The sequence below is a fragment of the Budorcas taxicolor genome, chromosome X (assembly GCF_023091745.1).
Source record: "Budorcas taxicolor isolate Tak-1 chromosome X, Takin1.1, whole genome shotgun sequence".
Lineage (NCBI taxonomy): Eukaryota > Metazoa > Chordata > Mammalia > Artiodactyla > Bovidae > Budorcas > Budorcas taxicolor.
This window is the reverse complement of record NC_068935.1, coordinates 86,764,168-86,833,090: the sequence shown is the minus strand read 5'-3', so window position 1 is coordinate 86,833,090 and position 68,923 is coordinate 86,764,168. Positions and strand designations below refer to the sequence as shown.

General features: G+C 43.4%; 1 protein-coding gene, 2 non-coding genes and 2 pseudogenes across 3 annotated transcripts; all 5 read right to left on the bottom strand.

The window, feature by feature from the left end:
* Positions 1–8,468: 8,468 nt before the first annotated feature.
* Positions 8,469–19,697, bottom strand: GLOD5 (glyoxalase domain containing 5). The gene is given in 7 exon segments (XM_052662707.1): positions 8,469–8,522; positions 8,923–9,051; positions 11,330–11,485; positions 14,382–14,484; positions 14,486–14,511; positions 18,631–18,699; positions 19,662–19,697. Coding segments are annotated over 7 exon segments (573 nt in total).
* A 4,488-nt stretch (positions 19,698–24,185) lies between these two features.
* Positions 24,186–25,034, bottom strand: LOC128070068 (E3 ubiquitin-protein ligase SIAH1-like; annotated as a pseudogene).
* A 447-nt stretch (positions 25,035–25,481) lies between these two features.
* TRNAR-CCU (transfer RNA arginine (anticodon CCU)) lies at positions 25,482–25,554 on the bottom strand. The gene has a single exon. It is a non-coding gene; the product is annotated as a tRNA-Arg (tRNA).
* A 38,334-nt stretch (positions 25,555–63,888) lies between these two features.
* LOC128070066 (E3 ubiquitin-protein ligase SIAH1-like) lies at positions 63,889–64,748 on the bottom strand (annotated as a pseudogene).
* A 372-nt stretch (positions 64,749–65,120) lies between these two features.
* Positions 65,121–65,193, bottom strand: TRNAR-CCU (transfer RNA arginine (anticodon CCU)). Its single transcript has one exon. It is a non-coding gene; the product is annotated as a tRNA-Arg (tRNA).
* Between the last annotated feature and the right edge of the window lie 3,730 nt (positions 65,194–68,923).

Genomic DNA, 68,923 nt, shown 5'->3' with positions numbered 1-68,923 from the left:
GTATGTGTCCTCCTGGCCAAAGGGAGTGAAGGGCTGTGACTGTACCCATTTTGCAGGTGACAAGAATGAGGCTCAAAGAGGTTTGGTGGGAATTTGAATCAAGATGTTGGTGGGACATCTTCAGGACCCAGGCCCACCTCAGGGATCAGGCCAAGACTGGCGGGAAGCAGAGGCACATTCACTCAGCGCCCCACTGGGGCTTACGCCAGCTCTGGCCTGCCCTGGGGCAGCAGATAAGTCTTATCAGATGGAGGCCAGCGTGGCTGTTGGCTCCGCGGTGGTAACAGGCTGTCTTGGGCTGGGGTGGGGGGCGGAGCTGGGGGGGGTACCCAGGGACAGTGGCCTCAACTTCTTGCCCGCCATGCGGCTTTGGAGGCGGGAAACAGGTGGGACTAGGGGTTGGTTCCTCTGCAGGTCCTTGAATAGGATAAGGTGGGGGAAAGGAAGGAGGGAGGGATAGAGAAGGGAGAGAGGTAGAGAGATGGGAATAACGAGATGCAGATAAATAGAGAAAGAGACAGAAAGAGACGTAGATGGAAGGAGACAGAGAGGACACAGAAAGGAAGGAGAGACAGAGGGTGAGAGATGCACAGAGAGGGCCAGAAACAGTGAAGGGCAGACAGCGGCTAAGAGAAAGGGAGACAGGCAGAGATGGACAGAAGGTGCAAGATAAAGCCTGAAAGCAACAGAGGCCGAGGACATAGGTGGAAAAGCTGAGAAGGGAGACAAAGATGATACAGAGAAGGGGAGGACAGAGATACAGATTCAGCGACAGAGAGTTTGAGAGGAAGTCATGAGACCCCAGGTAGCAGCCTGGCATATGCCCTGGGTAGGTGGTGCCAGAGTGGGTGGGATGGGAGGGGGTGTGGACTGATGTGGACCCATGTGGCCTGTGGCCTGAGAGGGACCTCCAGAGAGCCACTGGGCCCCTGTGCCTTGTCCTGTTCTCCTTCCCCCAAATAGTAACAATGGTGACAATGACCACTGGCTCATTGCTGGCACAGACCCGTGTCCTATTCTGAGTGCCCCATGTAAAGTCATTGAATAAACATGTAAACACAGCTGTCCAGCTTGGGCCCCTGTAGGGCAGGGGGTAAGACTAACCAGCCATGGCCCTGGGACTCCATGAGCCAGGGAGTTCCCTGGTCCACCCATTCTATGGATGAGGTGACCAAGACACACCAAGGGCAGAGGGCAAGGATGAGTAGGCTCTGCTCACTCACTGGCCCACCCCAGAGGGATTTTATCATCCTCATCTTACCTGTCTGGGCCTCACTGTCCTCATATGCAAAATGGAAGCTTTGAGGAGGAAAGGAGGCTATTTATTGAGCTCCTGCTCTGTGCCCGTCTGTGCCAAGCCCTTGTCGGTAACAGAGAGGACAAAGACCCCTATGACTCAAGTGATGATTTCAGGACATCCACTCTGGAGCTGGCCCACCCTCATTTATGGGCCACTGACTGGCGTGTGGCCTTGGGCAGTTACTGTCGCCTCTAGACTTCAGTTCCTCATCTGAAAAGATGGGGTACTAGCGGCCACTCCACAGGGTGATTAGAGTGACTCAATGAGACTTATTCATTAAGTGATTTCAACTCATTTGATTCCGAAATCTCAATAAATGTTAAGTATTCTTATTTATTCATTGAGTGCCTACTGTGTGTGAAGGATGGTATTTGGCCCTGTTTTATCAGCACTACTTCTAATTCTAGTACTAATGCTAGTAATGTGCTGATACCGATACCAGTACTAATTCTAATTACTAACATTCTATATTGATACTAGCACTAATGCTAATTTTAATAGTGATACTGATAATGCTTATTATTAGCAGTAAGCATTAATGGTAATGGGCTTCCTGGTGGCTCAGAAGGTAAAGAATCTGCCTGCAATGCAGGAGACCCAAGTTCGATCCCTGGGTTGGGAAGATCCCCTGGAGAAGGAAGTGGCCACCCACTTCAGTATTCTTGCCTAGAGAAGTCCATGGACAGGGGAGCCTAGTAGGCTACAGTCCATGGGGTCGCAAAGAGTCGGACACGACTGAGTGACTAACATAGCATAACATAAATAATAATGCTAATTCTAATCTATATGAGTACTTTATTAATATCCATACTAATTCTAGAACTAATAATTATTATTCATTTTAATTCTATCAATGACTCCAGTGGCTAATAATAATACTAATTCTGATACTAATATTTTTCCTAGCACTAATATAATAACCACAGTAGCATTATTTGCCAAGCCACCCCAGGCACTGTGCTCAATGCTGTCCATGCATCATATTTATCCTGATCTCACCAATCCTTGTGGTGTAAGTGCATATAATTGCCCCCATCTTCTGGACTGGGAATAGGTGCAGAGAAATGAAAATGTTTGTCCAAGGCCTTGAGTTCTTTCTTGTCTCAGCTCTGACTGATTTGCTGCCGATTCCTGGGCAGGCCAACCTCTGAGCCTCAGTTTCTTTGCTTGGAAAATGGGTATAATCATAGAACCCACCTTAAATGTTGTTGAGAGACTGCTCAACACAGGGCCTGCATGCACATCGTAAATGGTAATCTCTGTAGTAGTAACTCTCCTCACTGTTACTAGAAATAGCAGGTGCAGTGTTGGGGTAAGGTGGGGAAGTCTGTCCTCTTCAGAGGCATGTCTCAGACAAGGGTTTGCCTGCTGGACTCACAGCCCATTTCTTCATAACTGGAGTGGAGAAAGGGTTGAGAACGGAAGTAAAGAATGGGGAGTGGGGGCCTCAGGGCTCTGCCTCCATCAAGAACCAAAACCCTGAGGCTCTGAGGCCAGGCCTCACCCCATTCCCTCCCCCATCCCTGTGGAGGGGGCACAGACCCAGAAGTCTGTGGTGACAGTTCAGCCAGCAGGGAGGCAGCTGGGAGTGGGCAGATAAGGGAATCGCCAGGGCCAGGCCAGGCTTTGGGGGAGCCCTATGAGGGCGGGGGTGGGGGCAGGGGTGGGTGTCTGGGCCAAGCATCCTTTCCCTCAGGCCTCCATTTGAGACTCAGCCCCAACGGCCTCTCTTCCTCTCTCTTCCCAGAAGCCTTCCCTGACTGGTTCCCTCCCTCCTGGCATCTTCTGGGGCTCCAGAGCTTGGTCCAAGCCCATGGCATTTGGACTATTCTTGTCTCTTCCAGACTGTGGAGTCCACTAGGGCTGGGACGAGCTTGGCTCCCCTCCGTGTCAGTAGCACCTGGAGAAGCATCAACCAAAGTCGACTAAGGAATCAGATGTTTGCCTTAAAACCACACTATTTTGTTTTTAAGAGAAAAGTATAAAAGATACTATAATAAGCACTCACCTTTGTCAAATGTTAATATTTTGTACTATTTACTTCAGATCCTTTTTAAAAGAAGTATATTACAGATACAGTTGACACCCTTGCACCAATTGAATTTCATCTCCCCCTCTCCTTCCACTACCTTGAATTTGGTGTTTATCTTTTTCATGAATGTTTTGATGTTTTACATTAAATTACTGCATATGTATGTACCCATGAACAGCAAATGATACTTGGGGGTTTTGGCCTGTTTTTGACCTTCATATAAATGAAGTCATATAGTATGTGCTTATTTTGCTCAGCATAATATCTATGAGATTCATCCAAGTTGTTGTATAGCTCATTCTTTTTTGTTATTGAGATGTAATTAGCATACCACAAAATTCACCCTTTAAAGTATACATTTCAGTGGTAAGTTAATTCACAAGGTTGTACAACTGTTACCACTTTCTGATTCCAGAACATTTTCATCATCCCATTAAGAAACCCTGTGCCCATTAGTAGCCATTTCCCTTTCCATTTCCCCCTCCCCACAGCCCCTGGCAACCACTAATCTACTTTATATCTCTATGGATTTGCCTGTTATGGGTATTTCATATAAATGGAATCATACAACATGTGGGCTTTTGTGACTGGCTTCTTTTACTTCACATAAAGTTTTAAAGGTTCATTCATGTTGTAGCAGAGAAGGTGATGGCACCCCACTCCAGTACTCCTGCTTGGAGAATCCCATGGGCGGAGGAGCCTGGTAGGCTGCAGTCCATGGAGTCGCGAAGAGTCGGACACAACTGAGCGACTTCACTTTCACTTTTCACTTTCGTGCATTGGAGAAGGAAATGGCAACCCACTCCAGTGTTCTTGCCTGGAGAATCCCAGGGACGGCGGAGCCTGGTGGGCTGCCATCTATGGGGTCGCACAGAGTCGGACATGACTGAGGTGACTTAGCAGCAGCAGCAGCAGCATGTTGTAGCATGGATCAGTACTTCATTCCTTTTTAAGGCTGAATAATTTTCTATCACATGAAAACTTCATTCTGCTATCCAATTAGTGAACAGTTTTGGCTGTCATGAATAATGCTGCTATGAACATTCATGTGGAAATTTTTATGTGTATATATATTTTCAGTTCTCTTGGGTGTATATCTAGGAATGGAATTGCAAAATCCTGTGGTAATTCTCTTTTCAGCTTTTTGAGGAACCTCAAAGGTATTCTACAGAGTAGCTATAGGAAGGTTATATATCCTTTCCAGCACTTGTTACTGTGCTCATTTTTGATCCTAGTAAATGAGATATGATATCTCATTGTGCTTTTGACTTGTATTTCCCTGATGGCTAATGATATTGAGCATCTTTTCATGTGTTTGTTGGCCTTTTTTTTTTTAACCATACCATGAAGCCTGCAGTATCTTAGTTCCCTGACCAGGGATTGAACCCAGGCCCCAGCAGTGAAAGCACTGAATTCTAACCACTGGACCACCAGGGAATTTCTGGTTGGCCATTTTTATATATTCTATATAGAAATGTCTATTCAAATCCTTTGCCCATTTTAATTGGGTTGTCTTTTTATTTTTGAGTATTAAGAATTCTTTGTTCTGTATGCTAGACCCTTATCAGATATGTGATTGCACATATTTTTCTCTTATTTGTGGGTTATCTTTTCACTTTCTTGAGAGTGTCCTTTGAAGCACAAAAGCTTTTAGCCTTTTTTTTCTTGGATGTATCATGCAGCTTGTGGAATCTTAGTTCTCTGACCAGAGGTTGAACTCAGGACCTTGACAGTGAGAACATGGAGTCCTAACCACTGGGAAACCAGGGAATTCCCAAAAGTTTTTAGCTTTGAAGAAGTCCAGTTTATTTATTTTTCTCTTTGGTTGCTATGCTTTAGGTGTCATATCTAGGAAACCGTTGCCTAATCCAAGGTTGTGAAGATTTATGCCTAGGTTTTCTTCTAAAAGTTTTATAGTTTTAGTGCTTAATATTTAAGTCTTTGATCCATTTTGAGTTACTTTAATGCAAAGTAGGAGTCCAGTTTACTTCTTTCCATGTGTATGTCCAGCTGTCCCTGCACCATTTGTTGAAAAGACTGTTCCTTCCCCCATTGAAATGTCTTGGCACTCTTGTCAAAATCAATTGCCCATGGTGCATAAATTTACTTCTGGACTCTGAATTCTATTCCATTGATCTGTATATTTATCTTTATGTCAATACCACTCAGTCTTGATGGCCATATTATGTAGTAAGTTTTTAAATTGGGATGTGCAAGTATTCCAACTCTGTGTTTCTTTTTCAATAGTTTTGTAGCTATTCTGAATCCCCAACATTTCCACTTGAATTTTAGGGTCAGTCTGTCAAGTTCTGCAAAGAAGTAAGCTGGGATTCTGATAGGAATTGCACTAAATTTGTAGATCAGTTTGGGGATTATTGCTATCCTAATGCTATGAAGTTTGTATTCATAAACATGTGATGTGTTTTTATTTAGGTATTCTTAATTTCTTTCAACAATGTTTTATAGTTTTCAATGTATAAATCTTGCCCATCTTTTGTTAAGTTTATTACTAAGTATTTTATTTTTCTGATGCTGTTGTAAATGAAATTGTTTTATTAATTTCACTTGTGGGTTTTTCTTTGCTAGTGTATAGAAATACAATCAAGTTTTCTATGATCTTGTGTCTTACAACCTTACAGAGCTTTGTTGTAGTGGCTTTGTTGTGGATTCCTTAAGATTTTCTGTGTACAAGATCATGTTATCTGCAAATAGAGATTGTATAATTCTTTCTTTCCAATATGGATGTCTTTTATTTCTTTTTCTTGCCTAATTACCCAGACTAGAACCTCCACTACAATATTGAAGTGCTGAGAGGGGATATCCTTGTTTTGTTCCTCATCTTCAGGAAAAAGTATTCAGTCTTTCACCATTAAATATGATTTTAGCTGTAGATTTTTTGTAGATGCCCTTTATCAGGTTGAGGAAGTTCCCTTCTATTCCTAGTTTTTTGAGTGTTTTGTGTTTTTGTTTTAATTTACTTGTAATTGGAGGATAATTGCTTTAAATGTTGTGTTGGTTTCTGCTGTACATCACTGTGAATCAGCCATTGTTGAGTGTTTTATCATGAAAGGGTATTGAATTTTGTCAAATGCTTTTTTCTGTATCTATTAAGATCCTGTGGATTTTGTCTTTTATTCTCTTAATATGGTGTATTACATTAATTGATTTTCACATGTTGAACTAATCTTACATCTCAGGGATAAATCCTACTTGGTTATGGTGTATAATCCTTTTATATGTTACTGCATTCTAGTATTTACTAGTATTTTGTTGAAGATTTTTATGTGTATATTCATAAGTGATATTAGTCTATAGTTGTTTTTTCTTACTATGTCTTTGTCTGGTTTTGGTATCAAGTAATGATGACCTCTTAAGTTCATTCCCTTTAATTGCCAAGTAGTATTCCATGGAATGGATATACCATATTTTGGTTAATCATTCATCTGCTGATGGACATCTGGGTTGTTTACAGTCTTTTCTTTATTACAGCAAACCTGCAACTTACAAACTCATATGTCTCTGTGCACACACATGTGGAAGAGTTTTTTTCCTGGGGCAGGGGATATCAGTCTATCCATCCTTCCACCTCCCCACCCATCTATCCATCCACCTGTCCACCTACCCCTTTATTCATCTATCCATTTACTGCCCTTCCTTCCTTCTTTCTTCCCTTCCATTATTCCTTTCCTTCCATCCTTCCTTTGTTCCTTCCTTCCTTCCATAAATCATCTATCTCTTGGCACATAGCATCTGGGTCCAAGGCAAGTTATTTTTGTAAAAAATAGGCAGGAAACCTGCTACAGCTTTTGGCAAAGCCTTTCATGTGCTAAAACTCACATCCTTAACCATCCTCTATCCCCAGCATTTTGGGGGCTCCCTAGGAATTTACTCATAGGGCATGGCTAAACTACCACCTGGAGACTGTTTAAGAGACCAGAGTCCACAAGACTAGGGGCTCCCTCACCTTAAAGAGAGTCTCGTATGTACTCCTTCATCCATCTCTTATTTGCCTAGGGATCTGTACTCTCCCCTGTCCTCTTTGCCTGCCTCATTCACTGGTTCCTCCTCTTGTTTCAGAACTCTAAATGTCCTTGGGCCTCTTCTCTAGTTGACATGTTCTCTCTTGGTGAACTCATGCAGTCTCTGTCTTCAGAGTATCTCCAGAATCTAACCACTTTTTACCACCTCTCCCACCAGCACCAGTGTTACTCATCTCAACCACTGCAGTAACCTCCTCCTCTGGGTCCCCCAGCTTCCACCCTCAACCTTGTAGTCTATTTTCCTCAAAGCATCCAAAGGGAGCTTGTTAAATCCTAAGTCAGATCACTGTTCTCCTCTGCTCATGACCCTCCTGTGGCTCCCCTGTCACTCAGAGTAAAAGCCGGAGTCCTCTCCATGGCCCATGAAGCCCCACACCATCTGTCCCCCCAACCTCTCCCACCTCACCTCCTGCCGCTGCCCCTACTCACTCTTCCTCTGTACTAGCCTCCTCGCTGCTCCTCACAGACACCAGGCCCCTGCATGTATCAGGGCCTTTGCACTGGCTATCCTCTCTGCCTGCTATGGTCTTCCTGTAGCTATTGGCACAGCTCCCTCCCTCATCTTTTCATGTCTGGGCTAAAATGTCTCTTTCTCAATGAGGTTTCCCTGACCATCCTATTACATATTGGAAAATACTTCAGTTTTTTTTTAATCTGTTGCCACTTTCCCAAAGCACCTATCATCCTCCCAACACACTTGATATTTTCCTTACTTAATTTTGTTTCTTTTCTGTCTCTCCCACCAGAATGGCAGCTCCACAAACATAGATAAGCTTATCTCTTCTGTTCAACAATGTCTTTCCAATGCCTGGAACAGGCCCAAGCACACAGTAGGTGTTCAATGTATGTTTATTGATTGACTGAATCAGTAAATGGTAGGGGAAGAGGACAGAAACAGAGAAAATTTGTTCTTGTCCCATCTGTCTCCTCTTGTTTGGAGCAGAACCTCAGCTGAGGTGAGTCTGAACCTACCAGATCCAAATGTAGAAAGTGCCACATTCTGCAGGGCTGAAACCAGCTGAGGTGCTCTAGGAGGAGGCAGTATTATCTGGGCTGGCCCTTGAAGGCCCCATGGGAATTGCAGAGCTCTTGGAGTTCAGTCAAACCAGTTGGGTGGAATAAACATCAGGTAGCACCTGGCTGGAGTGAGCTGAATCAAAAAGGATGAAACGGGTAAGCTCACTGACAAGGAGAAATCTATCAGGGGCCTTGAATCCCAAGCTGATGACCCTGAATTTGGTCCTCAGAGATGTCATACCCCCTGGCCACTGACCCCCAAATAGCTCAGAGACCTTATGTTCTAGAAAAACAGCCATATATAATGCTGAGACAGTAATAATAAAGAGCTCATGTTAACTGAAAGTTATTCATTGCGGCAGCTTGGATAGGGGACTCTCAGACATGTTGGTCCCAAACCCACTTCAGATTGCCCAGCAAAATGCATAAAGTGCCTGAGTCCTCAGTCCTTAGAGGTTTCTCGACCTGGGTGAGGGTTTGCAGGAAGGAAGGGAGGGGTGACATGGCAGGGGATAGAATGGCAGAGAACTAACCTCCATCATGAGGAGATATAGTTGGGACCCCTCAGTCAGGTTTCTGTCAGGGTATTGGAGGTAGATGGACATAATGGGCCCTTTTGCCCCTGTTCTGGGGACTGGACCCTCCTCAATGACATCACAAGTCTGAAGTGGGAGGAGAGAACAAAAATCATTCATTCACAGACCATGTTTGAAACCAAAATTTCATTCTTTACCATGGCCTAGAACACCCCTGTATCTTTCACACTTCATCTCCTACCATTCTCCTCTCCCTCACTCTGTTCCAGCTATGTAACAGCTGTATGACCTCAAGCAGAGTACTGCCGGGGTCCAGCCCCGGTGGATCCAGGGAATTCGAAGGGTGGACGGCGTTGGTGTGAGAAAAACTTATTTATTGATTGATATGAGATTAGATTAGGAAGAAATAGTGTAGTAGGGAGATTAAGTGGAGGAAGAGGGCTGAATAGCTTGGTTTACGCGGAAAGCCAATAAAGTTCCAGACAAGGAGCTTGCACCATCTATGTTGGGCCACCGGCGCTCGCTTGAATATCTAAGGGTGCCACGCCTTAGGCTCCCTTTTGCGTGGGTCTTAACAGCCAGGGCAAGTAAGTAGCCCTGGCGGGCCTCCGCGCCCCAGGTGGAAATTCAGCCTGAAATTAAAGTAAAGAGCAGAGGGAGGGAAAGGGAGAGAAGAAGAAGAGAGAGAGACACGGGGGGAGCCAGATTCCCCAGAAACCAGGCCGAGAGACTAGTTCGAGAAGCTGGTCCGAGAAGCTGGTCCCATCCTTTATTGTTCAGAAGGCCTTCTATACTTTTGATAAAACATGGAGATCAATGGGTAACACAAAATTATGTAGCGTTAGCAGCCCAGACTCTTTCTGTGTATCTTTTTGTATACAAAAGGTCTCAGGTGATTTACATTTTCTTCTGGCCAAGAGGCTTGTTAACTTTTTGGCTCTCTTCCTTAATGAATGTTAATTTTGTTTCCCCTGAAGTGTTTTTCTTTAATCTACATCTCCTTAAAGCGCTGAAGTTACATCTCTATAGAACAAAGGCGCAATGGGTTATAACAAAGAAGGTACTTAACTCAGAGATCTAATGTTGCTAATACCAGGTCTACTACTTGTTTTTCTATATACCAACTATATCTACAAATAAAGGATATGAAAATTTGGCAGCAAGTATTGACTCAACAAATGAAACTTTTAATCAGTCCTATTCTAATGATTTTGACTCCCCGGAAGCCCCTACATTCCTAGGATGTTTTAAGCTTCCTGTGCCTCCTGCGGTCAGGAGGCCTCAAACAATCACATGCACAGCTGTAGGAGTCCTGCAGGCAGGCTAGAAAGCCATCAGAGGGGTTTTGGATTGAAACACTCTTTCAAATGCAGAAGACTAAAGCCCTGAATTGACTTTTCCCAGAGAATGTCGGAAGAGTGGAAAAGCAGAGCACAAAAACCGGCAGATTTTTGTTGGGGTACATGCTTAGGAATTTCCAGAGGGGCCCCTGAAGTCTGAGCATGCCTTGCGTCTGTCTGTCAGCTTCCTTCCTCAGGACCTTGTCACGGGCGGGATTCCTCACACTGGCTCCCGGCAGAGTACCTAACTGCTCAGCACCTCAGTTTCCTCATCCATCAAATGGGGATGATAATGTGCCTAGTAAGTGGCAGAGTCAGAATTCAAACCCAGGCATGTCTGGGCCAAAGTCCATACCCTTAACCCCTGTGCTTTACCCACTTTACTTCCAAGCCAGACTTTTTCACTGATATTTTCCAAAAGAGTCCAGGTCAATTTGCACAAAATATATTTAATACCTCAATCTTTGTTCCCCAAAAGGAGAACCAATGTCCCCTTCACATGAAATCATCTTAAGTATTACAAGGATACTAAATTAAATTACAGTGAGTAAAAAAAAAAAATTACAGTGAGTCAGAAATTATTCCCTGTTCAGTCCTCTTTCAATCCTTCTGATTATACCAAGAAGAAAGTGTCTGGTGGATGCGAAGTCCTTGATACCTCTCTAACCAACCTAACTTTGTCAAGCCCAGAGACTGGGGGAAGCAGAAGTGGCTAGAATCTAATGACACAGTGATGCTTTTACAGCTGTTTGTTTTTTTAATTGCCTCCCCTTTATGCCAAGATATGATGGATTTCCACTTACTTGGTTGAACATTTTCTTTTTACACAAATGTGTTTATATAAATAGAGTTTAGGTATACTGTTTTCCGTAAGGGTGATATAAAGTTTTCTTTTAAAATACATTTGTTTATGGGGAAAATTATGTCCATGATAATGAGTAAACAATGGTGTGCAAACCTTATATGGATGTGATGAAACCTGTTATGTCTGAAGTTTGAGTCATGCTTCTGTTTTCATTGCATCTGTAGCAGCTTTCTCAAAAGAAGATGGAAGTTTGACTCACCTTGAGGCACTGGACCATTTCCTCCAAATGCATCTTTGTGATCGGGCATATACCCAGGGAGCCGGGGACCAGGTGAGTGGCTTTGGATTCAAATTCCTTTCCCACCTCGTGGAGGTTAAATTTCTGGTCTCCAAAACACAATGCTTTCTGGTCTCCCTATATGGGGGAAGAAAACAACCTGGAACTAAACCTCCAAGGTGAGTGTGAGGCACAGCCCCCTATCTACCCCAACAAGGTTAAAAAAAGAAATAGAACAAGGCTTTGATGAAAAATAGCCACTTGGTACCCACTCTTATCTTGTTCCCTAGAGGCATATGCTTTCAATGTGTGTATGTGTTTCTTCTGGAAATTATTTCCATACCTCCAAATAATATGTTGATACTATCCATGGCAGAGACTATAATCTGCCTGCTTTATATAAATTTCTCCCCTTTTTCTTTTAAACACAACCCAAGTTTTAGTGGGGTCTATTGTGCACCCAGCTTTAAAAACCTGCATTTCCCAGCATTCATTGCTGGGCAGCCATGGAAGGCTGGACAATGAAATGTTAGCAGAGGCTCTGAGCCATGCTTCTGAAAACCTTCCCACCCCACTGAGCTGACGCTTTTTGCCTGCTCATTTCCTCCTTTCAGCCACTGCCCACACCCTGCCTGCCTACCTCTAGACTGATTGTTGAATGAGAGAAAGAGAAAACTCTATTTTATTTAGCCCACTTAGCTTAACCCAGTTAAGTTTTCTCCCACATGCCTCCAAACACAGTCCCTAACTGACATGCCACTATTTCTTGATTTGGCAATTTCAGACATTTTCTATCTTTTTCCTGCTATGATAAATGAGAATTTAGCTCATCCACAATACTACCCCTCCCAATAGTATTATGTCATCAGTTTTAGCTCCTCTTTTGATTCCTTTACAATTTAAAAATAACCCACTTGCACCTTAATGTTTTGATGGATGAACATAGTATCTCATTGACCCAAGAGATACCCAAGTATCTCTTCATCTTGCCTCTTTCTCCTGTGCCTGTCAACTTCTGCCATTTTTATTTATTTATGTATTTAATGGCAAAATATTTTAATTTTTCATAAAACTATTTCCCCCACTCCATAGACACCACACAGAAAAGAATCTGTATGCATGTGTTCTGGTTGAGCCGGAGGATGAGACTTCTTCCATTAAAAAAAAAATCACTTTTATACTCCCTTGATATGACCATGGCTGATACTACATTCATTCTATCAGAAAATGACTTTATTTCACTTGAATGATAGTTCAGCTGAGTATAGAACTTGAGATTGTAGGTTATTTTCCCATAGCCTTTTATATGTGGCTTCATTGTCTTCCTGAATCTGGTATTGCTGATAAGACGTCTGATGTTAATCTGTTTTCATTTCTTTTAGATATGATGCATCCACCCTCCACTCTTGCAGCTTTTAAGACTTTTCTTGATCCTAGATGTACTAAAATTTCACTCCAGTGTGTCCAGATACCAAGGGCTGAGGCTTCATATGCCTGTTATTGTTGATGCATGCAAGGCCCTTCTCTAGTTTTATTTGTATACTTAATCTCTTTATCTCCAGTCTTCATTCCTGTCCCCAACATAGGCAATGATTATAATGTGTTTGATGTTCATTCTTTGGTTTTCATAAGTTATTGTAAAAGGTGTATTATTGTTTTATGTGTGTATGTTATAAGTGGTATTGTGCTATGGACATGATTTGGCTTTGCCATTTTTCATTCAGCATGATCTTTTTAAGACCCGTCCATCTTGCTGTGTATAAATCCAGTCTGATACTGCATAATTCTATTTTTATGCATGACATTCGATGTTGGAGCTTCCCAGGTGGTGCTAGTAGTAAAGAATCCATCTGGAAGTTCAGGAGATCCAAGAGACTCGGGTCCAATCCCTGAGTTGGGAAGATCTCCTGGAGTAGGAAATGGCACCCTACTCCAATATTCTTGTCTGGAGAATTCTATGGGCAGAGGGGCCTGGCGGGCTACAGTCCATAGGGTTGTAGAGTTGGACACAACTGAGAGACCAAGCACACAGCATAGAGCACACATTCCATGTTAATTTTACATTTTTTTTACTCTGTTTGCCATTCATGGGCCCTTTCCATTGAAGGCAATCAGTGTCTCTGCATCTCCCACATTGGGAGTTGTTCCAAATTCTCAAGGATTGTATTCAATCTCTGGAAACCTTTTTACCTTGGATCCGTTTTTCTTGGGGACATTCGTTTTCCTGACCCAAACTGGACTGATTGTGTTCTAGGTATCTTTCTGGATCTTCCTCTTAGAATCCACTGTTTCCTGACTTTGATGTCTTATTCCTGGATTAATCACTCATTTTGATAACATATTCTCAAGTAATTTTGAAAGCAAGTAGGCCAAGTTTCTGAGTCTTTTTCTTAATATGTCTAAGAATGTTTTATTATACACCCACCTTGATTAATAATTTGTCTGGTCATAGACATAGGTTGAAATGTTTTCCCTCAGAATCTTGAAGTTGTTATTCTGTTGTCTTAATATGTCTTAATATGTCTAAGAATGTTTTATTCTACACCCACCTTGATTAATAATTTGTCTGGTCATAGACATAGGTTGAAATGTTTTCCCTCAGAATCTTGAAGTTGTTATTCTGTTGTCTTCTGGTCTCTGACTCTTGGGAAATCTGAAGTCTACATTTCCTTTTCCTCTGTAGTTGAACTACTTTTTAACCTCTCTGAAAACTTCTAGGAGCTTTGTATTTATTTTGATGTTCTATAATTTCTTAGGAACATATCTAGGTGTAAACATGCTGGATACTCAGTCAACTCTCCATATAAGGACTGGAAAGATCTCTCACATTATTCTGTGGTTATTTCCTCCCTCCCTTCCCTCCCTTTATTCACTGAATAGTGAAGTCCCACTGTTCAGAGTTTGGAATCTCCTCCACTGGTCCTTTTTAAATTTTTAAATTGTGTGTGTGTGTTTTGGAGTTTTAGGCTACTTTTTAAAATAGTATAATCAAATTTTACCCCAGCTGCAGTTTGGAATTTGGGGAAGTTGTTACCTCAAAAGTCATGACCTCCATGCCCAGGATCTTGGAATAAAACATAGTGGTGTCTTTGAGTCTCTTTACTGTCATCACAATGTGGTCAAGTCTATGGATAAAAAGGGGTCCGACTGTTGTCCCTCCATGACTAAAAAAAGAAAAAAAAAAGAGTCAAAAGAGACCACACTGCCACTGGTCACACCCATGTTTCCTGTGTTTCCTTCTCCCCACTTCCCCTCACCTCCCCAGTGACTATACTTCCTTCTACCCCCATTCCAAGGGGAAAGTCCTGGGAGGAATCTTCAGTACTTATTGCTCATGTGTGGGTTCACAAGAGTCCATGTGTCTGCCATGACCACCCTCCACTGTTTTCTTATTCTTTTCCTCCTTCCAGAGGGATAGAGGTGAAGATAGGAGTGAAGTGAAAGTCACTCAGTGGTGTCCGACTCTTGCGACCCCATGGACTGTAGCCTGCAAGGTTCCTCTATCTATGGGATTCTCCAGGCAAGAATACTGGAGTGGGTTGCTATTTCCTTCTCCAAAGGTGATCAACTTAAGTCAGGTTTAAATCCCTTATGAGTTTACCGATGGCATTTTGTTGATGCTGATCACCACAATTCTTTCTCTGAACTACCATACTACAATGCCCTGTAATTTTTTTTTTAAAGGAGGTGCGTGTTTAAAAATGGACTCATTTGTTGGTTTTTTAAGACAATTCCACATAATGTTACTAGTGGGCTAATGATGGAATTCAGCTTGCCGCCCCCCAGGCCACTCTTCAAAACAAGCTGCTTTATAGAACAAGGGAGAGTTTGGTTTTTGGAAGACAGGAGAGTTGAGACCAAAAACCAAACTCTCCCTTGTTTTCCCAGAGCTGAAATTCATCTCTTTTATAAGAAATAATAAGAACAGAGGAGGCCCACTTCCATGAGTATAAGCCCTTTATTGGCCAACTTAAAACTCAGTCCCTTCCTTTATCACTCCACAGTTAATCACAGAGGACAGGACAAGAAGGGAGCATCTCAGATGCAGTGATGTTTCTGGGCATGTGTGCCTACAGATCAGCACTGACACCTAGGGGGAGGGCACACCACCCACCACTCATTTCCTGCCTTCAGCACACCTCCCACCAGATCTTTCTCTTGATTGGAGTTTGTTAGTAATTTGTATATTTACATTACATCTGCTACAGGATTATAAGATGCCTATGCACCATAAATTGCAGAGTATAGTGGTTAAAAAAATACATTGCGGAGCCAGACTGATATTTACTTGCTATCTGGGCCAAGAGAGTTTGGTTTCCATTTCTGGAAAATGGGTATGATTTTTTTATGTGTTTTATAGAACTGTTGTGAACAGCTTAAAAAAAAAAAGTTGGGAGAAGTTCCCTGGTGGTCCAGTGGTTAGGACTTGGTGCTCTCACTGCCAGGGGCCCGGGTTTGGCTCCTGGTTGGGGAACTAATATCCCACAAGCTGGGCAGTATGGCCAAAAATAAAAAAATATTACAACAATGCCTGACAGCAAGTGCTATAAGAATTGATGATGATGATGTTGTGGTCATCTTGTTAAAATCCAGACTCTCCGTACTGTGACCCTCAATCTTTGCAACCTATTTATTTATTTATTTTCACTGCATCAGTTCTTAGTTATGGCACTTGGGATCCTTCGTTGTGGCTCATGGGCTCCAGAGTACATGGGCTCTGTAGTTGAGGCGCCTGGGCGTAGTTGCCCTGCTGGCATGTGGGATCTTAGTTCCCCCATCAAGAATTGAACCTGTGTCCCCGCATTGCAAGGCAGATCCTCAAGCACTGGACCATCAGGGAAGTCCCCTCATTCATTGCTCTTGGATTCCAAGCCACATTGTCCTTTTGCCTGTTCCTCATAAGGGCCATCCTTGAACCTTTAGCCTTGGGGCCTTTTGCACATGCTAGTATCTGTCTCCCTGATTAGAATATAAGCTTCATAAGCATAGAAATTTCTGTTTTGTTCCCCACTGTGTCCCAAACAGCTAGCAGATGTTCTATAATATTTGTTCAATTAATGAATATCTACTATAATAATTGGACTTCCCTGGTGGCTCAGATGGTAAAGCGTCTGTCTACAATGTGGAAGACCCGGATTCGATCCCTGGGTCGGGAAGATCCCCTGGAGAAGGAAATGGCAATCCACTTCAGTACTATTGCCTGGAAAATCCCATGAACAGAGGAGCCTGGTAGGCTACAGTCCATGGGGTCGGAGAGTCAGACACGACTGAGCAATTTTACTTCACTTCACTACAATAATTAGACCCAGTGCCTGGCACAAAGTCTGGCTTCTGTTCTATTCTGCTGTGTTCAATTCCATTTGAAACCATTACATTAAAAAAACCCATTACATTTTAAACAGTTGCTTTCACTTGAGCCCCAGCTTAAAAAAAAATACTGTGCTTTTCTATTTTCATGAGTGAAGGAGGCATTAGAAAAGTTCTTGAGTTCTGCTGTCCTCATGGATACAGAGTATCCATATGAACACAGAAGCCCTAGAACTGGGGAAATGATTGCCATTTGAGCTTCATTGAAACTAATGTTCTATGTATTAAAAATTTTATTAACCTTTTAATGTCTGTAGGATTGATAATAGCACTCCCCTTTCAGTCCTGATATTGGTATTTTATGTTTTTTCTCTTATTGAGAAAACAGAATTTACTAATAGTTTCTTAATCTGTTCAAAGAACCAATTTTTGACATTAATTTTCTCTGTTGTATGTTCCCCATTTCCCAAGTTTCTGCTCTCTTTATAATTTCCTTAATTCCACTTTCTCAGGGTTCAATTTGCTGTTCCTTTGCCAGACTCCTGATATGGAAGCTGAGGTACTTGATTTTCAAGTTTTTACATCTATACACATTTAGAGCTATAGATTTTTCCCTGAGCACTGCTTTAAATTGCTTTAGCCACATCCCCCAAATCTGATAAGTATTTGGAAATCAACTCAACTAACTCCTTCCATTATCCGATGCCCTACCAGCTCACATTCACTCCCCAATTCTGCTTTGCAGACGTGGAGCTCCATCCTTGCAAATTCAAGGATAAGCAAAGCTGGCTCTCTTGAGGAACTGGAAGAAGGCCCATGTGGCTTGGAATCCGAGAGTGAGTGAGACCGGAAGAGGGGAAGGCCAGGCAAGATCATGCAGGGTTTCGAGATGAGGTTAGGGAGGCTGGTTTTAAAAAACATGACTGAAGAAAAATGCACAACCTAAAAGTTGTTGAGTTATGTAATATTTCAGGACTTGACTGAGGACAATAGCCCAGGAGACAGCTGCTCAGATAGCTCTGAGGAGCTGCTCCAGATAGGTAAGAGAGGACTCTAGATATTCTGGAATTTTTGCTGAAAAAAAATAAACCCATATAGTCAAACATCAAAATATTACTGCTAATCACAAAAAGCAGCCTTCTCAAGTTAATGATTTTAGCACTTTTCTATGTATAAGAGGATGCAAGAGTCTGGGCTCATTGAAATCTTTTCTCAGGTATGCATCTTAACTACCTAGGGCCAGTATACTTAACTACCTAGGGTATTTCTCCTAAATGCCCCCAGGGCGCATTGTTGGGAGGCAGCTGCAGTGGCTGCTGGCATGAGTCTGGGCAACATTCATTGTTTACTTGGAACAGCAGGCGCCATTCCCTTTCTACAAGCAACACACTTAAGCTTACTATGTGTCAAGCTCTGTTCTAAGCACTGCATAAAGCATAATCCACTTTTTTTCTCACAACCAAATATATGTCTATATGTATATTATATATGTAAATATATAAAAACTAGAATGTCCAAAATACTATAGCCTCCCTCTGGCCTCCTCCACAGGGACAGCTTCTATCTTCCTACAAAGTCCTTTTCAAGGTTTCCTTCGGGGTGCCAGTGGCCCTTGGAATTCTTTTAGCAAACCTCAAAAGCAGCGCTCTTTCCTGGCCGCTCCCTGTCCCGCTCCACCCCAATGGCCCTGGCTGAACCGGCTCCTGGAGCCGCCCCTAGGGGGCGGAGCTGAGCTGCTGCCCACTCCTGCAGACCTGCTGACAGTCTGCTGTGTGTTAGAGCAGGGGCTTTCTATGTCCCTCTGCTGCCCTCTGCTTGTCTTTGAAAGAGGAAAGAAGAAGGAAGAGGGTGGGGAAATGGATGAAAGCACACTGGGACAGCCACAGAAGGGAAGCAGGTTGCCAGGCCCAGCTGGGAACTCTCAGCCTTACTGCCAGTACCTGTGCCCCAAGACCCCCGGGGGCCACCCCATTCACCTTCTTCTCCAAAGTCCAACTCCACATCCTGGCTGGCAGCCTGGAGTGCAGATGGCGCAGTGTGGTAGGCTAAGTGTCTTTGCCCCAGCCTCCAGACAGCCCTCTGGCTCAATGCCTGCAGATCAAGGGGCAGGAATGGGAGGGCCACTGACTAGGGACTGCAGGTGTTGACAGAGGTAGACGGTGCAAGTACAAGGACTCTGACAAAAAACACAGGGCCTGGAAAGTGAAAGCCTAAGGTGTCTTAGCCAGCTCAGGCCACCATAATATAGTACTATAGACAGGGTAGCTGAAACAGTAATTTATTTTCTTACCATTCTGGAGGCCAGAAGTCCAAGACCAGAGTGCTAGTATGGTTGGGTTCTGGTAACATTTCTCTTCCTGGCTTGCAGATGGCCACCTTCTTGCCAGGTCCTCACATGGCAGAGAGAAAGAACAAACTTTCTAATGTCTTCTTTTTTAAAAAGCTCCCTGACCAGGTACAGAACCCATAGCCCCTGCAATGGAAGTGCAGAATCTTCACTGCTGGACTGCCAGGGAAGTCCCTCTGGTGTCTTCTTATACAGGTACTAATGCCATCTTGAGGGTTTTACCCTCATGACTTCATCTAACCATAATACCTTCCTAAAGCCCCTAATATATCACATTGGGGGCCTCAACACATGGATTTGGGGAGGGAGACACAAACATTCAGTCCACAATTAAGGATTACTTTGTAATCACATAGAAAAACTACCCATCCTGAAGTTTGGGGAGGACCTTTATTCTAGGGTGTGAGATCTTTGATCTGTTTAGAGTGTGTCTCCCAAGTGTGAGATCTTTGATCTGTTTGGGAGTTTATGTCCGGCATATGAAGTTAGGAACAGTCTGAGTTAGAGTATAACTACACTAATTTATAATGGATCTGTTTCCAAGCCAAGATCTCAAAGCTATTAAATGTTCTCTGTCCCAGGGTGTGAGTTTATGAATGCTTTTGGGGTGTGAGCTCTGAAGTCCTCCCCTTCCCACCCCTTTCTCAACCCCATCCTCACCCTCCACTGCTGAGAGGGAACATTCATCAGCCCCATTGCTGTTCACCTTACCCTGAGCTGAGTGCCCTTTCTCTTGTTAATGACCTGTCCAGCCCCTGGGGCGTGTAAGTTTTAGATTCTTGTACCTAGACACACCCTAGATACCCACTCAGACAGACACACAAATGCTTTGTGCTGTGCATATTGGTTTTGCTTAAGATTTTCCTTTATGAAGAATTACACATGAATATAGGTTTGTATGGGCTTCCCACTGGAGAAGGAAATGGCAATCCACTCCAGTACTATTGCCTGGAAAATCCCATGGACAGAGGAGCTTAGTAGGCTACAGTCCGTGGGGTCGCAAAGAGTCGGACACGACTGAGCGACTTCACTAGTCACTAGTCACTATGGGCTTCCCAGGTAGCACTAGTGCTACAGATCACACCTGCCGATGCAGGAGACAAAAGAGATGCAGTTTCGATCTTTGGGTTGGGAAGATCCCCTGGAGGAGGAAATGGCAACCCATTCTAGTATTCTTGCCTGGAGAATCCCATGGACAGAGGAGCCTGGTGGGCTATAGTTCATGGGGTTGCAAAGAGTTGGACATGACTGAAGAGAGTTAGTACACAGCCCACATAGGTTTGTATAAAAGGTTCCAAGAGTACATCCAGTATATGAACTATACTGGTGATCCCCAGTTCCACTCTCCAAAAATGACCACTGAAGTCAGTTTATAGTGTTTCCTTATACACACACACACACACACACACACACACACGCAGAGTCACCATAACCATCTCCCACCTGCTTTTCCTGGTCAACAGCATGTCCCGTGGAAGGCATCCCCATCCCACAGGTACACACAGGTTCCATTCATTTTGTATCATGTTAGGTGGGTCCTCTGAGATACAGTATAAACCCCCACCATTTGTTTTACTCTGCAACTATCATTGGCTAGAAATGGACATTTACAAGGTTTTCCCAGCTGTTTGCTCCTGCCAGTCTTGAGCACACAGCTCTGTGCATGTGTGTGCACGTTGAGTTAGAAGTGTAATTGCTGGGTCAAGGGTTCGTTCATTCAGTGGACACCTAATGAATGGGATCTGTGTACCAAGCACTGTTCTTGGCGCTGGGGAGACATCAGAGAATAAGACAAATGTCCCTGCCCACGTGGACCTGACAGTCTAGCTGGCGAGGAGGGTGTCCAATTTTTATTTAGATGTTTCACAAGGTCTTGGAAGGTTTCACTCTCATCAGTGGTGCCTTTACTCCACTGCTGTCTGTGGGGTGGGCTCTGTGGGGTGGGGTCTGCAGCAGGAGGCAGGCTGCCTTGACCTTTGCTTTCTACAAGACCTGCAGGGGCTGGGGCTGGGACTCTCTATTTGGGGGTGTGGGTGTGTGTGTGTGTGCATGTGGCCAGGGATGGGGGATATGGAAACTGCATGGTCCACTGGAGAGAGTGAGAGGAAATAGGGATACAAGAGACCCTTTATGGTGTTGGAGGGAGCTGAGGAGCAGACCAACCCCAGCTCACACCCACAGAGGGTATGCTGGAATAGCAGTGATAAGGAATCTAGTACCATCTCAGAACATACCATTGGTGTCTGGACACCCTCGGGGTCACAGAGACAGGGGTGTGATCATCCTGGAGTCACACGGAGTGGGGTGTAAACACTCCTGGGGCCACATAAACAGGAGTGTGATGCCCATATGAAGCAGCATACACTGTGAACAGCCTTAGTTACTCAGATGGGGGTCTGAGCTTTCCAGAAGTCACACACACTGGACACTGCACACTCTTGGAATCACACAGAGTGGAGTATAGACACTTCTGGGGTCAGATTGGCTAGTGTGTCGATATGGTTGCAGTCAAACAAACTAGACTGTGGATGGTCCTGGGGTCAGACAGATTGGTATGTGGACACTGCTGAGCTCAAACACACTAGGGAGTGGATACTCCTGAGTCACCTGGACTGGTTAGTAGATATTTGTAGGCTTACACATACTGGGGTGTGGACACCTCTGAGGTCAGATAGCCTGAGGCATGGACACCCTTGGATTTACACAGATTGTAGTGTGGAGCCTCTAGGGTCACTCAAACTGGTATGTGTGCTTCCAGGATCAGACGACCTAAGGTGTGGGCGACTGTGAGATCATACAGAACAGGTGTGGAGAGATGAGGGGCCACAATGATGGGGGTTTGGACACTCCTGGAGTCACACAGGCTGGAGCATGGACAGATGTGAGGGCGCTCAGAGGTATGAACACTCCAAGGGTCACAGAGGGTTTGGGACACTCTGAAAGTTAGACACACTGGGGAGTGGACACCTGAAATCACACATGTTGTGGACTGGACTCTCCTCAGGTTGCACAGACTGGAGTGTGAGCATCCATGGTGTCCTACAGAGGCGAGGACACTCCTGGGGTCATAGTGACTGAGGCTAGGACAGTCCTATGGTCGCATAGGCTGTGTTGTAGACATCACTGCAGTCTCAGTGAAAGGGTACAGACATTCTTGTGGTCAAAGAAGTGATGAGTTGGCACCCCTTGGGCTAGGGACTGAGGGTGTATACTCCTGTGGTCACACAGAGTGGTTAATGGATACTCCTCAGTATAGACTGGGGAGTGGGCTCTGCTGAGGTCACAGGCTGTGGTGTGTATGGCTCTGGGGTCACACATATGGGTATTTAGACCTTCATAGGGTCACACATATTGGGGAATGGACATTTGTGGAGTCACACACATGGGGAGTCAACACTTCTGGGGTCACTCATATAGGGTTTGAACACAGAATCTCAGGGACTGGGATATGAACACTGCTGGTGTGACACAGCTTTGTGGGTGGGCACTCCTGGGGTCACACAGACTCTGTGCTGTGTGCTTTGTTGCTCAGTCGTGTCTGGCTCTTTGCAACCCATTGGACTACAGCCTGCCAGGCTCCACTGTCAATGAGATTTTTCAGGTGAAAATATTGAAATGAGTTGCCATTTCCTTCTCCAGGGGATCTTCCCAACCTAGGGACTGAACCCGTGTCTCCTGTGTCTCTGGCACTGCAGGTGGATCTTTCCCCACTAAGCCACTGGGGAAGCCCAAATGCATATTAACTCATTGTGTGGATGGGATTCTCCAGGCAAGAATACTGGAGTGGGTTGCCATTTCCTTCTCCAGATCTGTGGGGATAACTTATTTCCCACCTCCTTTGCCAAAACACTTTGAGGATGAAGTGACATTCTCTAGTTAAAACTGATTCGTAACATGAATTACCAGGCTGAAGATTTTTCCTAAAATTCAAAGCACAGAACTGGTTGGTCCAATGGCGTGGCACGAGGAGCCGGGAGAGTGGACACCAAGTTTGTAATCACGGATCTAACTGTGTGACCTTGAACAATTCACTTACTTGGCCCAGCCTGAGATTCCTGGGGACCACACCCATCTGACAGGGAGTGACGGTGACAGATGGCTATCCCCAAAATTCATGCTCCATCTTCCCTAGTGTTGAGCTACTGCAAAGCAGCTGCCCAGCCATAAACTACATTTCCCACCCCTTTTGCACAGGGATGGGGTCATATGGCCAGTCCTGCTAAATGGAGCTTGCGCTAAAATGATGTGTATACTTAACAAACAGTAGTGTTTTCTTCATGTGCGTTTTGTTCATCTTTTGGAGGTCGAGAGGCCCAAGAGAGGGAAGTCAGTTTACAAGGAGCCTGGGGTCCTCTGCCACTACTTGGAAGTCCACCTATGAACCAGGAAGACAGGTTTTAGTTTGTGATGTTTATTGTTGTGTGACATCACTGTCATTGGGGTGTTGGTTGGTTACTGCGGAGAATTCATTCCTGAACACACACACAGTGCTGTGTGCACTGAATCTTCTGTGGAAATGGGCTCTGCAAGCTGAGGAGACCATGGACAGGGCAGCCTTCTTCCCGGAGACCTCCTGGCTTCTAGGTGCTGCTTGTCCTTTTATAGCAGACACAGCTCTGGCCAGCAGGAGGGGATTGGAGGGCATTTGCACCTCCAAGTTGGACACCAGCTCCACTTCTGGGGGTGGAGTGACCCTGGACATTTCTGGTGGCTGCTAGCATTTTTTGGCTTATGGCCTCATCTCTTCACTGTCTTCCTCCACGGTCATAATGCCACCTCCTTTGTATGTGCATCTCCTCTCCTGTCTATCCCAAATCTCTCTCAGGCTCCCTCTTATAAAGACACTTGTGGTTACATTTAGAGCCCATCAGATAATCAAGATAATCTTCCTGTCTCTAGATCCTTCACTTAATCACATCTACAAAGTCTTTTTTTTACCATGTAAGTAACTGTCACAAGTTTCAGGAATTAGGAGGTAGATAATTTTCTAGGGCTATTAGTTAGACTGGGTTTTCCAGGTGGCGCTGGTGGAAAAGAACCCACTTGCCAATGCAGGAAACCTAAGAGACATGGGTTGGATCCCTGGGTCACAAGGATTCCCTGGAGAAGGGCATGGCAACCCACTCCAGTCTAAACTGAATGCAATGGTTTTAAACACTGGCCAGAAAATGTTTGTTTGCCATTTCAACACATGGAAATAGTTACAATGATGCGTAAATTGCCATTTTCTGCAAAACACTGTGCAATGCTGGTGTCAAAGACTAGGCAGTCACTGTTCATAATGGCAGTTGCAATTCCCTCATGAATAGATCGAGGAGTGGCTTCCCAAGCCAATCGCCGCCTATGAGCATTTAGCTCAAGTCAATAAGCAGAATTTTTAGCTTGCTCGCGTGTTCCTATCAGCTGTACAATCGCAAAGAATTGCTGGTGACCATCTTGGTTTTCCTGTTTCTCCAAGACTAGCATGAAGTCAAAGTCAAAACAGGACTGCACCATCACCCAGTCAACAGCACCAGGAAGATTAATGTCTACAGCAAGGAAAACTATATCCTCTCCCTGTGAGGTTGTCATGGACTCATGGTGATGCATCAGATGTGGCACAGCAGCATCCAAAGAGCCTTGCCATTTACAGGCAACACCAGGGAATGGACAGGAACAAGGCCTAAACTCACAGAGCTCTTCGTGGTCTGCTTTTTCTGTGTGTGGCAGAGTTAGTTCACATCCAGAAGAGGTATATGTACAAGGGAAAAGTACTGAACTGACCACTTTGCCCATAGCCAAGTTGCAAGTGGACCCCAATGGGCCCTGGCAAGTCAGACAACGTGTGAGCTTTGGGCGACAGTTGAGACAAACGAGACGGCCACATTGACAGGGAAAAACACATAGTCAAAGCAGACCAGTCACTCATAAAAGACTCGCCAGGTCATTGTTGGCCGCAGCGGTGTCAGTCAGGGCAGGCACACTCTGGGAGGATGGTGCACACATTGAGGTTCCAGTAGGTACCACTGGTGCAGCCTCACGACTCATTTCTGTGGGCAGAGAGTGAACCTCGTCTCTCGGTCCTGGCTCAAAGGTGCTCCGTCGCCAGTGCCAACAGCCACCACCTTTTGCCAGCACCAAAGCCTCTTCCTCAGGTCAACACCGAGAGGACACACTGGGTCGCTGCTGTCACTTGACAGTGCGCCCCTCAATGTCTGCCCCAGCTCTCCCTGGTTGCTGCAGTTTTGCACATCCTTGCACCTCCCCCCCCCCCCCCCGCCACTGCCCCGTGCATTCCCACTGAATAACACACATGATGGCAGCCAGAAGGGGGCCGAGAGCAACCATTATTTTTATTTATTTTTCTTTTTTTTTTCAAACATTTTTTTTTTAAAGTATGTTTATTTCTTTGGCTGCCCCGGGTCCTAGTTGCATAACAGGGAATCTCTGATCTTCATTGCAGCATGTGGGATCTGTTTAGTTACATCCTGTGAAATCTAGTTCCCTGACTGGGAATTGAACCCAGGACCTCTCCTTTAGGAGCAGAGAGTCTTAGCCACTGGACCACCAGGGAAATCCTAAAAACAAACAATTTTAACCTGGGAAAACCAAGCCATTTAAGGTAGCAGACCAGCCTGTTGAGCAGTAGGCACATTGCCAAGGCCCATATTAGCCCAGCCAGGCAGAGGGAAGAGAAGGAAATAGACAACCTGGCAATATCCTGGTGCAGCTCCATAATCATGTGTAATGGACAGCCTGAGGGCTGGCCTGTGCCTCTCACCAGACCTGGAAACTCACGCACTCAGGAAGGCAGGTCTCTGGACCACAGTGTCCCCACCAGCACAGGTCAGTGAGGGCTGACAGTGGTTAAGATACTGGCTTCTAGAGTTGGGTGACCTGGGACCCCTGGCAGGGTGGCCTTGTGCAGTTTACTTATCCTCTCTGGAGTGCCCTCTCCTCTTACTTGTACTCCAGGTAGTAGGTGTTTGCAAATGTTAGTAATTATGAATACCAAGAGGTATTATGAGCCTTGGGATATTTCAGGGGAGAGAGGTAAGAAGAATGTGGGGCCTCTAGGTCTGTATTCAGGGCGCCAGAGCTCGCTTCCTCTTTTGTAAGCTGTTTAGTCTCTTATTGGTCAAGCTGGTTCAATTTGGTTTCTGTTACTTGTAAACAAAAGCATTTTATCTGATAACGATTTTTCTTTTTTCCTTTTTTTTTAACGTAGAGAATTAAGAAAAATTTTAAAGTGGAGGATGTTGTGATGAAAAATTTAGCTGAAGTTCAGCAGTCTTTGTTTTTGTTTTTTTTTTTTTACATTTTACATTTGGAGCAAGCAGAATGATGCCCTTACCCCCCAAAGATGTCCCGGACCTAATTCCCAGAACCTGTGAATATATTAGGAATTCCCAGGTGGCACTAGTGCCACAGATCCCACCTGCCGATGCAGGAGATGTAAGAGATGCGGGTTCGATCCCTGGTCGGGACGATCTCCTGGAGGAGGCATGGCAACCCACTCCAGTATTCTTGCCTGGAGAATCCCATGGACAGAGGAGCCGGACAGGCTACATTCCATAGGGTCGCACAGAGTCGGACACAACTGAAGGGACTGAGCATGCATGCACATGAATATGGTGCATTACGTGGCAAAAGAAAAATCAAGGTTTCAGATGGAATTTAAGGTTGTAAATCAAGGGACCTTAAAATAGGGAGAGTATCATGGATTGTCTGGTGGACCCAGTGTAATCACAGGGGTCCTTCAAAGTGAAGAGGGAGTCAGAATCGATAAGATGGGAGAACTCAGCTGAAGTTATTAGCTTTCAAGATGGAGGAAGTAGGTCAGGAACTGAGGAATGCAGGGGCCTCTGAAAGCTGGAAAAGGCAAGAATACACAATTTCCCTTAGAGCATCTAGAAAGGAACGCAGGCCTGCTAACACTTTGATTGGAGGCCAGTGAGACCCGTGTCAGATTTCTGACCTCCAGAGCTGTAAGGTATTAAGTAGTGTTGCCCTGAGCCACTAGGTTTGTGCTGATTTGTTACAGCAGCGATAGGAGACTCATACCGCATCCTTTTATTTTTCTCCTCTTAATGTCATTGAAGAGAAACTCAACACCTTTGACTTCAACTAAGATATGTAGTATAAGCCCACTTGTGTAAATTGCTTTTATTTCTCTCCTTTCTCTCTGCACCCACCAATCTTGCCTTCTATCTGTGTACATGTGTAGAAAAACATGGTGAGAGAAAATGGTTATTTCTTGGTAGTGAGACATAGAATAATTTTTTTTTAATTCTAGAAGGTTTTTGTTTGTTTTAATTAGAGAATAATTGCTTTATGATATTATGATGGTTTTTGCCATACATCAACATGAATCAGCATTAGGTATATATATGTCCCCTCCATCTTGAACCCCCCTAGAGTGATTTTTTAAAAAAATGTTTCATCTTTGTGCTTCTTGGCACTTTTGGGGGGCTTTTATTTTTAATGAGCAGGCATTATTATCATTATTTTTAACCAAATGATAAGGCCATGATTATTTATGTTCATTGCTGAAGTTGTAGCCACCATTGAGCAATCTGTGCATCCCAGATGAGGGCTCCTCAGCCAAGCAGCACAGCCCAGATCTAGCCTACTCCTTCCTCCTCTCCCCACATTGTAGACAAATAGATAAAATTTGTGCCTGGATGTTCTGGGCTGAACTGTTTTCTTCCCAAATTCAGATGTTGAAGCCCTAGTCCCCAGTAGCTCAGAAGGTGACCATAATTGGAGATATGGCCTTTAAAAGAGTGATTAAGTTAAAATGAGGTCAAGTGGGCCCTAATCCACTATGATTGATATCCTTTTATGAAGGGCAAGATTCAGTTCAGTTCAGTTGCTCAGTCGTCTCTGACTATTTGTGACCCCATGAATCGCGGCACGCCGGGCCTCCCTGTCCATCACCATCTCCCGGAGTTCACTCAAACTCACGTCCATCGAGTCCGTGATGCCATCCAGCCATTTCATCCTCAGTTGTCCCCTTCTCCTGCCCCCAATCCCTCCCAGCATCAGAGTCTTCTCCAATGAGTTAACTCTTCGCATGAGGTGGCCAAAGTACTGGAGTTTTAGCTTTAGCATCATTCCTTCCAAAGAAATCCCAGGGCTGATCTCCTTCACAATGGACTGGTTGGATCTCCTTGCAGTCCAAGGGACTCTCAAGAGTCTTCTCCAACACCACAGTTCAAAAGCATCAGTTCTTCGGCACTCAGCCTTCTTCACAGTCCAACTCTCACATCCATACATGACCAATGGAAAAACCATAGCCTTGACTAGACGGACCTTAGTCGGCAAAGTAATGTCTCTGCTTTTGAATATGCTATCTAGGTTGGTCATAACTTTTCTTCCAAGGAGTAAGCGTCTTTTAATTTCATGGCTGCAATCACCATCTGCATTGATTTTGGAGCCCCCCAAAATAAAGTCTGACACTGTTTCCACTGTTTCCCCATCTATTTCCCATGAAGTGATGGGACCAGATGCAATGATCTTCATTTTCTCAATGTTGAGCTTTAAGCCAATTTTTTCGCTCTCCTCTTTCACTTTCATCAAGAGGCTTTTTAGCTCCTCTTCACTTTCTGCCATAAGGGTGGTGTCATCTGCATATCTGAGGTTATTGATATTTCTCCCGGCAATCTTGATTCCAGCTTGTGCTTCTTCAAGTCCAGCGTTTCTCATGATGTACTCTGCATAGAAGTTAAATAAGCAGGGTGACAATATACAGCCTTGACGCACTCCTTTTCCTATTTGGAACCAGTCTGTTGTTCCATGTCCAGTTCTAACTGTTGCTTCCTGACCTGCATACAGGTTTCTCAAGAGGCAGGTCAGGTGGTCTGGCATTCCCATCTCTTTCAGAATTTTCCACAGTTTATTGTGATCCACACAGTCAAAGGCTTTGGCATAGTCAATAAAGCAGAAATAGATGTTTTTCTGGAACTCTCTTCCTTTTTCCATGATCCAGCAGATGTTGGCAATTTGATCTCTGGTTCTTCTGCCTTTTCTAAAACCAGCTTGAACATCAGGGAGTTCACAGTTCACATATTGCTGAAGCCTGGCTTGGAGAATTTTGAGCATTATTTTACTAGCATGTGAGATGAGTGCAATTGTGCAGTAGTTTGAGCATTCTTTTGCATTGCCTTTCTTTGGAATTGGAATGAAAACTGACCTTTTCCAGTCCTGTGGCCACTGCTGAGTTTTCCAAATGTGCTGGCATATTGAGTGCAGCACTTTCACAGCATCATCTTTCAGGATTTGAAACAGCTCCACTGGAATTCCATCACCTCCACTAGCTTTGTTCGTAGTGATGCTTTCTAAGGCCCACTTGACTTCACATTCCAAGATGTCTGGCTCTATATTAGTGATCACATCATCATGATTACTTGGGTCGTGAAGATCTTTTTTGTACAGTTCTTCCATGTATTCTTGCCACCTCTTCTTAATATCTTCTGCTTCTGTTAGGTCCATACCATTTCTGTCCTTTATCGGCCCATCTTTGCATGAAATGTTCTCTTGGTATCTCTAATTTTCTTGAAGAGATCTCTAGTCTTTCGCATTCTGTTCTTTTCCTCTATCTCTTTGCATTGATCGCTGAAGAAGGCTTTCTTATCTCTTCTTGCTATTCTTTGGAACTCTGCATTCAGATGCTTATATCTTTCCTTTTCTACTTTGCTTTTCGCCTCTCTTCTTTTCACAGCTATTTGTAAGGCCTCCCCAGACAGCCATTTTGCTTTTTTGCATTTCTTTTCCATGGGGATGGTCTTGATCCCTGTCTCCTGTACAGTGTCACGAACCTCATTCCATAGTTCATCAGGCACTCTATCTATCAGATCTAGGCCCTTAAATCTATTTCTCACTTCCACTGTATAATCATAAGGGATTTGATTTAGGTCATACCTGAATGGTCTAGCGGTTTTCCCTACTTTCTTCAATTTGAGTCTGAATTTGGTAATAAGGAGTTCATGATGTGAGCCACAGTCAGCTCCTGGTCTTGTTTTTGTTGACTGTATAGAGCTTCTCCATCTTTGGCTGCAGAGAATATAATCAATCTGATTTCGGTGTTGACCATCTGGTGATGTCTATGTGTAGAGTCTTCTCTTGTGTTGTTGGAAGAGGGTGTTTGCTATGACCAGTGCATTTTCTTGGCACAACTCTATTAGTCTTTGCCCTGCTTCATTCCACATTCCAAGGCCAAATTTGCCTGTGACTCCAGGTGTTTCTTGACTTCCTACTTTTGCATTCCAGTCCCCTATAATGAAAAGGACATCTTTTTGGGGTGTTAGTTCTAAAAGGTCTTGTAGGTCTTCATAAGACCGTTCCAGCAATAACACAGAAAGACCAGGTGAAGACAAAATGAGTAGGTGGCCATTTGCAAGCCAAGGAGAGAGGCCTCAGAAGAAACTAACCATGCCAGCACTTAGATTTGGGGCTTTTAGCCTCTGGCACTGTGAGAAAATACATTTCTGATGTGTCAGCCACTCATCTGTGATATTCTGCTATGGCAGTCTAAGCCATCACTTCATGGGAAATAAATGGGGAACAGTAGAAAAAGTGTCAGACTTTATTTTGGGGGGCTCCAAAATCACTGCATATGGTGACTGCAGCCATGAAATTAAAAGACGCTTACTCCTTGGAAGGAAAGTTATGACCAACCTAGATAACATATTCAAAAGCAGAGACATTACTTTGCCAAGAAAGGTCCATCTAGTCAAGGCTATGGTTTTTTTAGTGGTCATGTATGGATGTGAGAGTTGGACTGTGAAGAAAGCTGAGTGCCGAAGTATTGATGCTTTTGAACTGTGATGTTGGAGAAGACTCTTGAGAGTCCCTTGGACTGCAAGGAGATCCAACCAGTCCATCCTAAAGGAGATCCGTCCTAGATGTTCACTAGAAGAAGTCATGCTGAAGCCGAAACTCCAATACTTTGGCCACCTCATGGGAAGAGTTGACTCATTGGAAAAGACCCTGATGCTGGGAGGGTTTGGGGGCAGCAGAAGAAGGGGATGACAGAGGATGAGATGGCTGGATAGCATCACTGACTCGATGGACATGAGTTTGGGTAAACTCCAGGAGTTGGTGATGGACGGGGAGGCCTGGCATGCTGTGATTCACGGGGTTGCAAAGAGTTGGACACGACTCAGCGACTGAACTGAAGTGAACTGAAGAAGACTAATACACTGACGTTACCCACTGCTTTGCTCCAAAGAAACAACTTCTGTGTGATAATAATTTCAAAATATGTTCTGAGTCAGTTCAGTTCAGTCTCTCAGTCATGTCTGACTCTTTGCAACCCCATGGACTGCAGCATGTCTGGCCTCACTGTCCATCACCAACTCCTGGAGCTTACTCAAACTCATGTCCATTGAGTCGGTGATGCCATCCAACCATCTCATCCTGTCTTCCCCTTCTCCTCCCGCCTTCAATCTTTCCCAGCGTCGTGGTCTTTTCTAACGAGTCAGTTCTTCACATCAGGTGGCCAAAGTATTGGAGCTTCAGCTTCAGCATCAGTCCTTCCAATGAATATTCAGGACTGATTTCCTTTAGGATGGACTGGTTGGATCTCCTTGCTGTCCAAGGGACTCTCAAGAGCCTTCTCCAACACCACAGTTTGAAAGTATCAATTCTTCAGCTCTCAGCTTTCTTTATAGTCCTCTCACATCTATCTATGACTACTGGAAAAACCATAGCTTTGACTAGATGGACCTTTGTTCGCAAAGTAATGGCTCTGCTTTTTAATATGCTGCCTAAGTTGGTCATAACTTTTCTTCCCAGGAGCAACATCTTTTAATTTCATGGCTGAAATCACCATCTGCAGTAATTTTGGAGCCCCACAAAATAAAATGTTCTGAGAGGGCTGATTTAATGCCTCAAAGATGCTTCATTTTCACTGTTTATAACCTCTCAGCAAACCTGTCAACCTGTGGCAGATAAGAATGGTGCTTATGACTCCTCATTTGACAGAAAAGACAGGCCCATGGGGGACATAAGACTTGACCAAAGTCACACGTTTTCATACCGATCTCCAGACACCAGCCTTGAACATGGCATAGGAATGCTGAGATCAGGGACCAAGAAATACATCATCCTGTCTAGAACAGAGCCCATCACATCAACAGTTTTCTTCTGGAAGTATCACATTTGATTTTGGCCCTGAACTCTAAGATATCCTCATCCTGTTCAGAGAGCCTTTTAAAAATTTATTTTATTTTAAAAATTATTTATTTATTTTTGGTTGTGCTGGGTGTTCCTTGCTGTGAGTAGGCTTTCTCTAGTTGTAGTGATAGAGGACTACTCCCTAGTTGCAGCGTGTGGGCTCCTCATTCCAGTGGCTTCTCTTGTTGCAGAGCACAGGTTCTAGAGCCTCTGGGCTTCAGTGGTTGGGGCACATGGGCTTAGTTGCCCAAGAGCACGTGGAATCTTCCCAGACCAAGGATGGAATCCATGTCTTCTGCAATGGCAGGTGGATTCTTAACCACTAGGGAAATCCAAAAAAATGTAATTTTATATTGAGCTATAGTTGATTTACAATGCTGTGTTAGTTTCAGGTGTACAGCAAAGAAATTCAGTTATATATTTACATATATTGATTCTTCTTCCAATTCTTTTCCCATTTAATTTATTAAAGGTTATTGAGCAGAGTGAGACAACCTTTTATAAGTAAAAAAAGCATTGAAAACCTTTTTTAAAAATTTGCTAATGGTAATTTGATGGACACAAAATCAAACTGAACCCTTCCTGGCTCTCCCTCATTAACTCAAGGTTATGAAATTTTCATGGATTTTTAAAACACATTCATATTAATTAGAAAATGGCTCAATTTTAAGATGAGGATCCAGCTGCCAATATTGCTACTAGGTCTTTTTTTAAGTTAAGAAAATATTCACCAATCATACTTGGGCTTATAGCTGACTGTGCGATGGTGAGGTCAGTGGGCATGCAGGGCCCTCAGGCATCACCTTGCAAGCCAGGTGGAGAAAGGCTCCAGGACCTGCCTGAGAGCCATTGCTCCATGTTGGGCAAGAAGAATGGGGGAGCTAGTTTCAACCTTCAAGCTGGCATTTGGCAGACACTTGCCTACATTTCTCCATGACCCCTCATGTTTGCAGAGAACCTGGTTGGAAGATGGACTAGAAGTGGTTGCCCCAGCATGTCCCAAACTCCAGTGCCTGCAGGGTTCAGCATTTTCATGAATGAAGCCAGATAGGCAGTGGTCTCTGGGGGCACTGGGGACCCCATGTCCCATCTAGAGGGGCAGCCACTACCCAGCTCCCATATATGGCTGCTGTACAGGTGGCCAGATCTTCTGATATCTCAACAGAAACCAGATACTGCAGTTTAGTAGAGGATCTTTTACTAGTTGGTCACTAGTTAAAATTTTCAAAATCCTTTGCATCCAGTAGACTAGTGGGCAAAAGATTTGAACTGGCCCATTACAGAAGAGCTGCCCAAATGTTCAATAACCATGTTGAAGAGGAAAAGTTAAAATTTTACATAACCTCCTGCTCCTTCTTGTCTCTGTAACTCAGCTTGCTCCTTACAAAGTCTGGATCATGTAGGTCACATAGTCTCAGAAAGTGGGGACTTACACAATACTAAGAACTGGATCTTATCTCAGTCGCCCTTGTCCTGCTCTTTGCAATTGCCCAGCCCCTGCAAACTTGCTTAATCATGCCCGTCCGTGTAAAAGTCAGGCATCCCCTTCCCCATCTTGACTGCTGTTCCTGCACACGTGAAACCCCTTAGTTCAAACCAGCCTATTAACACCTAGTGTTGCCCACTATAGTCTGTCTATAAAAACTATGTAATCCCTTTGTTCAGTGCTCAGAGCTTGGAGTGTTAACTCCTCTGGGCCCGCTGGCATAATAAACCTGAGTTCTCCAACTCTTCTAGTGTGGTGCTTGGTTTCTTTAGTACTGGTTTCTGCGACAATGTGAAAGGTGTTCAACCTCATTTTTCATTAGGGAAAAGAAAGTTAAAACCAAAAGAAGAACTTCACTTCACATCAGACTGGCAAAAAAGAAAAAATATTTTAATGTAATTCTACACTGTTGGTGGGAGGGCCAAATGAGGCAATCACTTTGGAAGCCATTTGGAATTCTTTAGGAAAGATTAAAGGGATACATCCTCTATGACCCAGAGATGACACTCTTTGCTGCACACTGAGTGGACTGTGTACCCAATGGAATGCTACAGTGTGATGAGGAGGAATATTACAGCTACACACAACAATACATATGCATCTCATAGACGTACAGTTGAGAAAAAGAAGCAAGACACTAAAAATACCTAATGTATTAGTTCATTTATATCCTATTCAAAACATGCAGAGCTAAACTCTGTCTTTATGTTCACACATGTGAATGGTAAGGAAAAAGAAATGCAAGGCAGTCATGACTACAGAAGTCAGGGGAGTGGTTCTATCTGTAGAGACGACCATACACTTGGGAAGTGTCCCACCAAGGGTCTCTGTGGTCCTGGCCATGCTCTATTTCAGTGGCCAGTGACTATAACCTGTGGGTAGAGTCTTTTCTGCTGCCTGTATGTGTACAGCCATGAGCTACAAACAATGAAAGTTTTTACCTTTTTAAAATTATAAAAAATGAATTTAGCAAATTTTGTGATACATGAAAAATACAGGAATTTCACATTTCAGTTTGTGTGAATAAAGTGTTATTGCAACATAGCCACCATCCTTCATTGACCTACTGTCTGTGGCTACTTTCATGATAATGACACAGTTGATTGGTGTGACAGAGACCATATGGTGTCTTGCAAAGCCTCAAATATTTATTATATGGTCCTTTACAGAAGAATTTACTGACATCTTCTAGCTCTATTTCTTCACTTAACAGGCAGTTTCATTTGTGTTTCTACTGTTGTGCAGTATAAATCTGACGAAACCCATTGTGTATATGTGTGTATAAGTATATGTGGTGTCTGGTGCCAAGGTATGGGGCAGGCTTATCAGGCATCCTATATATACAGGGCCTGTCCTGTATTTATTTTGTCCTATGTCCTTACATTGCCTTTGTCAGGATACCCCAAATCCTGTATATAGTTTTTATTTCAATATTGAATTACAAAAACTGGACCTGCATGTCTCTTGGCAAGAATACTGGAGTGGGTTGCCATTTCCAACTCCAGGGGATCTTCCCACCCATGGATCAAACTCACATCTCTTGTGTCTCCTGCATTAGAAGGCAGATTCTTTACCACTAGTGCCACCTGGGAAGCTGGCAAAAACTGCACAGTTGGAGCCATTTTTCTGCCACAGTAATTGGTTCTTTGTCTTTTTCCTTGTGTCCCTCAGCATGTGGGATCTCAGTTTCCCTTCCAGGGATCAAACTTGTGCTCCCTGCATTGGAAGCATGGAGTCTTAACCACTGGACCACCAGGGAAATTCCAGTATTTGCTTCTTAAATTGCTAACATGGCAACACTACTGAAAATCATACATCCCCAAATAAAGATCTAGAAAACCTCTTACAGTTGCTCCTGCAGGTTTGAGGGAGGAAAGACCAAAAAGGGTGACTAGAATGAAAAATACACACTGCAGAAAGGAAAAGGCTGTTTTGTGGGCAAAGTCTCAAGTTGTGACCAGATGGGGAAACCGTGGAAACACTGTCAGACTTTATTTTTGGGGGCTCCAAAATCACTGCAGATGGTGACTATAGCCATGAAATTAAAAGACGCTTACTCCTTGGAAGGAAAGTTATAACCAACCTAGATAACATATTCAAAAGCAGAGACATTACTTTGCCGACTAAGGTCCATCTAGTCAAGGCTATGGTTTTTCCTGTGGTCATGTATGGATGTGAGAGTTGGACTGTGAAGAAAGCTGAGCGCCGAAGAATTGATGCTTTTGAACTGTGGTGTTGGAGAAGACTCTTGAGAGTCCCTTGGACTGCAAGGAGATCCAACCAGTCCATTGTGAAGGAGATCAACCCTGGGATTTCTTTGGAAGGAATGATGCTAAAGCTGAAACTCCAGTACTTTGGCCACCTCATGCGAAGAGTTGACTCATTGGAAAAGACTCTGATGCTGGGAGGGATTGGGGGCAGGAGGAGAGGGGGACAACAGAGGATGAGATGGCTGGATGGCATCACTGACTCGATGGACATGAATCTGAGTGAACTCCGGGAGTTGGTGATGGACAGGGAGGCCTGGCGTGCTGTGATTCATGGGGTCGCAAAGAGTCAGACACGACTGAGCGACTGAACTGAACTGAACTGAACTGAATCACCATTTAGATATAACTTCAGCTGTGTGCTGCTGCTGCTACTAAGTCACTTCAGTTGTGTCCAACTCTGCATGACCCCATAGACGGCAGCCCACCAGGCTCCCCCATCCCTGGGATTCTCCAGGCAAGAACACGAGTGGGTTGCCACTTCCTTCTCCAATGCATGAAAGTTCAGTTCAGTTCATTTCAGTTACTCAGTCATGTCCGACTCTGTGCGACCCCATGAATCGCAGCACGCCAGGCCTCCCTGTCCATCACCATCTCCCGGAGTTCACTCAGACTCACGTCCATCGAGTCCGTGATGCCATCCAGCCATCTCATCCTCGGTCGTCCCCTTCTCCTCCTGCCTCCAATCCCTCCCAGCATCAGAGTCTTTCCCAATGAGTCAACTCTTTGCATAAGGTGGCCAAAGTACTGGAGCTTCAGCTTTAGCATCATTCCTTCCAAAGAAATCCCAGGGTTGATCTCCTTCACAATGGACTGGTTGGATCTCCTTGCAGTCCAAGGGACTCTCAAGAGTCTTCTCCAACACCACAGTTCAAAAGCATCACATCATCATGATTACTTGGGTCGTGAAGATCTTTTTTGTACAGTTCTTCCATGTATTTATTCTTGCCACCTCTTCTTAATATCTTCTGCTTCTGCTAGGTCCATACCATTTCTGTCCTTTATCGGCCCATCTTTGCATGAAATGTTCTCTTGGTATCTCTAATTTTCTTGAAGAGATCTCTAGTCTTTCCCATTCTGTTCTTTTCCTCTATCTCTTTGCATTGATCGCTGAAGAAGGCTTTCTTATCTCGTCTTGCTATTCTTTGGAACTCTGCATTCAGATGCTTATATCTTTCCTTTTCTCCTTTGCTTTTCACTTCTCTTCTTTTCACAGCTATTTGTAAGGCCTCCCCAGACAGCCATTTGCTTTTTTGCATTTCTTTTCCATGGGGATGGTCTTGATCCCTGTCTCCTGTACAGTGTCACGAACCTCATTCCATAGTTCATCAGGCACTCTATCTATCAGATCTAGGCCCTTAAATCTATTTCTCACTTCCACTGTATAATCATAAGGGATTTGATTTAGGTCATACCTGAATGGTCTAGCGGTTTTCCCTACTTTCTTCAATTTGAGTCTGAATTTGGTAATAAGGAGTTCATGATGTGAGCCACAGTCAGCTCCTGGTCTTGTTTTTGTTGACTGTATAGAGCTTCTCCATCTTTGGCTGCAGAGAATATAATCAATCTGATTTCGGTGTTGACCATCTGGTGATGTCTATGTGTAGAGTCTTCTCTTGTGTTGTTGGAAGAGGGTGTTTGCTATGACCAGTGCATTTTCTTGGCACAACTCTATTAGTCTTTGCCCTGCTTCATTCCACATTCCAAGGCCAAATTTGCCTGTGACTCCAGGTGTTTCTTGACTTCCTACTTTTGCATTCCAGTCCCCTATAATGAAAAGGACATCTTTTTGGGGTGTTAGTTCTAAAAGGTCTTGTAGGTCTTCATAAAACCGTTCAACTTCAGCTTCTTCAGCGTTACTGGTTGGGGCATAGACTTGGATAACTGTGATATTGAATGGTTTGCCTTGGAGACAAACAGAGATCTTTCTGTCGTTTTTGAGATTGCATCCAAGTACTGCATTTTGGACTCTTTTGTTGACCATGATGGCTACTCCATTTCTTCTGAGGGATTCCTGCCCGCAGTAGTAGATATAATGGTCATCTGAGTTAAATTCACCCATTCCAGTCCATTTTAGTTCGCTGATTCCTAGAGTGTCAACGTTTACCCTTGCCATCTCTTGTTTGACCACTTCCAATTTGCCTTGATTCATGGACCTGACATTCCAGGTTCCTATGCAATATTGCTCTTTACAGCATCGGATCTTGCTTCTATCACCAGTCACATCCACAGCTGGGTGTTGTTTTTGCTTTGGCTCCATACCTGCATTCTTTCTGGAGTTATTTCTCCACTGATCTCCAGTAGCTTATTGGGCACCTAATGACCTGGGGAGTTCCTCTTTCGGTATCCTATCATTTTGCCTTTCATACTGTTCATGGGGTTCTCAAGGCATGAAAGTGAAAAGTGAAAGTGAAATCGCTCAGTCGTGTCCGACTCTTCGAGACCCCATGGACCCCATGGAGCCTACCAGGCTCCTCCGCCCCTGGGATTTTCCAGGCAAGAGTACTGGAGTGGGTTGCTATTGCCTTCTCCTCAGCTGTGTGCAGGTGCTTGGAAAATCAGCCAGTCAGGAATAGCCTCACCCCAGGGACTATATTTGTGAGACTTGGCACATTGACGACAGGCCCAGGCTTCAAAGAGTGGGCAAACCATCTGAACAGGCAAATTACAGAAGACATTACAAATGTCCAATAAATGTGAAAGATGTTCAACCTCATAAATTGCAGAAAAATGCAAATTAAAACCACAATAAGGAAGGTCACATAATATCAGATAGTAAAAAAAAAAGAAAAGAAAAAAATTCAAGGTAATTCTTTGTGCACTGCTGGTGGGAATGTAAAATGATTGAAGCACTTTTGAAAACCATTTGGAATTGAAAGGTTTCTGCTGAGCCGTGAACGACGCTGGGATTCTTGGCCTCTGGAGGAGAGGAATTCGATCTGGGGCCAGTGATTAGGCTTGATTGCACAGAACTTTTGTGTAATACAATTTTCAGTTCAGTTCAGTTCAGTTGCATAGTTGTGTCTGATTCTTTGTGACCCCATGGACTGCAGAACGCCAGGCTTCCCTGTCCATCGCCAACTCCCGGAGCTTTCTCAACCTCATGCCCACTGAGTCAATGATGCCATCCAACCATCTCATACTCTGTCATCCCCTTGTCCTCCTGCCTTCAATATTATCCAGCTTCAGGGTCTTTACTAATGAGTCAGTTCTTCACATCAGGTGGCCAAAGTATTGGAGTTTCAGCTTCAGTATCAATTTTATTAAAGTATAAAAGAGATAGCGAAAGCTTCTGACATACACATCAGAAGGGGACAGAAAGAGTGCCCCCTGCTAGACTTTAGAAGGAAGTTATATACCTACTAGCAGGCTGCTAATTGAGAAAGGAAATGCCTCAAAACACAGACAGTGGCACCAGGCCCCTCATCCACAACATGCATTTTGAGATAACATTGGCACAAGGTGAGTCATCCCAGGCCATAAAACGATTGACATGAATCGTGAAGAAAGGCAGGTTTCCAAGCAAATACATAGTCTCATTAACACAGATTTGGAGAACAATTGTATGAGTAAAACATACTGGTTTGTTGAGCCATTATGGGTTCTGAACCAACTTGAAGAAAGACAGAGTCTAGGGTAAATACATAGTTCATTAACATAGCTTAAGAAAAACATTTCCATAGGAAAAACACATTGGCAAACTCAACATTTGAGAAAAGTTAAGTTCAGCTGTTGGAACAAGCTGTTGTCATGGCAACACAGAATTTTAAAAGAAACTTTTTAATTTTGTATAGAGAAGGGGAAAAAACTGACACTTGTAGTTTCTTTCCTCCATTTGGGGGCCTCTAGCCTTCCTGCCTGTTACCCTCTTAGAATCATTTAAGAAAGTTTAAATATATGTGTTTTCTGTGATCCAGAAATTCCGCTTCTAGAGGCACATTGGAGAAAGAATAAACAAACTGTGGAATAATACACCAAATAAATTATCCCTGGGTGACAAATGCCCAGTCCTGAGTCAGGCAGTCAAAAATCCTCCTGAATATCAGCCAATCAGAGACAACCCCACGCTTCTTCCCAACAGTCAATCAGCAAGTCCTCACTCCCAGAGCCTGTTCTAAAGTGGACAGTTGAGACCAAACTTACTCCAGCCATTGCAGGAACAGGCTACAAGTCCATTGATGCCTCCAAATTCCTGCTTCTCATGTCTGCCATCTCTAGACGCCCAGCTCCTCTGAACCTTCTCAAAACTCTGGCTTCATTCTGGAAATCTGTGCCTTATAAAGTACAGCTTGCCCTCACAGGTAAATGTGAAGTTCACCTTATTTGAACAAAGCTAGTGTAGGTGATGGAATTCCAGCTGAGCTATTTCAAATCCTAAAAGATGATGCTGTTAAAATGCTGCACTTAATATGCCCGCAAAGTTGGAAAACTCAGCAGTGGCCACAGGACTGGAAAAGGTCAGTTTTCATTCTGATCCCAAATGACAATGCCAAAGGATGTTCAAATAACTGTACAATTGCACTCATTTCGTATGCTAACAAGATTATGCTCAAAATCCTTCAAGCTAGGCTTCAGTAGTACATGACCCAAGAAGTACCAGCTGTGTAAGCTGGATTTAGAAAAGGGAGAAGAACCAGAGATCAAATTGCCAACATGCACTGGACCCTAGAAAAAGCATGGGAATTCCCAAAAAATCATCTATTTCTGCTTCATTGACTACCCTAAAACCTTTGACTGTGTGGATCACAACAAACTGGAAAATTCTGAAAGAGATGGGAATACCAGACCACCTTTCCTGTTTCCTGGGAAACCTGTATGCAGAACATGAAGCAACATTTAGAACCAGATGTGCAAGAATGGACGGTTCAAAATCAGGAAAGGATTATGTCAAGGCTGTATATTGTCACTCTGCTTATTTAACTTTATGCAGAATGAATCATATGAAATGCTGGGCTGGATAACTCACAAGCTGGATTCAAGATTGCTAGGAGAAATATCAATAACCTCAGATATGCAGATGACACCACCTTAAGGGCAGAAATCGAAGAGAAATTAAAGAGCCTCTGATGAAATTGAAAGAGGACAGTGAAAGAGCTGGCTTAAAAGTCCACATTCAAAAAGACTAAGATCATGGCATCCAGTCCCATCACTTCATTGCAAATAGATGGGCAAAAAATGGAAACAGTGACAGACTTTGGGCTCCCAAATCACTATGGACAGTCACTGCAGCCATGAAATTAAAAGATGCCTGCTCCTCGAGAGAAAGCTGTGACAAAGCTAGACAGCATATTAGTAAGCTGAGACATCACTTGGCTGACAAAGGTCCGTATACTCAAATAGATGGTTTTGCCAACAAGTCATGTACAGATGTGAGCATTCGACCGTAAAGAAGGCTGAGCACCGAAGAATTGATGCTTTTGAACTGTGGTGCTGGAGAAGATTCTTGAGACTCCCTTGGACTGCACGGAGATCAAACCAGTCAATCTGAAAGGAAATCAGTCCTGGATATCCATCATAAGGACTGATGCTGAAGCTGAAGCTCCAATACTTTGGCCACCTGATGGGAAGAGCCGACTCATTGGAAAAGACCCTGATGCTGGGGAAGATTGAGGGCAGAAAGAGAAGGGGATGACAGAGGTTGAGATGGTTGGTTGGCATCCTTGACTCAAGGGACATGAGGTTGAGCAAAGTCCAGGAGACAGTGAAGGACAGGGAAGCCTGGTATGCTCTTCCTTCATTCTTGAACTTCCAAATTTCCCTCTGGTGTCATTTTTCTTGATCATTTCTTGTAGAGCAGGTCTGCTGTTGACAAGTTCTCTTAATTTTCTTTCATCTGAGAATGTATTTTGTTCTCAGTTCTGAATGTCATTTTTGCTGATTGGAAGTCTGAGTTGACTGTTACTTTCAAGACATTGTTCCAGTGTCTTTTGGCCACTGTATTTCTGATGAGAAATATGTTAAATTTGTATCCTTTTCCTCCTCTGAGTGATGTGTTGTTTTTCTCTAATTGCTTTCAAGATACTTCATCTTTTGTTTTTGGCAATTTGATTATGATATTTTTGACATGATTTTCTTTGTGTGTATGCACCTTGGAGATTATTGCATTTCTCACGTCTGTTTATTTCTTTTACCCAAGTTGGGGACAATTGTCCTATTATTTCTTCAATATTTTGTACTTACTAGTAACATCCTCTGTTTCTTATACTCCAATGACATGAATATTAGACCTTTTGACATGATCCTGTAGGTTCCAGAAGTTCTGGCCACATTTTTCAGTATTTTTCTTTTTGTCCTTCAAGTTGGATAATTTCTATTCAGTTCAGTTCAGTCACTCAGTTGTGTCCGACTCTTTGCAACCCCATGAATTGCAGCACACCAGGCCTCCCTGTCCATCACCAACTCCCGGAGTTCACTCAAACACACATCCATCGAGTCGGTGATGCCATCCAACCATCTCATCCTCTGTTGTCCCCTTCTCCTCCTGCCCCCAATCCCTCCCAGCATCAGAGTCTTTTCCAATGAGTCAACTCTTCGCATGAGGTGGCCAAAGTACTGGAGTTTCAGCTTTAGCATCATTCCTTCCAAAGAAATCCCAGGGTTGATCTCCTTCACAATGGACTGGTTGGATCTCCTTGCAGTCCAAGGGACTCTCAAGAGTCTTCTCCAACACCACAGTTCAAAAGCATCAATTCTTCGGCACTCAGCCTTCTTCACAGTCCAACTCTCACATCCATACATGACCACTAAAAAAACCACAGCCTTGACTAGATGGACCTTTGTTGGCAAAGTAATGTCTATGCTTTTGAATATGCTATCTAGGTTGGTTATAACTTTCCTTCCAAGGAGTAAGCGTCTTTTAATTTCATGGCTGCAGTCACCATCTGCAGTGATTTTGGAGCCCCCCAAAATAAAGTCTGACACTGTTTCCACTGTTTCCCCATCTATTTCCCATGAAGTGATGGGACCAGATGCCATGATCTCTGTTTTCTGAATGTTGAGCTTTAAGCCAACTTTTTCACTCTCCTCTTTCACTTTCATCAAGAGGCTTTTTAGTTCCTCTTCACTTTCTGCCATAAGGGTGTCACCGTTGTTCAAGTTCACTGACTCCTCTGTCATACCCATTCTGCTATTGAGACTATCCAGATAATTTTAAAATTTCTAATGTATTTTTTGGTTCTAAAATTTCCACATGGTTCTTTGTTATAGTTCCTCTACAGTTTCTACATACTCTGTAAAGTACTAAAGAAACTTTATAATCTTTAAAACATGTGCGTGCATGCGTGCCAAGTCGCTTCAGTTGTACCTGACTCTTTGCGACCCTATGGACTGTAACCTGCCAGGCTCCTCTGTCCATGGGACTCTCCAGGCAAGAACACTGGACTGGGTTGCCATTTCCTACTACTCCAAGGGATCTTCTGACCCAGGAATTGAACTCGTGTCTCTTATGTCTCCTGCTTTGGCAGGGGAGTTCTTTACCACTAGCACCACTTGGGAAGCCCCTTTAAAACATATTTCTCTACTAAAAACTTCTAGCACACTGTTCATTTCAGATGTATTTACCTTTGCTTCATGAGACATAGTTGGCATATCTTTTTTTTACAGTCTTTTAAAAAGATTTTGAGAATTCTAACATCTGAGTCTTTGCATGTTGGTATCTGCTGTCTAGTCTCTGAGAATTGGCTGCATTTTCTTGGTTCTTAGTATGTATAGGAAGTTTAGGTTATATCTTGGATATTTTAAAGACTGTGTTGTTTAGACTCTAGGTCTTTTTAAGTTCCCGAAAATAATGATTTATTTGTTTTACCAAACAATCCACTTGTTTAGGTTCAAACCACAACTTTTATCTCCCCTTTTGTGAACCATAATATTCAAAGCTTTGCTATCCTTATGCAGGTACAGCTCAGGAGTAAGCCTGAGACTTGTGTCAGTTTATGCATAGAATTAGGGGATTCCTTTCTCTATCTCTCTCTTCTGTGGAATTTCCCTCCCCATTCTGCAGCCTTCAGGAGCTTGTTTTCTTGGTCCTCTGGCCAAATGGTGTCATTTCTCTTGGATATTTAGCTGCCTACTCTGCTGTCATATGGTTCTGGACTGGGGCCACCGTTCAGGGCAAACCAAGAGAGAGAGAAAAAATCCTCAGAGATCCCCCCCCACTACTCCCCCACACTCTTCGGATTATAGTTGGGTACTGTGGTTCTGGGTGCAAGATCCTTATACTGTTGGAAGTTCATTCTAAAGAATATGTCATCTCTCAGATCTTTGGGGACTTTATTTGAATTAGGAGTTACTTTAACTATTTGAGAGCTTTGGCTCAGATGGCAAAGCGTCTGCCTGCAATGTGGGAGACCTGGGTTCGATCCTGTAGCAAATAATTTGAAAACTCTGAATTATGTGTTTGTGTGTCTGTCCAGTGGGTGAGGTGTCTTGGAACCTTTGATTTCTGTGTCCAATGACCTGAGTTCCCTAAGTTGTTTGGGGGTATATTTGTGAAGTCTCTGTTTTTTGGGCTGGTGGTGGTCCTATCAGTTCCAGTGTATGATGTTATTGATTTATTAAAGTACTGTTTCCAGTGACTGAAGTCTCTAAGCCATTTATGGACCCAAGTCCCAAGGAGTGAGAGCTCTAAGGTGATTGTAGTTCCTGTACTCGAGTGTGAGGTCTCTCAGTTGTTTTGGTGTCCAGATCTCAAAAGATAAATTCTCAGAACTCCTTTGGCATCTGTCTTGAATGGTACAAGATTCCTGAACCATTTGATACATGCTTTAAAGCACCATATTTCTGTTCTTTCTGGAAAATCTCAATTCCAAGGTTAATCCTCTGTGCCTTATAGTATGTTGTATCTAAGCTCTTTTGGAATGTGTGTCCAGGCTGTGAGAGATCTGAAAATATATTTTTTTTTCTCAAGAATTTGAAGTCTTTGAAATATGTGAAGAATTTCTTTCCATGGTGTTAGGTCTCTGAAGCATTGCAGTGGGGCAGAGGTGGGGGTGGGGACTCTGTCCCAAGATATGATGTCTCTGAGCTGTTTGAACTATTGCATCCCTGGGTGTGTTCCTAGTGGCTCAGATAGTAAAGAATCTGCCAGCAATATAGGAGACCCAGATTTGATCCCTGGGTCAAGAAGATCACCTGGAGAAGGAAATGGCCACCCACTCCAGTGTTCTTGCCTGGAGAATCCACATGGACAGAGGAGCCTGGTCGGCGACAGTCCATGAGGTCACAAAGAGTCAGACACGACTGAGTGACTAAAACTTTCCCTTTCACATTGGGTGTGTTCCACAGGGTGATGTCTTGGAGGTGATTCTATATCTGTGCCCCAACGCTTGAGGTCTCTGAGTTTCTTTGGGATGTTTGATATTGGTACAAGGATTATGAATTGTTTTTTAGTCAGGGTCCAAGAAATGAGTTCTTTTAGCTGTTTGAGAATATGAGCTGTCTGAAGGGTATGAGGCATCTGAGTTCTTTTGGGTGTGTGTTCCATGCCATAAAACCCTTGTCACTTAGGGTATACGCACACATTTGGTGGTTTCTGTGTAAGGGTGTGATGCCTGTGACTAATAAGTGGTCTGTTAGAAATTGTTCAGTTTTATGTCTTAAGCTGGAATTGTGTTTGCCAGTTGGTTTCCATGAAGTTTGTGAAGTTTGTGAGTCTGTTACCAATTTAGGAGGTTTCTGAACAGTTCTTTTAGGTGTTCTGTGTCCAAGGTGTGAGATGTCTGAACTCTCTAAGTGAATTCAGAATCTCTGGTGACTATGTCTAGGCTGCAAGGACTCTCTGGAGACATGTACCCATAGTATGAGATCTCTGGGCTATTTTGGATCCTGGTCCCAACATAGGAGGTCTGTGAACTCATGGGTATTTGTGTTCATGGCTGGAGGTCTCCAAATTTTTTTTTCTGGTCTCTGTCCAAGGGTGTGAGTTCTCTGAGCTCTTTGGGATCTGGGTCCCTGGATGTGAACATTTTCAGATTTGCGGATCTATATGTAGAGTGTGAAATCCCTGTTTTTTTTAGGGGGTGGGAGGTTCTGTGTCACATGATGGGACTTCTGAGCCATTTGGGATATGTTCCCAGGTATGAAGAATCTGTTTCTGTGGACGATCACTATTAATGGTATGATGTCTCTGACCTCTGTTCTAAGGAGTGGGATCTGTTTAGCCATCTGTGTAACTGTGTGGAATCAGCTGTCCATGGATTGGGGTTCCACAGTGTGAGACCTCTGCAATGTTTGGGGATTTGTGTCATGTCTTCTGAACTGTTTTAGTGAGATGAATCTCAAGGAGATGAGATCACTGCGGTAGTTGCCACCCATGCACCTGAGTGAATTGTTTGAGCCCTTAGGGGGTTATGTGTTCCTAGGATGGGAATAGTCAGAGCTGTCTGGGGTATGTGTTCAGGTCTGACAGTCTCTAAGATATTAGGATTCTATGTGACAGGATGTGAGATCTCTGCTTTAGATTTTCTCTGAATTTGTGAGGTCTGTGAGGTTGGCAAGAGTAGGGGGTGTAGTGAATGGACCCAGTCCAAAGCTTAAGGCCTCAGAATTGTTTTCTGCTGTGCCCACAGTGTAAGACAAATGAGCTCCTTGGGACACTGTGTCTCAGGGTGTGAGGTCTCTGCAGTGTTTCCGAATCATTGTCCCAGCCTATGAAATCTCTGAGTTTCTTGGGAATCACTGTCCAAGGCCTCAGAATCATGTTCTGTGTCCAGCTGTGTGAGGTCTTCATGCTTGAATAGTGTGGTACCACAGAATGAGATTGTTGAGGTGTTCGTAGTTCTTTTTCTTGCAGTGTCAGTTTTCTGAGCTGTTGGAGTGTATTTTCTGCATGCGTGTGAGGATTTGTGCTTTGTGGGGGGATGTGGGTCCAGAGTTTAAAGTTTCTTAACTTTGCAGAAGTCTCTGTCAAAGATGTGGGACCTCATAACTCTTATGGGTCTAAATCTTACCACATGAAATCTTTGAGCTATTTGGCAGACGTTTTCATGTGTGAGGTCTTTGATGTTTGTGTGGGTCTCAGCTATAGGACGGAGAAGGCAATGGCACCCCACTCCAGTACCCTTGCCTGGAAAATCCCATGGACGGAGGAGCCTAGTAGGCTGCAGTCCATGGGGTCACACAGAGTTGGACATGACTGAAGTGACTTAGCAGCAGCAGCAGCTATAAGAATGAGGTTTTGTGTTTTTTTTTTTTTTTTAAGTTATTGGATTATAGTTGTTTATCATTAGCTTATGGGCTTCCCTGCTGGCTCAGCTGGTGAAGAATCCACTCGCAATGTGGGAGACCTGAGTTCAATCCGTGGGTTGGGAACATACCCTGGAAAAGGGAGCAGTTACCAACTCCAATATTCTGACCTGGAGAATTCCATGGACTGTATAATCCATGGGGTCACAAAGAGTCAGACACAACTGAGCAACTATAACTTTCATGTGCTTTTACAGAGCCTCAGCAGAGTGAAGCCACAGTGTACAAGGAGCCTGGGGTCCTCTGCCACTACTTGGAAATCCACCTGTCAACCAGGAACACAGGTATTAGTCTGTGATGTTTATTATTGTGTTGCACCACTGACATTGGGGTGTTGGTTTGTAACTGCAGGAGAATTCATTCCTGAACACACACACACAGTACTGTGTGGATTGAATCCTCTGTGGAAATGGGCTCTGCAAGCTGAGGAGCTCAAGGACAGGGCAGCCTTCTTCTGGGAGGGCCTCTTAGCTTCTAGGATTTGCTTTTCCTTCCTTAATAGTAGACACAGCTCTGACCAGGTGAGGGGGATGGGAGAGCATTTGCATCTCCAAGTTGGACACCGGCTCTGGGCAACACTGCCAGGAGCAGAGAGACCATGGACACGGAATGCTGTTCTTCAGAGACGCAGAGGTGAATGAGGCACTGGTGTTCCATAACCATGCTCGGCTTTAATAATGGGCTTCAGGGTCCATCTAGAGTTGGGAGAATTCAGCCACAAATGTCTGTACATACATTAAAGATAGCTTTGATTTCACCAAATGGCTCCAACAGTGGATTTCTTCTCCTTAGAATGAAGGCACTTTCTGTTGTAAATGAGACCCATCATGCTCCTTTCCACCCCCACCATTGGACACAGTGCTTCTCCTAGGACAAAGCCCCTGGGGCTAGTGGGGCAGCAGGCATGGTTTCCCCAACTATCAGGGCCATTTGATGTTATGACACAGGGCCACACAATTTGCTGCGACAGTTCTTGTTTAGAGTTGTCAACTACAAATTGGCATTTACCAAGAGCATGGCCAACGACTGAACAACAAAGGCATTTGCCATCTGCCTCTATGGAGACTGAACCCTCAGCTGCTATAGCTGTTGACCTTCAACCATCCCTGAGGGAGTTCAGGGTGGAGTGAGGCACTCTCTGCTTCAGGGAATCTGGTGGGACAGGTCTTTAGATGGATGTTTTCAAGAACAGATTTTATGATCTCAATCCTTGTATCTCCTCATGTCTAGAGAAGCACTAAATCCCTTCATGGTGACATCAGATCCTCATGACTAACAAAAACCCTTTTGTAAAATGAGTGCTTCATGGTATTGAACTCCCCCTTCACCAAAACCTTATATATTGACTTTCCCAACCTCTGCTGCTTTGGAGCAGTCTCTCAGAGCTATTTGAGATGCTGTCTCCCGGGCTGCAGTTCTCATTTTGCCCCAAATAAAACTTAACTCACAGCTCTCAGGTTGTATATATTTTTTAGTCAACAGTTATGGTGACCATGAAGGGACCCAGAGTGGACTTCCTTCCTTTGACTGGACTCCATGAGGAACCGGAGCTTTGGTACCAGCAGCAGCTCCTTGCACCCGTCTACCTCCTCAGGGGGTGCAGACGAATTTGGGTAAGTCTCTCCTGGTTCTTGAATCTACCATATTGGTTGAGATTCTCAGTTTTATTTGGCAGTGGAGCAGGTTACCTGCCCCCTCCCAGTAGGAAAGATACTGGGGCAGGGGCCCAGGTGAAACACCCAGGACATACCACTCATGGTCTAAACACTGAGTGGTGCTCTGTTGAAAGATACTGAGGAATTCCCACCCAGTCAAAAGATACTGGGTGGGGGGCTGGCTGAAAGATGCCAGGAGAATTGCCCACACAGTGAAAAGGTACTGGGTAGGGGGGGCTCGACTGTGATAAAATTGAGGAATACCCAGGGCTCTGCTGAAAGATACTGAGGTCGTGACACTGAGGTTGTGCTGCTGTAGAGCAGTTAAGTAAGAGGCTGATCTGACACTTTTCTTCAATTTGACTGCCTTTATAGAATTTGTCAGGATAAAAGTGAGGAAAATGCACGAGAGCTTGGCTCTGAAAAAAAATGGACAAGACTCCTCCCGGCCAGTTTCGGTTTTCTCAGCTGACTGAGAAATTTACAGGAGTGGTGGAGGCCTAGTCCTTATACTGTGCAGTGGTCCCATAGGGAAGCCCACTCATTAATTAAAATACTTGCTCATCCGGGGGTCACACATAAGAACTGGCCATTCAGCGACCTGAGCAGCCATGGTGGTCTTAGATTGCTGGAGGCAAGATCCGAGACATGTAAGACAAGCTGAAACAACTCTGGGGTGACTCCTGGAGGAGTTAAGCTCACAAGAAGCACATGGGTCCACTACACAAGTTCACTAGTGACTTTTATCCCTGACAAATTCAGCTTAAAACGGGAAACAGAATCTCTCAAAAACAGAAACAAAGGGGTGTTAGAAAGCCAGCATCTGACTTACACTCTAGCCAGATTCATGTACAATATGCATGGAACTCATACCTCCAAGTACCTAGTTCATTGGAGAAATTATACTAAAAGAGATCTCAACCTAAAATGGCCAAATTGGGGATCTTTTGATATTCTAAAATTGATATTTTTTGCATGCACAATTAGAAAAGGCCAGCCATACTTTGGTATCTAAAGCTTCTAAAACAGGAAATGAGAGAGTAACTTCTTCGCAGAAAATCAACAAGAAATTGCTTGAAACTATATCAAAACTAAAAAAGGGCTGCTAGCTCTGACTTTGCCAGGTCGCAGGTCTAGTCAAACTGGGAAGTCATGTTTGACATTTATGCCATTTGGTTTTTTATTTCTGGGCATCACTTTGCCATCTTTTGGGGGCACTCTTGCCACTTGGCTTTTGATTTCTGGGCATCTCTTTGCCTTTTGTTTCATTTGGAGTGTGACTCCTGCCTGGTGAAGTTCTGGTTTGCTTTTGTTTTGATTGTTTGGCTTGAGTGCACAGACATCTGGTACAAACTGCTCAAGCTAATGTGGGAATTGCTCACTATAAGGTTCCACACACTCCACCTGGGAACCCCTTGGGGAAAAAATTTTTCTTTGACTGATCAATCTATAGCTATGATCCAATGACAAGAAAAATAGCCTAAAATATTAGATCTTTTATTGACATAGGATAGGAAAATGGACTGAAGTTCCCTTCTGTCTAGGACTTCCTCCTGTAATCAACAGCCTGGGGCTGATCAAACTAAGACCCCCTACTTCCCCAGAGGGACAATCCCTGCTGGGACCAACCTGCCCTTGTTATCAGGGCCAAGGTGAGCACTATCTGGTCTAAATTTTGGCTATAAAACTATGGTCATACACACAAAATTTACAATTTTTGACAATGTGGTCACTATATTCTTTAGATTCCAGATGAAGCTTGAAGAAAAAATTATCTATTTAAGAATTCTTGCCCTGAGGAAGTAGCTCCTCCTATACCTTTAGACCAGAGCTCTCTGGATCACTTATCTAGACCATATCTAATTCCTGAAACCAAAAGGAAAAAAAGGGAGGAACAAAGCCTTTTAAAATCTTATTCCAACCATTTTTTATTCATAACTAAGTTTGGAAAACAAAGCTATAGGATCTCTTGTGTCTATTTGGATATAAGTATGTCTCAGTGTGTGTCTTTTTTTTTTATAATATTACTGATTGCTGAGATCAGTGTATAAATGAGTTCTAATCTAATTGGCCTTTAAAAAGTATGCACTTACAAATCAAATAATTCTAAATGCAAGAGAAATTAACCTAAATGAATTTCAGGTTCATGTGAACTGAGAAATATTCAGTATTAAATACCTGATATTAATGTGTATTTGTTGACCTAAATAATGTAGACATGTCTACGAGTAATTATCATTAAGCAGAATATTTTCATTGTACCTAGGTTAATATAAGTTAAATATTATTATATCTGTTACAAGTTTGTCAACAAGGAAATTACCTTGAGTGAAGAAACTTCTAAAAAATGTAAATGTAATATGAGCCTTTAGATAAACTCTATTAAGAATAATTATGCTTTAGGAATGCCTGTCTAAAATAGTCTCTCCAGATTGGGGTAACTTTAACTTCTAAGGGTTGTGCTAAACTAAGTGTTGGAAGTCCATTGAATAGCTAAGTCATTTCCAAATAAAATAAGATTTTGAAACATTTACTACTAAACACTTATTACCTTTTACAGAGAAATTAAAGAGATTTGGGATTAAAAATGATGTTTGGTGCCATCCTAAAATGTTTTCTGTAAGAAAACAAAGGTTTTAGAAATAATCACTGATATTTATGCCCACCAATCTATAAAATGCTAACATAAAAGTCAGTTCTTGGTTGTTTAAGGGAACTAGAAAGTGTGTTTTTGGAAAAGAAGGTATGAGGAATGGAATTGCATTTTGTGAATGGAAAAGGAGGCAAGCCTGACTTACAGGTGGCTTTTTAGGATGGAAGAACATAGTAATGGGTACAGAAAGTGATAAGGTTTGTGAAAAGTGAACCATGAGGAAAGAGTTTTGTATATGGTTAGGACTAACTTTGTATATGGTTAGGGCTAAGAAAAACATCTACTTCTGCTTTATTGACTATGCCAAAGCCTTTGACTGTGTGGATCATAATAAACTGTGGAAAATTCTGAAAGAGATGGGAATACCAGACCACCTGACCTGCCTCTGGAGAAACCTGTATGCAGGTCAGGAAGCAACAGTTAGAACTGGACATGGAACAACAGACTGGTTCCAAATAGGAAAAGGAGTACATCAAGGCTGTATATTGTCACCCTGCTTATTTAAATTATATGCAGAGTACATCATGAGAAATGCTGGGCTGGAAGAAGCACAAGCTGGAATCAAGATTGCCGGGAGAAATATCAATAACCTGATTTGCAGATGATGCCACCCTTATGGCAGAAAGTGAAGAGGAACTAAAAAGCCTCTTGATGAAAGTGAAAGAGGAGAGTGAAAAAGTTGGCTTAAAGCTCAATATTCAGAAAACGAAGATCATGGCATCTGGTCCCATCACTTCATGGGAAATAGACGGGGAAACAGTAAAAACAGTGTCAGACTTTATTTTCGGGGGGCTCCAAAATCACTGCAGATGGTGACTGCAGCCATGAAATTAAAAGACGCTTACTCCTTGGAAGGAAAGTTATGACCGACCTAGATAGCATATTCAAAAGCAGAGACATTACTTTGCCAAGAAAGGTCCATCTAGTCAAGGCTATGGTTTTTTTAGTGGTCATGTATGGATGTGAGAGTTGGACTGTGAAGAAAGCTGAGTGCCGAAGAATTGATGCTTTTGAACTGTGGTGTTGGCGAAGACTCTTGAGAGTCCCTTGGACTGCAAGGAGATCCAACCAGTCCATTGTGAAGGAGATCAGCCCTGGGATTTCTTTGGAAGGAATGATGCTTAAGCTGAAACTCCAGTACTTTGGCCACCTCATGTGAAGAGTTGACTCATTGGAAAAGACTCTGATGCTGGGTGGGATTGGGGGCAGGAGAAGGGGACGACAGAGGATGAGATGGTTGGATGGCATCACTGACTTGATGGACATGAGTTTGAGTGAACTCCGGGAGTTGGTGATGGACAGGGAGGCCTGGCGTGCTGCAGTTCATGGGGTCGCAGTCGGACATGACTGAGCGACTGAACTGAACTGAACTGAGGAGTAAGTTTAAAATAAAGTTAATTAAGTTTACCTTTTAAGTAAAGTAAGATGGTGCAAAAACTTGAATTTAGCTTTTCTTTCTGTTAAGAGGACACCTTTTCTTCAGATATTGAACTGCCTATGATAATAGATTTAAGTTTCTTTATCTTTTAAATGACCTGTTCTGAAATCCCTTATTGTTACTTTGGCTAAGTGAATAGATGTTGTTTCACAATGACCTATAATCCTATCTGACTAAGTGTTCTAAACCTTTTGATACTTGTTGACAAAGCTTCCTAAGTCATTCTAATGTAGAAGATTTGTAGCTAACTTTGGGATGCTTCAGAGGGCCCCTGAAATATCCCAAAGAGAGATATTATACTAATTAGGTTCATTTTGTATACAGAATTACATGAGATGTATTGTCAAGTGAATAATAAGTCAGGTTATTGTATGGTAAATGTTATTAATATAGATATCCTAGAAACTGTATGGAGTTCCTAAAAGTCTGATATGTTTGGGTAAAATGTTATCAAGCATAATTCTAGTTACTATCTCAAAATATTGTCATAGCATTAAACAAGTTTTGCCTCTTCTAGAAGATTTATAAAAAGGACTTTTGGATAAATACCAGTTTCTGAACTGGGTAAAAGATTCTAATAGAAAACCTGATGACTTCACAAAGGTTAACAAAAGGACTGAAGGAAGTAGTGAATATGCTTATAAGTTTTATGGTTTCTATCTGAAAAATTATTGATTTGAATCTGTGTTTTCCAGGTGTAAGAAAAAAAAAACCTTCCCCTCAAACTAATTATGACAGTAATTTGGTAAAATTATATTTTATAAACAAATCAAAACATTTATCTTTTCTCTATATCTGAACCCTCCAGAGATTGGAAGCTCTTAGTTTCCAGTAACTTTATCAGATAAGTTAGGAAGATTATCTCAATAACAGGTACAGAAATCTCAAGGAATTTTGGAGACCTTGAGAAGGGAGGAATTTATTTAGATCTGTTAGGCAAAATCTGTGATAAGCCTTTGGCATGGCTTTCCTAGCCCTGAAAGCTTTTATTTTAAAAGTTCAGTCTGAGACTCTATAAAAGTTTCAGCAAAGCAAAATGTCTATGATCAATTATGGTTATATAAGTCATCAGGCCAAGTGTATTGAGACCAGACCTATACTACAAACAGGTCTTAATTTGGTTATATTTGGTAAAAATGATGGTGATTTTAAGGAGAAAGAGATGTTTCAATGAATGTTAAATCCCAGTTTGTTAATGGAGGGTTATCTTCTAAGTCTTAGTTATCTACTAAGACTCATTTCCTGGATAGTTCTTTGCTGTTAGGGTATATTAATGTAAGATTGAATTGAATTATTAAAGAACTTTAACAATGGCTTCCCTGGTGGCTCAGACGGTAAAGCGTCTGCCTGCAGTGCAGGAGACCTGGGTTTGATCCCTGGGCCGGGAAGATCCCTGGAGAAGGAAATGGCAACCCACTCTAGTACTCTTGCCTGGAAAATTCCATGGACAGAGGAGCCTTGTAGGCTACAGTCCATGGGGTCGCAAAGAGTCGGACACAACTAAGCAACTTCACTTCACATTAAAGAACACTCTAGGGTTGTTTCTGAAGTAATCTATCTTTGGATGCATATCAGATGCCTCACACATGACCTACAATCAAGACTGGAAGAAGGCATAATTTAAGGAAGACAATTTCAGGAACTGTCTCCAACCTAGATGGAAGGACCTTTCTATCAGGTACTCTTAACTAGCTCATGCCCAGTGAAATTGAAGGGAAATTGACTCTTGGGTTTAACTCCCACTTCCAAAGGCCCCTAAGCTGGACTGGTCCATAGAGAGGCCTGCTGATCTCAAACTCACCTTAAAACAATGCTCAAACAGAGGAAGCTACACTACACTAGGACGAGAAGAAGATGACATCAGAAGTAGACAGCTTGCCCAAGATGGTGATCTGACTTTTATGATCATTTATAATGTTTTCTTGATTCCTTGGACATATGCCTATCAATCACATGTTTTCAATCATGGACATGATTCTATGCTAATTTAAAACTCAATCCAATTGTTGGGTTGTGGCCAATTACCTGTGCCTAGTACTTCTGCGTTACCTTGGTGGATTTCTGTTCTCTAGGGCTCTGATTGGATACCCCCAGGATATTTGTTTTAGATGAGTGTTCAGTACTGTTCTGTCTATTCATGATATTACTAGTTGGGGTCCTCTCACCTGGCCAACTAATAATACCTGCTCTGATGCTGGCCATAGATTTAAGTATTCTCTTAGGGTCATTTAAACTCAATCGGAATGATGAGCTAAGTCTCAATAAAAAATTAACCTCTCATCTATTAAAAGGAAAACTCCCACAATTGTGGGGAGGATCTACATGGTTAACACCAGGCTATGGTCATTTAAGTTTAAAGGCTCCTCTATGTTGGGAACAGTTAAGTCATACTAAAAATGATCAACCTGGTAATTATGAGACAAGGCTGGGTGCTTTATGAACTATGCCTATTATTACCCTTAGAGAGAGTGATTGGTATGGAACTCAGTGGATTTATAGCACTAATTTATGGCCTTGACATCTACAGGGATGGATACGAAGGTGTAGCCTGGGATTCCCATGAATTTAAGGTCATACATGTTAACAAATTAGAGGTAACCCTAACTAATCTACCATTGGTATGATCCCAGTGGGTCAAAGATCTGTATTCTACTGGTATGACCATTTAGCAGCTTGTGTGTGTGTGTGTGTGTGTGTGTGTGTGTGTGCCTTCAATGGGGTTGGAAGATATAGTTGATGATATCTAAGCCTTAACAACTTTCATAAGCTTTAAATGATAGTAATCGGGCTGTTAGTCTATTGAATTCTGAGATCTCTATGACGAGAAAGGCAGTGCTACACAACTGCAAAGCTATTGATACCTTACAGCATCTCAGGAAGATATCTGTGCTAAAATTCAAACTGAATGCTATATTTTCATACCTGATAAATCCTTTAATCCTCTTTTGATGAACCACATGAAAAATCAGATTTCTGCTTTAAGTGACCCATTCCCTAGTCTTAACAATCTTTTAAAAAAACTGGTTTGGTGTGTGAGGCTCGTGGCTAAAATATTTAATTCCACTAATGTTATTAACTATACCATTTGTATTTTGCTTGTTTCACAAGAGCATTATTTCTTGTATTACCAAGTGTATTACTGAGCTTCCAATGAAAATGATAACTAGACTTGAAGCAGTTGGTCAAATGTATAGCCCAATATATGATCAATGATTGTAACAGTGTAACTCTAGGTATGAAAAGATGCAATGAGGGAATATTTTCCTGGATCATAACTAGAAGACAGGTGTCCAGAGATCTTTGACTATTAAGACCTAATCCAGTAATAGCACATTGAGTGTCTTATCAACAAAAACCTTCTTCAGAACTGGGAATGAGCCTTCCCAGCAATGCAGGACAAAATGGTCATGAAATGCCCTGCAAAATATGGTTGGATTTATGACCACAAGGGCACTTACCAAGAGCATTGCCAACAACTGAACAACAAAGGTATTTGTCATCTGCCTCTATGGAGATCAGGACTTCCCTGATGGCTCAGATGGTAAAGCACCTGTCTACAATGTGGGAGACCCAGGTTCGATCCCTGAGTCAGGAAGATCCCTTGGAGAAGGAAATGGCAGTCCACTCCAGTACTATTGCCTGGAAAATCCCATGGACAGAGGAGCTTGGTAGGCTACAGTCCATGGGGTCCCAAAGAGTCGGACACGACTGAGTGACTTCACTTTTCTATGGAGATTGAACCCCATGCTGCTATAGTTTAGGGTTGACCTTCAACAATCCCTGAGGGAGTTCAGGGTCGGGTAAGGCACTCTGTGCTCCAGGGAACCTGGTGGGACAGGTCTTTAGATAGTTGGATGTTTTTAGGAACAGATTTTATGATCTCAATCCTTGCATCTCCTCATATCTGGAGAAGCACTAAATCCCTTCATGGTGACATCAGATCCTTGTGACTAACAAAAACCTTTTGTGAAATGAGTGCTTCATGGCATTGAACTCCCCCTTCACCAAAACCTTATATATTGACTTTCCCCCACTGCCACTTTGGAGCAGTCTCTCAGAGCTATCTGAGATGCTGCCTCCTGGGCTACGGTCCTCATTTTGCCCCAAATAAAACTTAACTCACAACTCTCAAGTTGTATATCTTTTTTTTAGTCGACACCTTCAAGTGGGAAGACTTTATTTTCTCCCATTACCAGAACATTTGTGGCTGGCAATCGCAGGCTCAATGATACTGCAAACAGGTTTGAATTTTCTTTCCCTCTTTCATCTTAACCACTTTTAAGCATAGTGACTTTTGTCATCACATTTATTGCTTTGTGGTCCCAAGATAACTGCTGCACTTTCAGCCCTCACATCTATATCCAATGCAGGAAAAGGGGATCAGGACAAAGCCTTTCTTTCTAATTAGGCATTGTCTTGTTGCGTCTTCCAGCTTCTGGTAGCAGCTGGCATTTTTTCACTTGTGGCCCCATCACTCCAATATCTTCCTCCATGGACATAATGCCACCTCCTCTGTGTATGCATCTCCTCTTCTGCTATCTAAAATCTGCCTCAGGCTCCCTTGTATAACACTTGGTGGTTACATTTAGAGCCCACCAGATAATTAGGATAATCTCCCTGTCTCCAGATCCTTCACTTAATCACATCTACAAAGTCTTGTTTTGCAAGTTTTCAATCGTTGACAGGTTTCAACGATTAGGAGGTTGATGATTTTGTAGGGCTATTAGTTAGCCCAGGCTTTCCAGATGGTGCTAGTGGTAAGGAACCCACTTGCCAGTGCAGGAGTCCTAAGAGATGCAGGTTGGATCCCTGGGTCAGGGAGATTCCCTGAAGAAGACCATGGCAACACACTGCAGTATTCTTGCCTGGAGAATCCACATGGATAGACAACCCTGGTGGGCTACAGTCCATTAATTCACAAAGAGTCAGACACAACTGAGTGACACATTTGCTTTGGTGTCATGTCTTGGAGGTGGTTCTGTATCTGTGCCCCAACACTTGAGGTCTCTGAGTTTCTCTGGGATGCTTGTTAATGCTACAACGGTTATGAATTATTTTTCAGTCAGGGTCCAAGATAAGAGGTCTTTTAGCTGTTTGAGGATATGAGCTGTTGTTTGAAGGGTATGAGGCATCTGAGTTCTTTTGGGTGTGTGTTCCATGACATAAAACCACTGTGTCACTTGGGGTATACTCATACATTTGGTGGTTTCTGTGTAAGGGTGTGATGCCTCTGACTAATAATTGATCTGTTAGAATTTGATCAGGTTTATGTTTCAAGTTGGAGTTGTCTTTGCCAATTGGTTTCCATGAACTCTGTGAGTCTGTTTGAAATCTGTTCCCAATTTAGGAGTTTCTTGAACAGGTTTTTTTTTTTTTTTTTGGTGGTGGTCTGTGTCCAAGGTGTGACATGTCTGAACACTCTAGGTGAATTTAGACTCTCTGGTGACTATGTCTAGGCTGCAAGAACTCTCTAGGGGACCTGTACCCCATAGTGTGAAATCTCTGGGATATTTTGGATCCTGGTCCCAACACAGGGGGTCTGTGAACTCATGGGCATCTGTGTTCATGGCCTAATGTCTCCAGATTGTTTTCTGGCTTGTGTCCAAGAGTGCAAGTTCTCTGAGCTCTTTGGGGTTTGGGTCCCAGGATGTGAACTTTCTGCAATTTGGGGATCTATGTTCAGAGTATGAAGTCTGTGTGTTTTTTGGGGTGTAAGGTCCTGTGTCACATGATGGGAATTATGAGCCATTTGGGATATGTTCCCAGGTGTGAAGAGTCTGTCCCTATGGACAATCTCTGTTAAGAGTATGATGTCTCTGACCTCTGTTCTGTTTCTAAGGGGTGGCGTCTGTTTAGCCATCTGTGTAACTGTGTGGTATCACTGTTTGTCCATGGATTGGGGTTCCAGAGTGTGAGTCTTCTGAGCTGTTTGGGGTTTTATGTCATGTCCTCTGAACTGTTTTGGAGAGCTGACTCTCAAGGGGATGAGATCACTGAGGTACTTGCCACCTGTGCCCCTGAGTGAATAGTTTGAGCCCTTAGGGGGTTGTGCGTCCCTAGGGTGTGAATTGCCAGAGCCGTCTGGGGTATGTGTTCAGGTCTGAAGGTCTCCAACATATTAGGATTCTATGTGATCGGATGTGAAATCTCTGCTTCAGATTTTCTCTGAACTTGCGAGGTCTGTGAGGTTGGTGAGGAGTTAGGGGTGGAGAGAGTGGACCCATTCCAAAGCTTAAGGCCTCAGAATTGTTTTCTGTTGCACCCACAGTGTAAGATCACTGAGCTCTTTGGGACTGTGTCTCAGGGTGTGAAGTCTCTGCAGTGTTTCCCAGTCATTGTCTCAGTTTATGAAATCTCTGAGGTTCTTGGGAATCATTGTCCACGGCCTCAGAATTGTGTTGAGTCTGAGTGTGTGAGGTCTTCTGAACTTTGCGGAAGTCTCTGTCAAAGATGCGGGAACTCACAACTCTTAATGGTCTAAATCTTATCACATGAAATCTTTGAGCTATTTGGCAGACGTTTTCATGTGTGAGGTCTTTGATGTTTGTGTGGGTTTCAGCTATAGGAGGAGAAGGCACTGGCAACCCACTCCAGTACTCTTGCCTGGAGAATCCCATGGCCAGAGGAGCCTGGTGGGCTGCAGTCCATGGGGTCGCTCACTTTCATGCACTGGAGAAGGAAATGGCAACCCACTCCAGTGTTCTTGCCTGGAGAATCCCAGGGACAGTGGAGCCTGGTGGGCTGCTGTCTATGGGGTCGCACGGAGTCGGACACTACTGAAGCGACTTAGCAGCAGCAGCAGCAGCAGCAGCTATAGGAATGAGATTTTTTTTTGTAAAAAAAAAAAAGTTATTGGATTATAGTTGTTTATCATTAGCTTATGGGCTTCCCTGCTGGCTCAGCTGGTAAAGAATCCATTCGCAATGTGGGAGACCTGGGTTCGATCCATGGGTTGGGAAGATACCTTGCAGAAGGGAGTGGCTACCAACTCCAATATTCTGACCTGGAGAATTCCATGGACTGTATAATCCATGGGGTCACAAAGAGTCAGACACAACTGAGCAACTATAACTTTCATGTGCTTTTACAGAGCCTCAGCAGAGTGAAGCCACAGTGTACAAGGAGCCTGGGGTCCTCTGCCACTACTTGGAAATCCACCTGTCAACCAGGAACACAGGTATTAGTCTGTGATGTTTATTATTGTGTTGCACCACTGACATTGGGGTGTTGGTTTGTTACTGCAGGAGAATTCATTCCTGAACACACACACACAGTACTGTGTGGATTGAATCCTCTGTGGAAATGGGCTCTGCAAGCTGAGGAGCTCAAGGACAGGGCAGCCTTCTTCTGGGAGGGCCTCCTAGCTTCTAGGATTTGCCTTTCCTTCCTTTATAGCAGACACAGCTCTGGCCAGGGGGTGGGGATGGGAGGGCATTTGCATCTCTAAGCTGGACACTGCTCTGGGCAACACTGCTGGGGGCGGAGTGACCCTGGACATGGAATGCTGTTCTTCAGAGACTAGAGATGAATGACGTGCTGGTGTTCTATAGCCTGCTTGGCTTTAATAATGGGTTTCAGGGTCCATCTAGAGTTGGGAGAATTCAGCCACAGCATTAAATATAACTTTGATTTCACTAAATGCCTCCAGTAGTGGCTTTCTTCTTCTCCTTAGAATGAAGGCACTTTCTGTTGTAAATGAGACCCTTCATGCTCCTTCCCACCCCCACCACTGGATCCAGTGCTTCTCCTAGGACAAAGCCCCTGGGGCTAGTGGGGCAGTGGGCAGGGGTTCCCCAACTGGGCCACCTTCAGGGCCATTTGATGTTCTTATGATACAGGCCCACACAATATGCTGTGATAGTTCTTGTTTAGACAGTATTATTTCTACCCCAAAGGAAATGCCTGCCTGAATTCATAGGCAGTTCCGTGGTTGGGACTCTGTGCTTTTTCACTGGCAAGGGCTGTGGATCAATCCCTGATCAGGGAACGAAGATCCCTGAAGCCTTGCAGCAAAACCAAAAAAAAAGAAAAGAAAAATGCTCTTTCCACTAGATCCAGACATTTAAACCACATAGGCTCTGCAGCTCTGTTTCCTTGTTTACAAAATGGACATGCTAGAACCTAGCCTGGCAATTTCAAAGGGGTAGTTAAGAGATTATCTGAAAGGTTTTGTTTTTTTTTTCAGTAAAGCTTTCTTCTCCCTGCAAGTAACAGAAAATTCTATTAGACGGCCTTCAAGTGGGAAGGCTTTATTTTCTCCCATTACCAGAACATTTGAGGTTGGCAGTCACAGGCTCAATGATACTGTAAACAGCTTCGAATATTCTCTCCATCTTTCATCTTGATCATCTTTAAGCATACTAACTTTTATGTTTTCATGTTTATGCCTTGTGGTCCCAAGATGGCTACTGTACCTCCAGCCTTCATATCTATATCCAATCCTGGAAAAAGGGATCAGGAAAAAGGCTTTCTAATGGGGCACTGTCTGGTTGAGTCTTCCAGCTTCTGGTGGCCGCTAGCATTTTTTGGCTTTGGCCACATCACTCCAGTCTCTTCCCCCATTGTCATAATGCCACCTCCTCTGTGTGTGCATCTCCTCTACTGTCTATCTCAAATCTCCCTCAGGCTCCCTCTTATAAGGACACTTGTGGTTACATTTCAGTTCAATTCAGTCGCTCAGTCATATCCCATTCTTTGTGACCCTGTGAATCAAAGCACGCCTCCCTGTACATCACCAGCTCCCAGAATTCACTCAAACTCACGTCCATCGAGTCGGTGATGCCATCCAGCCATCTCGTCTTCTGTTGTTCTCTTTTCCTCCTGCCCCAGCATCAAGGTCTTTTCCAATGAGTCAATTCTTTGCATGAGGTGGCCAAAGTACTGGAGTTTTAGCTTCAGCATCAGTCCTTCCAATGAACACCCAGGACTGATCTCCTTTAGGATGGACTGGTTGGATCTCCTTGCAGTCCAAGGGACTCTCAAGAGTCTTCGCCAACACCACAGTTCAAAACCATCAATTCTTCAGTGCTCAGCTTTCTTCACAGTCCAACTCTCACATCCATACATGACCATTAAAAAAACCATAGCCTTGACTAGATGGACCTTTCCTGGCAAAATAATGTCTATGCTTTTGAATATGCTATCTAGGTTGGTCATAACTTTCCTTCCAAGGAGTAAGCGTCTTTTAATTTCATGGCTGCAATCACCTTTTGCAGTGATTTTGGAGCCCCCTGAAAATAAAGTCTGACACTGTTTCCACTGTTTCCCCATCTATTTTCCATGAAGGGATGGGACCAGATACCATGATCTTCGTTTTCTGAATGTTGAGCTTTAAGCCAACTTTTTCACTTTCACTTTCATCAAGAGGCTTTTTAGTTCCTCTTCACTTTCTGCCATAAGGGTGGTGTCATCTGCATATCTGAGGTTATTGATATTTCTCCTGGCAATCTTGATTCCAGCTTGTGCTTCTTCCAGCCCAGCATTTCTCATGATGTACTCTGCATATAATTTAAATAAGCAGGGTGACAATATACAGCCTTGATGTACTCCTTTTCCTATTTGGAACCAGTCTGTTGTTCCATGTCCAGTTCTACCTGTTGCTCCCTGACCTGCATATAGGTTTCTCAAGAGGCAGGTCAGGTAGTCTGGTATTCCCATCTCTTTCAGAATTTTCCACAGTTTATTGTGATCCACACAGTCAAAGGCTTTGGCATAGTCAATAAAGCAGAAATAGATGTTTTTCTGGAACTCTCTTGCTTTTTCGATGATCCAGTGGATCTAAATGTGGTTTCATTTAGAGCCCGTCAGATAATCAAGATAATCTCCATGTCTAAGACTCTTCACTTAATCACACCTACAAAGTCTTTTTTGCCATATAAATGAACAGTCACAGGTTTCAAGGATTAGGAGGTAGATAATTTTGTAGGGCTATTAGTTAGCTTGGACTTTCCAGGTGGCAGTAGTGGTAAAGAACTCGCTTGCCAGTGCAGAAGACCTAAGAGACGTAGGTTGGATCCCTGGGTCAGGAAGATCCCCTGAAGAAGGATGTGGCAACCCACTCCAGTACTTTTTTACCTGGAAGATCCCATGGACAGAGGAGCCTGGTGGGCACAGTCCATAGGGTCACAAAGAGTCAAACACAACTGAAGTGCCTTAGCAGGCACGCATGTGTTAATTAGCCTTCTACAGTTGAGGATGACAGGAAGGGGCCCTTGAGTAAGTGACATCTTGGTTGAAATATAAAGGATATGAAGTTAACCAAGCAGAAGAAGGGGAGACAGAATGTGCCAGTGACATGTGTAAAAGCACTTGGAGATGAGAACAGTCAATGTTTTTTTTATTTATAGAAAAGAAAGTGAAATTTATTCAATGAAAACTAGAATTATAAAATTAGCAAATACAGGCACAAAAAAATATATACAAACAGCAGCAGCACTATGTATTGACTCACATAGGGGAATATCAGTGGTTCAAGGGCACTCAACACATCTTGTCAGTTAAAGGGAAAAAAATCCAAACATACACACACACACAGGCAAACAAAAAACAAAAACAAGAACCCAGCATTTTTCAACAGTACACTCAATCTACAGCAAACACAAATTCAGAACTGCTTTACAATGCTTCCTTTTTTAATACAAAAGATGCCCATGTTGCATTAAATATATCTGTATTTTTCAGTGGTTTACTGTTGATTTATTTTTAAATATTAATGTTATTACATGCAAATCTTCCCTCTATTTAACAGCCTTTCCTTTGTCTTTTTATTTTTATTTTTGGAGGGTATTTATTATTTTTGTTTGTTTAACCATTTATCATTTTTTAATTATTATTATTTTTTAACTTTATAATATTGTATTGGATTTACTATCATGTATCTAGCTTCCACCTACCAAAGATTTCTGGTTGGTAGGCAGGCAGGTGCCTTATTCTCTGGGAAACTGAATGCAATGGTTTTAAACACTGGCCAGAAAATGTTTGTTTGCCATTTCAACACATGGAAATAGTTACAGTGATGCATAAATTGCCATTTTCTGCAAAACGCTGTGCAATGCTGGTGTCAAAGACTAGGCAGTCACTGTTCATAATGGCTGTTGCAATTCCCTCATGAATAGATCGAGGAGTAGCTTCCCAAGCCAATCGCCGCCTATGAGCATTTAGCTCAAGTCAATAAGCAGAATTTTTAGCTTGTTCGTGTATTCCTATCAGCTGTACAATCGCAAAGAATTGCTGGTGACCATCTTGGTTTTCCTGTTTCTCCAAGACTAGCATGAAGTCAAAGTCAAAACAGGACTGCACCATCACCCAGTCAACAGCACCAGGAAGATTAATGTCTACAGCAAGGAAAACTATATCCTCTCCCTGTGAGGTTGTCATGGACTCATGGTGATGCATCAGATGTGGCACAACAGCATCCAAAGAGCCTTGCCATTTACAGGCAACACCAGGGAATGGACAGGAACAAGGCCTAAACTCACAGAGCTGTTCGTGGTCGGTCTGCCTTTTCTGTGTAGAGTTAGTTCACAGAGTTAGTTCACATCCAGAAGAGGAATATGTACACGGCAAAAGTACTGAACTGGCTACTTTGTCCATAGCCAAGTTGCGAGTGGACCCCAACGGGCCCCGGCAAGTCAGACAATGTGTGAGCTTTGGGCGACAGTTGAGACAAACGAGATGGCCACATTGACAGGGAAAAATGAGCGGTAACACATAGTCAAAGCAGACCGGTCACTCAAAAAGACTCGCCAGGTCATTGTTGGCCGCAGCAGTGTCAGGGCAGGCACACTCTGGGAGGATGGCATACATGTTGAGGTTCCAGTAGGTAGCGCTGGTGCAGCCTCACGGCTCATTTCTGTGGGTGGAGAGCACACTGCAAACCCTGGTTCTGGCTCAAACGCATTTCTTTGCCAACGCCAACCGCTGCCACCACCTCTTCCTCAGGCCGCCACTGAAGGGACACTCTGGGAAACCTTTGTTGGGCCACAGTTTTGCACGTCATCAAACCCCTCCCAGCGCTCCTGCTAAATATTGCACACTAAAGAGAGGCCCCCCTTGAGGAGGCACTACCTGTGCACTGGTGGCCTGGAGGCGGCAAGGACAAACAATATTTTTTTAAAGTATATTTATTTATTTGGCTGCCCATGTCCAAGTTGCATGACAGGAGATCTCTGATCTTCACTGTGGTATGTGGGATCTGTTTAGTTGCATCCTGTGAAATCTAGTTCCCTGACTGGGAATTGAACCCAGGACCTCTCCTTTAGGAGCAGAGAATCTTAGCCACTGGACTACCAGGGAAATCCTAAGAACAAACAATTTTAACCTGGGAAAACCAAGCCATTTAAGGTAGCAGACCAGCCTGTTGAGCAATAGGCACATTGCCAAGGCCCATATTAGCCCAGCCAGGCAGAGGGAAGAGAAGGAAATAGACAACCTGGCAATATCCTGGTGCAGCTCCATAATCGTGTGTAATGGACAGCCTGAGGGCTGGCCTGTGCCTCTCACCAGACCTGGAAACTTGGGCTGCCAGCCCCTACTCATGCACTCAGGAAGGCAGGTCTCTGGACCACAGTGTCCCCACCAGCACAGGTCAGTGAGGGCTGACAGTGGTTAAGATACTGGCTTCTAGAGTTGGGTGACCTGGGACCCCTGGCAGGGTGGCCTTGTGCAGTTTACCTATCCTCTCTGGAGTGCCCTCTCCTCTTTCTTGTACTCCAGGTAGTAGGTGTTTGCAAATGTTAGTAATTATGAATACCAAGAGGTATTATGAGCCTTGGGATATTTCAGGGGAGAGAGGTAAGAAGAATGTGGGGCCTCTAGGTCTGCATTTAGGGCGCCAGAGCTCACTTCCTCTTTTGTAAGCTGATTTAGTCTCTTATTGGTCAAGCTGGTTCAATTTGGTTTCTGTTACTTGTAAACAAAAGCATTTTATCTGATAACGATTTTTCTTTTTCTTTTTTTATGTAGAGAATTAAGAAAAATTTTAAAGTGGAGGATGTTGTGATGAAAAATTTAGCTGAAGTTCAGCAGTCTTTGTTTTTGTTTCTTTACATTTTACATTTGGAGCAAGCAGAATGATGCCCTTACCCCCCAAAGATGTCCCGGACCTAATTCCCAGAACCTGTGAATATGTTAGGAATTCCCAGGTGGCACTAGTGCCACAGATCCCACCTGCCAATGCAGGAGATGTAAGAGATGCGGGTTCTATCCCTGGTCGGGACGATCTCCTGGAGGAGGCATGGCAACCCACTCCAGTATTCTTGCCTGGAGAATCCCATGGACAGAGGAGCCGGACAGGCTACATTCCATAGGGTCGCACAGAGTCGGACACAACTGAAGGGACTGAGCATGCACGCACATGAATATGGTGCATTACGTGGCAAAAGAAAAATCAAGGTTTCAGATGGAATTTAAGGTTGTAAATCAAGGGACCTTAAAATAGGGAGAGTATCATGGATTGTCTGGTGGACCCAGTGTAATCACAGGGGTCCTTCAAAGTGAAGAGGGAGTCAGAATCGATAAGATGGGAGAACTCAGCTGAAGTTATTAGCTTTCAAGATGGAGGAAGTAGGTCAGGAACTGAGGAATGCAGGGGCCTCTGAAAGCTGGAAAAGGCAAGAATACACAATTTCCCTTAGAGCATCTAGAAAGGAACGCAGGCCTGCTAACACTTTGATTGGAGGCCAGTGAGACCCGTGTCAGATTTCTGACCTCCAGAGCTGTAAGGTATTAAGTAGTGTTGCCCTGAGCCACTAGGTTTGTGCTGATTTGTTACAGCAGCGATAGGAGACTCATACCGCATCCTTTTATTTTTCTCCTCTTAATGTCATTGAAGAGAAACTCAACACCTTTGACTTCAACTAAGATATGTAGTATAAGCCCACTTGTGTAAATTGCTTTTATTTCTCTCCTTTCTCTCTGCACCCACCAATCTTGCCTTCTATCTGTTTGCTGTTGCTGCTAAGTCACTTCAGTCGTGTCCGACTCTGTGTGACCCCATAGACGGCAACCCACCAGGCTCCCGTGTCCCTGGGATTCTCCAGGCAAGAACACTGGAGTGGGTTGCCATTTCTTTCTCCAATGCATGAAAGTGAAAAGTGAAAGTGAAGTCGCTCAGTCGTGTCCGACTCTTTGCGACCCCATGGACCGCAGCCTACCAGGCTCCTCTGTCCATGGGATTTTCCAGGCAAGAGTACTGGAGTGGGGTGCCATCGCCTTCTCCGATACATGTGTAGAAAAACATGGTGAGAGAAAATGGTTATTTCTTGGTGGTGAGACTTAGAATAATTTTTTTTCCTAGAAGGTTTTTGTTTGTTTTAATTAGAGGATAATTGCTTTATGATATTATGATGGTGTTTTTGCCATACATCAACATGAATCAGCATTAGGTGTACATATGTCCTCTCCATCTTGAACCCCCCTAGAGTGATTTTTAAAAAAAAATGTTTCATCTTTGTGCTTCTTGGCACTTTTGGGGGGCTTTTATTTTTAATGAGCAGGCATTATTATCATTATTTTTAACCAAATGATAAGGCCATGATTATTTATGTTCATTGCCAAAGTCGTAGCCACCATTGAGCAATCTGTACATCCCAGATGAGGGCTCCTCAGCCAAGCAGCACAGCCCAGATCTAGCCTACTCCTTCCTCCTCTCCCCACATTGTAGACAAATAGATAAAATTTGTGCCTGGCTGTTCTGGGCTGAACTGTTTTCTTCCCAAATTCAGATGTTGAAGCCCTAGTCCCCAGTAGCTCAGAAGGTGACCATAACTGGAGATATGGCCTTTAAAGGAGTGATTAAGTTAAAATGAGGTCAAGTGGGCCCTAATCCACTATGATTGATATCCTTTTACGGAGGGCAAGATTAGGACAGCAATAACACAGAAAGACCAGGTGAAGATACAATGAGTAGGTGGCCATTTGCAAGCCAAGGAGAGAGGCCTCAGGAGAAACTAACCATGCCAGCACTTAGATTTGGAGCTTTTAGCCTCTGGAACTGTGAGAAAATACATTTCTGATGTGTCAGCCACTCATCTGTGATATTCTGTTATGGCAATCTGAGAAGACTAATACACTGACATTTACCCACTACTTTGCTCCAAGGAAACAACTTCCGTGTGATAATAATTTCAAAGTATGTTCTGAGAGGGCTGATTTAATTCCTCAAAGATACTTTATTTTCAGTCTTATAACCTCTCAGCCAACCTGTCAACCTGTGACAGATCAGAATGGTGCTTATGACTCCTCAGTTGACAGAAAGCACAGGCCCATGGGGTATCATGTGGATCTCCAGGTGCCAGCTCTGCACATGGCATAGAAATGCTGAGATCAGGGGCCAAAAAATACATCATTCTTGTCTAGAACAGAGTCCATCACATCAACAGTTTTCTCTGGAAGTATCACATTTGATTTTGGCCCTGATCTCTAAGATATCCTCATCCTGTTGTTCACAGAGCCTTTTAAAAATCTATTTTATTTTTAAAAATTATTTATTTATTTTTGGCTGCACTGGATCTTTGCTGCTGTGAGCAGACTTTCTCTAGTTGTAGTGAGTAAGGACTACTCTCTAGTTGCGGTGTGCAGGCTCCTCATTCCAGTGGCTTCTCTTGTTGCAGAGCACAGGATCTAGACCCTGTGGGCTTCAGTGGTTGGGGCACATGGGCTTAGTTGCCCAAGAGCATGCGGAATCTTCCCAGACCAGGGTTGGAATCCGTGTCTCCTGCAATGGCAGGTGGACTCTCAACCACTGGACCACCAGAGATATCCAAAAAATGTTATATTATATTGGTCTATAGTTGATTTACAATGCTGTGTTAGTTTCAGGTGTACAGGAAAGAAACTCAGTTATATATTTACATATATTGATTATTTTTCAAGTTCTTTTACCATTTAGGCTGTTAAGGAATATAGAGCAGACAGACTTTTATAAGTTAAAAAAAGATTGAAAATCTTTATTTAATTTTTTAATATAAATTTATTTATTTTAATTGGAGGTTAATTACTTTACAATATTGTATTGGCTTTGCCA